We start from the raw sequence: 72,089 nt of genomic DNA, 5'->3' as shown, positions 1-72,089 counted from the left end.
ATAACCACAAGCTACTAAGTGCATCCCTTGATCTAATCGAAGAAAAACGAGAGGCATCATAATTACAGCTTGCCCATTATCAACAGAATATCACTCGTTATTTCAATTCAAAGGTGAAAGGACGCAGACTCGAATTAGGTGACCTAGTTCTCCGGAGGGTCTTTTTAGCAAGTAAAGATCCTGACAACTCTAGGAATTAGAGTTATTTTTATGCTTTTAAACTTATAATTTTATCAAGAAAGAGTGGTTTAGGGTGTTTTATAGTGTCTTTATTTTAGTTTTGTCAAATATTAAATATAATAAGATAATGTTAAATATTAGTATAATGCTGGAAAATATACCCTAAATTGTGAAATTTTGCCTTGGAAGGTGGTTGGTAGAATTTTGGACATTAGGAAAGAAATTGAAGTTTTAAATGGTCTCAGCAGGAGGGAATGTTGCAGCATTGCAGCAGCATCGCATTTTGCCAGCTAATCTATTTGGATGACCCACGTTGGAAGGTACTAGTTATTTCTCCGGCTCACTTTTGGAATTATTTTAATTGGGTTAAATGATAAATAAATAATAGATGATTTGGGCTTTAATTGTACCTTGGTCCATTTGTGGTAAAGAAGACAGAAGCAATTAAAAGATAAGAAAAGGAAATAGAGGCCCACGTGACAAGAGGGAGATGCCCTAAGTTTTATATACATCATCATCTTTCCCCTTTAGGAGGGACAAAAAACCAGACATGAAAAGGGGGCAGCAGCTGAGGAAATTATTCAGACCCAATTTTGGAGAGCCATTAATGTAAAGGGGAAGGAGAGGAAGGAGAAAAAGAAGGAAGAAATCAAGAAGACAAAGTCACTTGAGACATCAATTTGGCTTGAACTTCTCATCCTTATTTCTATTTTCTTTTATTTTATTCTCTAAGATTGAAATTATGGATTCTTATTATTTGGGTATTTTTGAGATTATGATTATGAGCTAAACTCTAATTAGCTAGGATAATTGGAACCCTAATATGTGATTGTCTTGACACTTTTATATTAATGCTAATGCAATATGAGGTTTATTCATTCAAATATTTATCTTGTTTAATATTTTCTATTGATTGATCACATTTAGTAAATAATTGAGTTAATTTTCAATTCTGAAAAGGTTGGAATTAATTGACACACAATTTGAATGGTGCATTGCTTGAATTCTTCTACTTCAATATTGTAGTGATATAGACATATATTATTACCATGCATAGTCTTAGAGAATTGATGCGTTAATTGTATTCTTGAAATTAAATTAGCATAGACATATGTAATTTAATTAAAGGATTGAAACCATAGTGACTTTGATGGAAGCGTGTGAAATTAATTGGAATTCTTGACTAATAAACGCTCTGTTGCTGCAGCATTGATCCAGCATTACTGTCAGTATTTTGCATATTAGGGGGAAAATTGTTCTAGCCTAACATCTCATATTTGGAACTTCGTGTTATTATTCTTCTAGTTGTTGTTGTTGTTTTTTTTTTTTTATTCTTATGCATTTAATTAGTTCTCTTTTCCTAGTTTAGTTACCACCAATTTTATTTTTGTACTTTTGAATCATTTTGCTAGTGTTCATTTTCACATTTAAAAGCATAAAAATAGTCCTTGTGGAGACGATATCTGGTACTTGCTTCTATATTACTTGTTGTTGACAGTGTACACTTGCACTTAGCTTTATTTTACGTGACAAGGACAGTGTGCTACGGTCGAACTGGGAAGGACCATACTAGATCCTGGAGATCCTACATGAAGGGACTTTCAAGCTAGCCAACTAAGTGGAGAAATAGTTCCACGGGCCTGGAATGCCCTACACCTCAAAAAGTATTATCAATAATTTTGTTTTTTTTACTATTTTCAAAATTACTGTTTATGTAAGGCTTATTTATGAAAGCCATTTAATTTTAATAACAATTGGATTATTACATAATCAATTTTATCATTTTATTATTGCGGGCTCACTTTGTAAAAACAACCAAGAACATTTATAAGTTTTGGTTGCTTGGGGGGCACATAACTAAAGAGACCTTTTAAAAGAGTTCAGCCTATTCGGATGAAATCTGAAACTTAGAGTTTGGAAAAATTGATTATTCAACAAATTCTTAAAGCTCAGATTTTTAAAATTCTGAACATGAACTAAGTCTGAGAAATTTCTAAAAATAAAAAATCCCTGGATATAACCAGGTCCGAGGCCTGATTCCTAATAGGTACAAAGGCATTAAGCCTATTAAAACCCCTTGATATAACCAGGTCCGAGGCATGATTCCTAATAGTTACAAAGCTATAAGGCCTATTAAAACACCTCGATATGAACAGGTTCGAGGCCTGATTCCTAACAGGTATGGCGCAATTAGGCGGGCAAAATCTTGGAAGCAACTAAGATGTCGACTAAAATTAGTTAGTCTAGCCATCAAAAATCTATCTTGATCTAAAGACAACCCCTAAGATTTCGAATGTACAAAAATCTAAGGATTTACAAACATGAGAAAATAATAGACTAATGGGAACACAAATAGATCATAAGTTAAATATGTATTAAAAAATATATAGTCACACGAGGAGAAAAAACCTTGACCTGAGACTCAAGGCGATTGTTTTGGTCCCTAGGGACTTAGTTACAAAGTGGTAAGTAAAAAAAAATATCATTGAGTTCCATCGAATTGCTCAGTGGAGGTCACCTCCTCGCCGTCCCCTTCAGCTCCGTCAAAAGCATCGGCAGTCTTTGAGGGTTCTTGTGAGAACGTAATCTTGAACTTGGCAAGATAAGGTTCCCAGAACCCTCGTTGCATGAAGGCGAAGTTCCCATCTTGGTTGAAATCCTAGCAACAGTAAAGCATCTCCTCCATCTAGTTCGATGACTCCGCGATCTCTAACCTCACCCTCTTAGCCTCCTCCTTGGCCCTAGCTTCGACCTCATCAATCTTCTATTTGAGCTATTCATTCTCAGCATGTAGTTGATCCAGCCGACGGCTCACCTCCATGACCTGATTCCTAGCCATCCACCCACCTTCCTTTGAAGCTCACTTGCTCTCCTGGGAAGAAACCAGGGCAGCTTTTGCAGACTACTTGCTCTCTTGGGCAGTTCTCAGGGCAGCTCGGAGCTCCTCATCTCTAGCTTTAACCAGATCAATTCCGCGGAGTTGAGCCAAGACAAACTGCAAAAGGATAAGGTAGGTCAAGGTTAGTTTAATAAAAAGTAAGCAGAAAAGAAAAAGAAAAGTTAGAAGAATGAAAAGGACCCACAGTGAGGTTCATCGCCATAGCAGAATCGAGGACGTCCTCAGGGGTACGTTCCTCCATAGCTCTCAGGTCCTTGGCATTGGCTCTATAGGAGTGGCCCACCATATGGCTCGCCATCTCTTATACAGTTCCCCGAAATGCTTCGGGGATCCTTGCCAGGATGAGTGGCTTAACTTGGATCTGAACAATGGGAGCCTTTCCTTAGATCACTTAAGGAACCAAGGGAAGTACATGCCGAGGAAGAGGAGGCAGAGCTTGGACAACTATAATTGTTGTCACCAAAGCTTGGGGTTGAGTCTTTTGTGGCTGCTCCCTAGTGGAGCTGGCACCTTTGTCTTTGGTTGGAGACTCGGTGGAAGTCCCAGCCTTGAGAGCATGTTTCTTTTTCAGTCTGGGCCTCTTCACCACAAGACCAGCTCCGGCCCCGCCAACCTTAAAGGCACCCATTAAGCTTGAGGCATCTGGAAGCTCCATCTCTTCTCCTGAAAAAGAACGAGCAAAAGATTCAAATACAAGAGATAATTAATCAAAGTAATGCAAAGACAAGAACAAGAATAAGAACCCTACCCTCAGATCTAGATAAGGAATCTACTACGATCAGCTCGGGGATATGAACTGGGCTAGGCATCACTTCTAACTCCTAGATTACTAGAGGTGGGGAAAAGTCTAGAATTATTACTTCCTGGGTACTAAGGGGTTCAAGTTCTTCCTCTAGGCTGGACTTATCTACATACTACTTAAAACCAGGGGCGTATACACCCTGACGCAAGGAAGGTCAGGTTCTATAGTTTTTCCCACACTCATAAAAAATGGAGGACCTAAAATGGAGAGTGTTGTCAACCACAATGGTACCTCTAGGGTAGATATGGTCATAGGGTACCATCAAATGATCCAAAAACTGAAGGAGTCTTGTGTTTAGGTCTGGGTCAGTAGGATGGCGACTAACGAGCTAGTGGGGGTTGAAGCGAACTAGCCTAAAACTGGTAGCAGCCCGATCTAATTCTCTACATGGGTTACCTTTGCTGAAGGGGCCGGCTGCTGCCATGGACGCAGCTCACTCTGGACTAGGACCCTGACCATCTTCAAGAGCTCGCCTTTTTCGTACAAGAGGTGCCACGTATTCTTCTTCCTTGGTGTCTTCAACGCGGGCAAGACTCCTTCAGGAGGAGGGAGCTCGGGAATGATGGGAAGTGGACCTTGGGTCCTGACAGCCAACATCTGGCCCTTGCTGATCAGGTGGTAGACCACCATGGTGGCGTTGTTCACAACCTGATGAAAGTCTTTCTCCTTCGGAGGAAGACGAGATAGTGTCTTGTACTGACCCCCAAAGGTCTCAGACCACTCTGTCCCTTTGAATATAGCTGCACAAGGAATGAACTCAGTTAGAATACTTAAACAAAAAAAAAAGAGTGAAAGTGATAAGAGAATTCATAAAGCTAGAGGACTTACGAGGGCGGTTGAAGTATCGATGCTCGCAGTTCTTGAACCCATTTGACATAAAGAATAGGTCTTTATAGTCATTTTGGTGGCCAGGGAGGTCGATGACGAATGCTGAGTTAGGAAAGCGAGTGAGGTAGTAAAAGCCATCACCTCGCCCCTTTTGATCAAGACTTTCCTTGAGGCAGAAGAAAGACATAATATCTACCGGATTGGGGACTTCCCACTCATGCCTCAAAAAACAGATATTTTAACCTCATCAAAAGTCTATACGAATTTGGGGGAAGCTGGAATGGAGCCAACGTAGTTTAGGAAATCTACGAAGTACTAGTCCAATGCGAGGAATGCACCTGCTTTTAGGTGCTCATCACTCCAAGCCCCATAGTCATCTTGGAAAGGGGCACAACTCCACTCTCCTTCCAAAAGAGGTCGGGCAAGGAGGCCATCAACTCCCTTCTCAATCTCGTGGTTTAGCAATATTTTGTTAACTTTCCCCTATGTCATTATCTGGGACACTATGTGCTCACCCTTGATGAAAGCGTTGGGGTCAACGACAAGATCCCTTTCCACCATAGGGCCAAAATAAGGAATTGGAGAGTCTAACGCGACCTGCTTACCCTTATTCTTGCTCTGAGTAGAGGAGCTTGCAATGTTTTTCTTTTGGGGGGGCATGATCTAGCTTGCCTAATGACAAAGCGACCTATTAGTGCAACCTAAGACAATTACTAGCTACGACGATAAAGGTATGGAGATATGAGGGTTTAAGTTGTTTACTTTTGAGATTTAAAATTTACACGAGCTAAAGATGTGTCCTAGCATCAACACGTGGCTCCACATGTGGTCCTAGGCCACACGCTTTGAATTCATGAAATTCCCTGATACTTCGGAATTCATGTGTCAGACTCGTCAGACCCACTACTTTTCTTTTGAAAGTGGTTTAATGTAAAACTACTTAAGGAATCGTGACCCTTAAGTTACCCAGAACCAAACCTAAAACCCTCTCGGCTTCTACATCCAAACAAGTATTCTAACCAATTTACCAGTGACATTTTCTTTGTAAAACCCATAAAATTTTCCTAGTTTTATGAATACCTTATTTCTAAACAAGCCTAGTCTCGTTAATTTAGCCTAAACCAAACCCTATTTAAACTTGGACATGACCAGAACGTGAAATGATATTAAACAAAGAATGTTTTTCGATGTAAAAAGCTCATTGGAAAATAAAGAAATGAAAGATTCAAACCAGATGAGGAAATACTTACAATTTATACGTTCGTTCAAAGAGAATGTCGATACGTCCACGGGAAGCTCCTTGAAAGCTTCTGAAAGTTTGAAGGGCAATGAAGGGTTTTGGGAAAATTTTGAGAGAAAAAGGGAAATTTTGTTTCTGAAAGGAAAGTTTTTGAATGCAAAGGTAGCAAGTTTCAGGTCTGATCTCCCTATTTATACGTAAACTTTTAGAATAATTCAGGCCATCCGATTGGGACAACTCAAGATCTAAAGGCCAAGATTAAATGAGCAATATGGCTGCAAAAATTTGACAGGACAGTCGTCACAGTTCTCAAAACCCGAACGGATGCCAATTACAGACGACTACGTGTCCAAAACTCGAGTAGTAGGCAGGCACGATTTTACATGGCAGAAACCTAAAAGCCCGTACTGTGCATGTCAAAAAGTGATGACATCAAGCACGAGCAGGGGCTTGGGGGGAAAATGTTGTACCCTAAAAATTAGCACGAGTCTAGTCACCCAGCTAGGGGTACAGTTGGCAGAAGAATATATGAAAAAGAAGCCAAGTGGAACCTCTAGTTAATGATGACATGAGCAGCTTGAGCTGGGACTTGGTACTACGACATTTAGGTTATTATCAAGCTGCCTCATAGAATAACGGTCCAATTCGGCACATATAGTGGCCTGATCCCCCTTTGGGCGCTCTGAAGTTAATACGAACTAAGCTTCGGATAATCTTTGGTCACCAGCTCGATGAAGATAGTCAACTCGTGGAAACCTAGTCAGAACGCATACTGAAGGATCCTGAAAAACTTGGAGGCTCTTTATGCGCTTATTAATGGCCAGGATGTAGTGCATATTTATCATTTATTATCTGAGATAGCAGGAGTATATTGTATTCTGTTATGCAATCGTATCCCAATATAAATGGGAATAATCTGTATTGAATGTATATCATATTTATTCACACAGCTACCCAAACTTGTCCAGGAAATTCCACTATAAATATTAGGGATAATGGACAGGGAAGGGGACGACCTATTTTATTACAGAAACTCTGTAGAAATTGTGAGAGAAAAGCAAGAATATTGTCCCGTGGACTAGGTGGATTTTAACCACTGAACCACGTAATATTGTGTGTGTACGAAAGGGTTCTTACAAGTTCATTACGGTTTACAAATAAGCACTAATATCCCTAGTAGATTTCTAAATATACTATTGGCGAAAAACCGTATCAATATATATGTAAGTCTAAGCTTTGAAGAGATGATGTTGTTAGAGCTCTTTTATATTTTTATTTGAATTATTGGTGAATATTAGCTTTTTTATGTATTTATTTGTATATGTTAAGTAATTGTTTTTTGTTAAAATCTCACATGGTTTACAAAATATTGTGGGCATTATACTTGTAGTTTATAAATAATGTATTATTTCATTAACTTTTGAATTGTATAAAAATTAATATTTTTTTCTCATATAAGTGATTGATTAATTCAATATTGCCTAATTAGTTATAATTTTTTAGTTCATCAAATTTTTATCAATATTTAATATATTATATATATTTTATAATATTTTTCGTAATATATAGTTTTAAAGTATTTAAATTTGTAAATTCTATATTATATATTAAAAAAATATATAATATATATAGTAACAAAAATGTAAATTATCACCTATTTTTAAAAAAATATTGTCACAGTCTTTAAAAAGGCATATAAAAGATTAAATAGATAGATGCTCTATCATATTAATAAATTTAAGAAAATCAAGAAAATTAAGACCCTATAATATAAGATAAAAGAGAAAAAAAAAATTGTGAGACTATATATAGTACCTCATTTTTTTATATATAAGAATTAGACAAATTATTAACAAATTGAAAAAAAATATTAGATTTTTGAGATGGTTTTAAGTTATGAGTTAATATATGTGTATGTATATATATAATTCTAGGAGAATTACACAGACATAGCATTAAAATTTTTAAAAATTATGAATTGTATACGAAAATTATAACTTTCTATTATTATAAAAAAAATATAATTTCTTTAATCAAATTATTCTTTTTCTAAAAAAATTATAATTAACCAGATAAATATAAAAAATTCTTTAAATCTATATGTAGTTTTTTGTTAATACAAAACCGCGCGAAGCGCGGCTATATTTCCTAGTTTATATAAAGGAGAGCACCAAGGAGATGATAAGGCACCTTGAAATTGCTCTAAATCACTCTATCTATTTTCTTATTTTTGCCTCATTTTATTATTCAAAAATTCTAAAAATATATATATATATTTTTATTATACTTTTCTGTTTTATTTTATTTCAGTTTCTCAATATCTATCTATATTTAATACTAAACACATACAAATAAATATTAAATTACTTAAAAATAAAAGTATAACACAATTATATAAAGGAATATATATTATGATCCACTCTATTTTAGTCATATATTGTTTCCAAAAATTCAATACTAACACTTTATTCGACAAAATTTTAATAATTTATTTTACCATTTTAAAAATTAAGGATCCAAATAAATAATCTATCTGTTGACTGCCTTTTTCTCTATCAACTTATTCTGAAAAGATTAAAGGAAAAATAAGGAAATAAAAGAAGATTTTACGTGGTTCAGGCTTTAAAATAACCCTAGTCCACGAGTCTCTGTTACCTGGAGAGATCCCTGCCTTGAGGGCAGACCTCGGAGTGTGACCTCACTCGGAGACACGCACGACTTATCTGCTGGCCTAGGAGGTGGCATCACCTGGAGGTACCCTCGCCTCGAGGATAGACCTTAGGGCAAGGCCTTTCCCGGAGACGTCCATGACTCGTCCGAACTAGGTTTCCTGGAGAGGTTGCACTCCGAGCACCTCATGATTTACCTCCTCACTACTCATTCTTAATTGCCACGTGTCAGGAGGTATAAATACGGACAACATTTTCCCCCCAAGTCTTCACTCGCCCTCAGGTAGTGGAGACATATATTAGGAGGAGTGATTTGGAAAGAGTGGGGGGAGACGTTTGGAATTCCCCTTGACGTCACTCTGAAAATTAACACCATGTGTTGACGCCCTATGGGTAGGCTCATCAATCCATGCAATTAATGAGGGGTCAACTCCACGATCCCAAATGTCCACTCCGTACATGAGGTTTCTTTTCATCCTATGACCGTGGCGTCTCTTCCTAAGACCAATGATCACGATCCGTGCCATTTGGACCCTGATCGTTGGATCGCCTACTAGTACAAATGTGGTAAGTAATCTGACGGTCGTGGAGGGGTTGCTTCCCCTCTAAGTTCTACTGGGTATAAAAACCAGAGAACTGACCTTCAGCCTCCCACTCTAACCATTTAAAAATTCAAAATCTTTACGCCAGAACCCTCTCTTCTCTCTTGTTCTTCCCATATCTCCCACCATTTCTGAGTTTTCAGCAATTCTGGACGATTGGCGTGAATCATCTTACTTCTGGGCAAATGGCAGGCGATATTTCAGAGTTAGGACTCACCTCAGCTCTTATTTGCGCTTTATCTCAAGTAAGTGCTTGCGTATCTATATTTAGTTTTGCATTTGCATCGGGCTTTATTTGTGGGTTCAGGCATATGCTTAGTAAACATCATTTATGTGGCATTTGAGAAACTGTTTTTGGTTTTCACAATTCTTTTTAAGCACATTTTGACATTAGAAACTGTCAAAATAGCCCTCTATACATCTTACGCCACTTTTGTATTTCTGGGCCTGCGACCAGAATTTGCATAATTCCCAAATTTTGGTAGGTTCATCACCTCTAGTGGTGTTCTCCAGCCCAATCCTAGGCTCTGAGTACACCCCATATTCTTTGGAAAAACTCTCCTCTTCTTCCCGAGCAGTAGTCTTAGAGTCTTCCGTGTTTTGGTCATCTATCCTTCGGTCAGCATATTAACTGCTTGGTTTTTCTCTCAGATGTCCGAGGAACTTTGAAAGTTGCACGAGAATTTCTCTTCCACCAATAAATCTCCAACATGGCCCGTGAACAAGGCCGCATCCGAGGATGGCGCAAGGGTGGAAGTCCGAGAACCAGTAAAGGAGCTGGTTGTTCGTGCTGATGGCCCAGTAGCGGAGAGGTCAGGGTTGTCGGATCACAAGGGGTTGACTGTGGAAGAATTCAACCTAGCCCCGGTTCCACGCCCAACTCAGACATACGAGGCTAACAGGTTCGAAGCGGAGGATTATCACACCCTGCTCTGACACCCTGAGGCCCTGGAGGCAATTATGAGGCACTATGCGATTGGGGATAGGTGTCTCATGTGTCTTTCTCGCGAATTCGAGAGGGTACACCGTAGTGTCAATGGCCTTGGTGCTTGGAGCCAAGCCTACCTGATGGTCGGGGCCACCTTGCCCTTACACCAATACTTCATGGACTTTCTAAAGTACGTTGGGATGGATCCCTTCCAACTCCTCCCCAATCTTACAGGGTGCTCGCGGGGATGTATGTCTTGTACTGGAAGTGGAAATGGCCCGCACCTTCACCGACGAAAATCCTATACTTCTACAACTTCCACACCACCCCGAGGAAGAAGTCCAATAATGATGGGTACTATGCTTTGATAAAGTACGCCACCTCATCCCTCGAATACAAGGCTCCTCATCACAACGAGAACCATTCTCAGGATTACAAGGACACCTTTTTCTTCATGAACGGGTTTCCAATCCGTAACAACTTCACCTTGATCCTTTATTTCTCCAGGGTTGGTGAGTTCCTTACCGATCATTTTCTTTTACCTTTGTTTTCTAGATTATTTTGTGCTCTATACTTAGTCATTTCTCTTAATAGGCCCTTTCCACTAGACTCCTTATGTCCAACTTTTCGAGGACCATCTCAAGGAGATGAAATCCCTCCCCCGAGGAAGATTTGGATCTCAGCTTCCTAGTGACAGAGGAAAATATCAATAGGTTGGGGCTTCTCATTACGGGACAAAAGATCAGCAACCTCGAGTTGACTATGTACCGCCAGTCCAATAAGTCTCGGGAGTTGGTGTCCCGGCGCATCAATTAAATTGATGGGCTTGCCCGAAAGATTTTGCAGCTTACGGAGGAGTGGCTTGAGACTATCCGGGCCGCAGTGGTAGCCCGAGAAGCCCAAGAAGATCGGGAGCTTGAGGAAGAGCTTCAGGCGGGGATGGAGGTTTTTTATCTTTCCCCAAATTAATCACCCCTTACTCTAAACCATAATTTCCATGTAGGGGATAGGATAAGTCTCGAGCACGTCTGGGCCTCTCCCACCCTTCTTCACCGTGGCCAGATCACACATCGGTGCTGGACTAGGGAAGAGCTTCAAGACTACTTAGACCTGATAGATGTTTACTTTCACTGCCAAGGAGACAACTACCTCATCAGAGCTTTGTACCCTTAGACCGAGTGACCTCTCTCAACTTTAACTGGTTCTGCCAATATGGCATTAACTTGAGTTGTGAGATGGGAGATAGGATAAGACACCCTCAATGTGTGCACAAAGACATAACTCATGGTAGGCTTCTGTGGAGCCTATAGTTTTGTTTTACTTTATTTTGGAATCTATACTAATCATCAATTTGTTCTTGCAGATCAGATGGGGCAAGCTGACATGGCCCAGTCTTCCTTCAGACTAGGAGCGCCCCCAAGCTCTTCGACTGTTGGGGAGTCATTGTGCCCTTAGGAGGATTCGAACCCTCTCCACCAGCCAAGAGACAAAGGGTTCCTACTCCCCCCACGAAAGATCCTGCGGCAGATCCGCCCTCAGTCTTGGAGATTTCTTCCTCCCCCAGGGCAGGCCAAGTGGTCCAAGGCTCGAGCCAATCAGTACCGGAACCCTGAGCCTGGCTCCTGGTATACCCTAAGAGGTATGAGGGGGCCTTGCTGCAGCAATATCACAGGGTGCTCCAACATTTCAAGGCAATAATGTCCTCCACGAAACCACGGAGGCCCTTCGCCAAATGAAGTCGCCTAGAGAAAGACTCACCGTACCTCTGATATGTCAGGCTGAGATGGAGACTCTATTCCCTGCCAAGTTAGGGGAAGTTGTTGCCCCTCCCGCTATTGAGCTCCTCAAGGGGGTTAGCTCCACTATGTGCGAGCTGATTGCCTGTAGCTTCGACCAACTGGGCGACAGCAATGAGGCCTCCCACATGGCCTCCTGCTGGTATGCCACTATATGGGTAAGTCATCAATTCTCTATGTTTTATTTCATTCCCACAATACTTGAGGTAATTTTCTCCTTTTCTGCAGTCTACCTTGGCTTGTCAACACTTAGGTGATATCATTATGGAGAAGTCTTACCAACTTTAGCAGTCCCAAGAAAAGGTATTTTCCCTTAAGGAGAAGCAGTGAGGCCCTTAGGAAGAGCTTGCTTGGGTTCATGCTACCCTGGAACGCGAACAAAATCATTCTCAGGAGTTTGAAGAGACTGCCTAAAAGGCCGCCAAGGACCTACGACGGGCCCAAAAGGAGGCAAAGAAAGTAATGGCCAAGGTCGCCTGAGGGGTCGTTTAAAACTCCCAGCTTCAAGAGCAGCTCTTGGAGGTCACCGACTGGGTCGAGCTTGGCGAGAGGAAATACATCAAAGCATGGAGATGAATAGGTCTTCTCAACGTTAGGTGGACAAACTCAAGAAGGAGATCCAAACCATCGCCAAGGACGCATTTTACGTGGCCTAGTTCCACAAACAAGAGATGAGTTTGGACTTCACTGGAGAGCCTGAGAAGTACAAACTCCTCTTCAAAGAACACCTACATACGACTCAGGCTACAAAAGGGACCCAAGCTGCCAAGGTGGTCCAAGCTGCTGAGGAAGCACAAGTAGCCGAGGGGACTCAAACTGTTGAGGCGACTCAAGCTGCCGAGGCGGCCTAAGTAACTGAGGCGAATCAAGCTGTGGAGGCGACTCAGGTTGCGACCTATTAGGCAGGGAATGCCTCGAGGACAGACCCAATTATTGACCTGATGGAGGAGGTGCCAGAGGGCAGTTAAAACTTTGGGCCCCCGAACATTTGACACAATTTATTTAGGCCTACGTGCCATAAACAAATAATTTGTCTTTTTATTTTGTATAAACGATACAATTCATTTTCTTTATAAATGTGTTTATATCGCCTTAATGCAATCCTAAATCACGAGGTCCTCAAACGTCGAGCTAGGTCTCGCGCTTGAGTCTTGACAACTCAAGTCTTTATCAATTTTTCTTAGTACTTAGGCAATTTTTATGCGTCTAGTGTCACTCTATAGGTTCGCAGTCCTCGAGAGTAACTTTAACGCTAGGTCAAGCGATTACTCGATGCGACCCTACATCCCTGAGTTCCAATGACTCAGAATGGAGCCTGCCTGTGGTACTTAGAGCTTGAGGACCTTCCTACCAGTGTTTAGACAGTTGTGCATCTAGTGTTTCATCTTAGGCTCGAGGTCATAAGAGTAACTTTGAAGTAGTGTCAAGTGAGGGCACTCGACTATCCTACACCTTCGAGTTCTAACGACTCAGGCTTTAGGAGGTCTTATACTATAGGGCTCTACCTTAGTGCTTGACACTTAAGACATTTAGTGTTGCCTTCTATCCTCAATGTCCTTGAAATTAACTTTAATGTTATCCTGTATCCCCGAGTCGTGATGACTCGAGGTTTCAGGGGGTCATCCATACTAAGTTATCTGCCCCTGGGAACGTGGGCACCGCTGGGCCAGCTTGGGATTCTTGATTCGCCCCGCGAGTACGTAGGACGAGACCTAAAAGTGTGGAAGTCATGAACTCATTATCCTCAGCCTAGGAGGTTGAGTTCCCCGCCCTTTGACTAGGTATATCATGCCACTCGAGTTTAAGAGCTCGAGGTCTAGCCTTGAGTTTCAATGATTTGGGACTCTGTTCGCATCTCAAGATCAATGGACAGAGTCACTACTCCTCGGGCGCAGTGCCCTCGGGAGGTAACATCAGTCCATACTGGCGCTACTTAGGCTTTATTTACTCCTAGGGTCAATATCATGCAGAGTACTCTGCTTAATTCTAAGGCGGCTTATGCTCGTACCCAAGTGTCGATGACTTGGGCTTTTGTTCACATCTCGAGGATTGGATTTTGTTCATTACCCCTCGGGCGTGCACCATCCTCGGGAGAATGCATCAAATCCACTCTCTTGTTACTTGGTCTTTTTCGCCCCATCTTCTACCAAGCCATTTAACTATGGGATCCCATGACACTAGAGGTACTTCATTCGCCGACTAGCCAAGCTCCCCATGTCACGGACTTCCAACCGCTATATGCTCGAGGCATAGGGAGGACTTGGGCAGAACTCCTCGGGCGTAATATCCACGGGAGGCATCCCAAGTATGACTCGGGACCAAGTACAGAGTACTCGGTCTTCGGTTCGCATCTCTAGATTAAGGGACTTGATTAGAGCTCCTCAGGTGCAATGTCCACGAGGGGGTGACGCAGGTTCGTTCTCGCACTACTAATATTCTATGTCTAGTCTCTGGATGCTAAGCCCTATTTCTCCTGGAACAAGTTAGTCTCTTAGACTAGACTCAACTAATTTCCAAGGTTTTTCTATTCTCGGGGTAGTTACATTAGGCTTACTCCACTTTTGACAAGCTTAGTTTCCTAGGTTGTTCCCCGCGAGGTGTAATGCTGCCCTAAATCCATGCACCCAAAGTGATCGAAGACTAGTCTTCATTCACTTGTCCAAGCCAACGAGCGGGTTCTTTATACATAACATTAATAGAATAAAGGATACCAAAAAATATAAGGAGACAAACAAATTTTTTCTTTACCGTGTTTTATATACACGGTTTCCATTAAATGTGCCCGTAGGATACAAGGGATATTACAAAAATTAACAAAGTTCACTACTCATATTATTGGTAATATCAGCAATGATGCTCAACATTCCAAGCAAGGGGTATTAATTCCCCACTCAGTCGAGCCAATTTGTATGTCCCTGGACATATAATTCTCTTGACTTGGTATGGGCCCTCCCAGTTAGGTCTCAGTACTTTTGTACCGGAGTCTTGGGTGGCTAAGAAGACTCTTCACAGCACCAGATCTCTGACCCCAAACTTTCTATCCTTCACTTTAGAGTTGAAATACCTGGCCACCTTTTGCTGGTAGAACTCTACTCGAAGCTGAGAAGCTTCATGGAACTTCTCCACTCAGTCCAGGGATTCTCAGAGTAAAGTGTGGTTTATGCTCGGGTCTTATGTGCCTCGTCAGTGCATGGAGATTTCTGCCTTAACTTGGATCATGGCCTCATACCCATAGGCCATTGAGAATGGCAAGTGGCCGGTGGAGGGCCTGGTAGTGGTACGGTAACTCCACAATGCCCTAGGCAGCTCCTCAGGCCATGCACCTTTCGCCTGCTCAAGTCTTTTCTTTAAGGTGGCTTTGAGCGTCTTGTTGACTACTTCCACCTGCCCGTTTGCCTATGAGTGGGGGATGGAAGAAAAGCTTTTCATGACTCCGTGTCACTTGCAGAAATCTGTGAACACCCGCTATCAAACTGACAACCGTTGTCGAAGACTGTCTTCCAAGGAAGCCCATAATGGAAAACGATATTCTTGATGACAAAATCCAACGCCTTCTTGGACGTGATAGTAGCAAGTGGTTCAGCCTTGACCCACTTCATGAACTAGTCGACTGCCACTATCACATACTTTACACCACCTTTTCCTATGGGCAGGGGCTCGATAATATCGATGCCTCAGATCGCAAAGGGCCAAGGACTTGTCATCGAAGGAGCTCGATTTGTTGGAAAAGCACTGACACTTGTCACATTTCTTAACATATCCATTTACATCTCCATTCATGGTGGGCCAGAAGTATCCTTGTCTCAAGATCTTATTGGCGAGGCTCTGCCCCCTGCATGGTCCTCGCAAAAACCTCCATGCACCTCTCGAAGTATCCTATTGGCTTCCTTCCTAGACATGCACCATAGCAGGGGCAATGAATATCCTTGCCTTTACAACTTGTTGTCCACGATAATGTACCGAGGCGCCTAATAGAGTAGCTTCCAAGCTACTTTCTTGTCCTCCGGAAACTCCCCTGAGATGAGATATTTAATAATGGGTTCAATCCACCCATCCTGGGGCTGGATCACCTCCACTTCCTCGGGCACTGAGATGCTCAGAGAAGAAAAGTAGTCGATGGAGACTACATTGATCAGTTCAGCATCCTTGGTGGTTGCAAGCTTGGCCAGGCCATCAGCGTTCGAGTTCTGTTCCCATGGCACTTGTCGAATTGTAAATTTTTTGAAGCCATGTAGAATCTCTTGGGTCTTTACTAGGTAAGCGGCCATATTCGTTCCTCGGGCCTGGTATTCCCCGAGTACCTGATTAATTACTAAATGTGAGTCACTGAAAATCTCGAGGCCCTAAGCTTTAAGCTCAAGCGTAACTCGAAGCCCAACAATCAACGCCTCATTCTCCGCTTCATTGTAGGAGGCATTGAACCCAAATCTTAGGGCATTGTGGACCATGTGCCCTTTGGGGGATACTAAAATGAGACCTGCCCAAGCCCTATTTTCATTTGACGACCCATCCACATATAGCTTCCACGTACGCCCATCTATCAGGGCGCCCGTATGTCCCTCGTAATTTCCCGTGCACTCAGCGATGAAGTCTGCTAGTGCCTGCCCCTTTATCGCCGTCCTTTGGAGATAAGTGATGTCAAACTGAATAAGTTCAGCAACCCACTTCAGGAGTCTCCCAGATGACTCTGGATTTTGGAGGACTTGCCGCAAGGGGTGGTTCGTGAGGAATTTGATGGGATGCACCTAGAAGTAGTTCCTTAGTTTCCAAGAAGCTACCATCAGGAAAAAGGTCAATTTCTCCATGAGCGGGTACTTGGTCTTCGCTCCGAGTAGCCTTTTCCTCACATAGTACACGAGGTGTTGGACACGACCCTCCTCGCAGACTAAGGCAACACTAATGGAATTCTCAGAGACAGCCATGTAGAGCAAGAGGGGTTCCTTGTCCACGGGCTTTGATAGGAATGGAGGGTTTTGCATATGAGACTTCAGTTGCAGGAATGCTTTCTCACATTCCTCCATCCATTCAAACCTCTGTCCTTCTCAGAGGATGTTAAAGAACAGGATGCACTTGTCCGTCGCCTTGGAAACAAAATGACTCAGAGCACCGATCCTCCCAGTGAGGCTCTGGACATCCTTATGCCTTTGGGGAGATGGCATGTCGATCAAGGCTTTAATCTTTATGGGGTTTGCCTCTATTCCCTGAGAATTGACGATGAAGCCCAGGAATTTTCCTGAGGCAACGCCGAAACTGCGCTTTTGGGGATTTAGCTTTGCTCCACACTTGCAAAGCACAGAGAACACCTCCATGAGGTCCCTCATGTGGTCAGGGGCCATTCAAGACTTTACCAGCATGTCGTCCACATACACCTCCATATTTTGTCCTAACTGTTCTTTGAACATTCAGTTCACGAGCGTTTGGTAGGTGGCCCCAACAATCTTTAGTCCGTAGAGCATCACCTTATAGCAGTAAACTCCCTTGTTCATTCGAAAGTTGGTGTGCTCTTGGTCTGCGACATGCATGGAAATTTGGTTATCGCTCGAGTACGCATGCATGAAGGAGAAAAGCTCGTACCTAGAGGAAGCATCAACTATCTGATCAAACTTCGACAGTGGGAACCAGTCCTTAGGGCATGCCTTATTTAGGTCGGAGAAGTCTATGCAGGTCCTCCAGGTATCGTTTGGCTTAGGCACAAGGACCGGATTGGATACCCACTTGGGATATTGTGCGCTTTGAATGTAACCATTCATAAGCAGTTTTTCTACCTCGGCCTTTAGGACATTCAAGGGATGGCATATGATATTTGGGTCAATGCATGTCATGTCGAAGTGAGACTAGTCGAAGTGAGACTAGTCGAAGCATCCTGGTTTTCCCGGAGGAAGGCTAGAAGCAAGTTTTAGACATTCTCCTCCTGATTTTTTCCAATCTTGGTTCTCCTATCAGGAGTGGCCACGTCGAGAGACATCTCCTTGACTTCCTCCATCTTCTCGACTGCCCTCTCTTCTTGGGTTCAACTCATCTGCCTCTTCAGCCAGCACCACGTGCACTTTTGCATCTTGGGAAGAGACTATTCAAGGTCCCTTGTCTTGACTACCACTACTGGTTGCCGGAGGGAGACGTTATAGCATTGCCTTGCCTCCTTCTAGTCTCCTCGGACTGTACCAATTCTTAACTCCGTGGGAAATTTCATGCACATATGTCGAATTGAGGTGACAACATCAAACTCCACAAAGGTCGAATGCCCTAAAATGGCGTTATACACAGAGAGACAATCAACCATCACGAAAATGCAATATTTGAAGGCATAGTGAGGCTCTTCCCCCCAGTATCACGGGTAATCTAATTTAGCCCATTGGTATGAGACCCTCTCCCGAGAATTCGTAAAGAGTTGAGGTGCATCGGGACAAGTCGCTTGTGGTTAGCTTGATCTTCTCGAAAGTGAACTTAAACAGGAGGTTCACTGAACTCCCATTGTCCACCAGGACCCTAGCCACCTTCTTGTTGGATACCTGGCTCTCAATCACTAAAGGATTATGGTGCGGAAATTGAACTCTCCGGGCATTGTCCTCGAAAAATGTAATGACTTGGTCAGTCATCCATGGCATACGGGCTGGCAACTGATCTAAGGCCAAAATCTCATCATCGTGGTTTAAGGCCCGTGCGTACCTATTCAGTGATCCCTTAGAAGTGCCTCCCAAGTGGGGTCCTCTAGAGATGTACCTACTCTTCCGTTCACCGAAGGGGCCCTATTTTCTATCGGTTGTGGCGGAGCGATGGGCATCGTGTTTGGGGATAGGGGAGTAGCGGGTTGTGCAGGTACTCCCGCTACCAGGGTCGGAGATTGGCGAGGCCCGCTCCAAGCACATTGGTGGAGCTTCCCAAACTAGATGAGGTTCTCAATCGCATCTTTGAGCTGGTGGCACTCATTTGTGTGGTGCCATATATCATTGTGAAAATGACAAAACTTGTCAGGATCTGACCTTTCCCTATCCCTCCAGATGGGTTGTGGCTTTCGTTTATGAACATGATGTTTCATAGCCACAAAGATATTATCACGGGAGTCCACCAAGTCAGTGTACTCAGAGTACTGCTATAACGTCCCAAATTACCAAATAAGGCTTAGGACCTTGATTAGGGGGGATGGAAAATTATGGAAATTATGTGATATATATGTATGTATCATTATATGATTATGTGAGTTTATTTATAATATGAATTGATATGCATATTTTGGTGTATTAAATATGAATGTGAGCCCATTTCTTTACAAGGGAAATTTTCATAATTTGGCTCGTTACGGGTATATTTGGCATATATGTGATATATGTGTGGAACCACATCATTATGTGGATAGTTTTGGGTTATTCGGCAGGAGGCGATCCTAGCAAGCAAAGTAGCGGTTTAGTCACAACAGGGTCATATAACGGGCTCGGGTTAAGCCTTGGGGTAATTTGGTAATTTAGTACATTCCCAAGATCGAGTAATGAGGAAATAATTTGGTAATTAATTAAGGATATTAGAAAGAACGAGAATTGTGAGACGTTAATTATGATTAACGGGATAAGTGGCAAATGACAATTTTACCCTTGAGGGCTTAGGAGGGCAAGGCTTAGGATAAGAGGAAATATGGTCATTTTGGTGTAAATTAGTGACTTGATCACTCTTCCCTTCAGCAAGAGGAAACCTAAAAAACAGAACAAACTCTTCCTCAACTTTCTCTCTCTCTCTCTCTCTCTCTCTCTCTCTCTCTCTCTCTCTCGTTAGTCTCTCTTTCTCTTTATTCTTGGTTTGATTTTTGAGGAAATTAATGGAAAACTTAAGCTTGGATTCAAGGCTTGACTTTGGGGCATGATTAGTTGCAGATAGGAGGACATAATCATAGCTGAGGTGAGCTTCAATTCCTGTTTTAAGTGAATTCTATTTTTGTTTTGAGTGTTCTTGAGCTTTGAAGCTCAAGGTCTTGAATTTGAGTATTTGGTTGAGGTTTTGAGTGTGATAAGCTTGGGTTTTGTTGAGGTAGTGTATTGATAAGGTTTTGAGATTAAATTGTGAGTTTGGATGGTGTTTAGATGAGGTTTTGGTGATTTGAACTCAGAGGAAAACGTAGGGGAAAACTAGAGAATTATGGGCTGTAGGGATGGTAACTCAGCACTGTCCTTGGCGCCCCAGCGCTGTCCTTGGCGCGCTAGCGCTAGTCCAGTTTCAATAAAGCCCATTTTTAGGGATTGAGAAGACTTTGGGGGCTCGAGGGATGGTTCCACCACCCCATTGGGTGGATTGGAAGTCCCAAGAGCACGGGAGTGGTCCCAGAGTTTGTTTTTAAGGATTGAATCTTATGATATTTTTATTTATGGTTATGACTAGGTTATTGCTAGGGCTCGGGCAATGATCGTGCTCGAGGGTCATTCATATTTAATTGGTGCTTAGACCAAAGGCAAGAAAACTACCCAGTAAGTGATACATGTAATTATGGCTTGGCCAAAATTATTTAATATGAATATGAATAAAGCATGAACGCCTGAGAATGTGCACGATTATGATTATGCTTGTGATTATTTATTAAGCATGTTGAATGCTTTGTATTTAGATATTTAGTATACAATATATGCTTGTCTGCATTATCTTATTGAGAAAGGCTTGACTTATGAGTCAAGGATGACAATAGCGCACTGAGCGTTGGTTGAAAAGGATTGATTTATAATTAAAGGGAAGAAATACCGCGTTGAGCGCTAGTCGTTTTTGTTAATCAAACCAGGAACGCATCATATGCTTGTCCGATCTAATGGTCGTGGAAAACTCAGCGCCAGATACACTGGGCCAGCTCCAAGGCTCGCTATATAGAGGATAGGGCAAAGGGCCCGAGGGTGACTTATTAGTCCCATATCCTAGGGTTGGGTGTCCGACTTGACTTATGAGTCAAGAACGACATTAGCACGCTGAGTGTTGGTCGAAAGCATTGACTTATGAGTCAAGGGCGGCAAAAGTGCCCTGGGCGCTGGTCAATATGGTTATACCTAATCAGGAGCGTGATATACGCTTGATTGACCTATTGGTCATGGAAAATTATAGCGCTACGTATGCTAGGCCTGCTCGAAGGCTAGTTATACAGATGATAGGGCAAAGAGCCTCGATGTGACTCATTATTCCCATATCTTAGGGCACTGAGCCCCAGTGTGATTTATTAATCAAGTATTAGGGCGCTGAGCCCCAAATATGATTCAATAATCATGTATTTTGGGCATCAAGACCCAGTATGATTCATTGATCATTTATCTTGGGCTATTTGCCCTTATGACGATGTAGTCATTAATTTGATTGGTATGCATGCAAGAGTAGGGTTTTTACTACTAGGCATGCTTATTATGATTTGGTAATATGTTATTAACTACTTACGAGCATGTTTAAGTTTTCTTGTTGAGTCTTGGGTCACGGGTGCTATATGATGCAGGTAAAGGGAAAAGAAAGCTTGACCATCCTTGAGTTGGAGAGCTTAGGTGACGATGTGTACATATCCGGCTGCTTGACCACTTCGGTCGAGGTTTTAAAGAGGAACTAGGGAAAACCCTATTTTGTCGCTTATGTCAGCTGGTTGTAACTTTTCCATTGTAATTATCCTTTTTAAATGTATTTTGAGATCCCATGTATGGATTAAACGTTTTAGTGAAACGGTTGTGCCTTTGACAAAAAAATTTAACCCTAAAATGTTAATCACGTTTAGTTATACGATTATGGAAAAATGACTCATTTAGCGAGTTCATCATTATTTAAAATACAAAGTGTAATGGTCCCTGAGTAGTAGGGCATTATAAGTTGTTATCAGAGCGTGCCAAGGTTAAGGGTTCCTGAAGACAAGTTGGGCATGTACACTCGTCACTAAAGACAAGCTCCATTGAGGGTATAGTAAGTATTTATGTGGTTATGTGTTTAATTGCTTAAATAGGTACAAATGTCTTACCTGCATGCCTTATTAGGAAGCATGAGATATTCTGATAGGGCCTGGCCCTTGATTGTTGATATTATTATGTGCTTGCCTACTCAGTTGATATATGAATGTGTTATCTGCATGCTAGGGTTGAGAGCATGATATTTATGTTGGTAGGAGCAGGCTTTATTGATTTATGCATGAATGTTATTAGCATGTATTTTAGTACCACAGTGTTATGTGAATGTGGTGCAGTTTGGTTTTTCAGTGGGAAGGTTTTTGAATGTGCTCATCATGCTTAATGGGTCAAGCTATTGACTGCAAACAAACTTAGAGGTTATGTACCCAAGGCAATTGATGGGACCCAGTGGTGGTTATATTGAGGCTGGAAACTACAGCCAGGGCTAGAGCCCTCCGCTTGCCCCTCAGAATTGGCAACGAGTGTTTACAGATATGCAAGTAAGATTGCAAAAACAAGAGGAAGAGATCAGGTGTTTAAAATAGCAGGTTCTGTCAGGGAACACCTCTTCCTTTGTTATGCAAGGAATGGCACCAGTTTTGGCTCAGCCTAGGGTTGAGAACAGGTGAGAATTTCTATATGAGAGATTTCAGGAATGTTACCCTCCTGTTTTTGAGGGAGGCGTAGATCCATTCAGAGCTGAACAATGGATGGGCATGATCAATTACATCCTCGATTTTATGGGGTGGTAGGTCACGATAGGGTGATCTGTGCAACATATGTATTACGGGAGGATGCCCAGACTTGGTGGGAAGTAGTATCCCAAACATGAAATACAGCTGTGATGAATTGGGAAGAATTTAGGCAGTTATTTAATGAGAGATATTATTGTGATGTAGTTAAGACTGCAAAGACAAATGAGTTTCTGAACCTGGTTCAGGGAAATACAACAGTAATCAAAATATGTTAACAAATTCGATGGGTTGGCCAAGTTTTCTTTTGATATGGTACCCACGGATGTGGCTTGGAAGGAGTGATTTATCCAGGGATTGAATTCTGGAATAGCTCAGGGCATTTGAATCGCCTAATACATGAGATCTCTACCTATGCTCATGTGGTAGAGGGCTCTTGTTGTTGAGAGCACAAGAAATGAGATAGGGAGGGAGAGTGCCAGAGAGCGCGGAGCTCAAGCAGTGATACCTCCGTTTATTGGATCAGGCAGGGGCAGAGGTTGCAGTTATCAGAAAAGGAAAGTTAGCAATGTATTTAGTACCCTGGACTAGAAAAGGGGTTCCAAGATGTTCAAATAGGCCATCAGGGCAAGGATGAGTACTGGAAATTCTACCCAGAATGTGCTCGGTGTAAGAGATGTCATCTGGGAGGATGCCGAGGAAAGGCAAGTTTCTTATGTGGGATGGTTGGGCACCTCAGGAGGGATTGTCAAGGACTGAGGAAGGATGAACCAAAGGGGGCAGATAACTCAACTCCAGCTCGAGTGTTCGCTCTGACGCAGTCAGAGTCAGAGGCTAAGGCTAGTCCCTCAATAATGGCAAGTCAACTTTTTAGTTTTGATTCTTACATTGTGCTGATTGGTTCTGCTGCCATGTTTTATTTGTTTTGTTGTATCTAGTAGAAGCATTGAATTAGTATGTGGATTATATGGTTGTGTTGTGATGAGAATTTGGAACCCTACTGGTAACTCCTAAGAGATGGGTTAGGTTATGGTGGGAAAAGATTCATTAGTTGACTTGATAGAGTTGGTTATGACCGACTTTGATATGATCTTGGATATAGATTGGTTAGCCAAGCATGGGGCAATGATAGATTGCAAGAAAAAGATGGTAACCCTTGGGCTTGAGGGTGAGAAACCCTTTGTATTTGTTGGCGCTTTGCATGGACCATGTATACTTATGATATCTGTACTTAGATCTAGAGATCTATTGCAAGGTGGTTGCATAGGATTCTTAGCTAGTGTGGTGGATACCACTCAGGTCGTGCTATTGGGACTAGGACATAATAGATTAGTCTAAGAGATTCTGGATGTGTTTCCAGAGGATTCCCCAAGGTTACCTCTACACAAGGAGATAGAGTTTGTTATTGAATTGGTGTCAAGGACAAAACCAGTGTCTAGGGCACCGTATTGACTGCTCTAGCAAAGTTGAAGGGACTAAAGGTTCAGTTATAGGGTAAGACAGTATTCTCCAAGATGGATCTTCGATCTGGTTATCACCAGTTGGGGATCAAGGATAAGGATATACAGAAGGATGCTTTTGTACCAGATATGGGTATTATGAGTTCTTAATTATGTCATTTGGATTGACTAATGCTCTGGCAGCACTTGTGGATTTGATGAATAGGGTGTTCAAAGAGTATCTAAACTGGTTTGTGGTCATCTTTATCGATGATATTTTGGTATATTCTCAATCAGAGATTGGCCAGGGCCAATGAACGCCTTAGAGATAAGGAGTTTCCTGGGATTGGCAGGGTATTACATGTGTTTTGTGGGAGAATTCTCAAGGATTGTTATCTCATTGACAGAGTTGACATGCAAAATCAAAAGTTTGCATGGTAGGATAAGTGTGAGAACAGCTTCCAAGAACAGAAGTAGTAATTGAGTACATCTCCAGTTCTAAGTCTTTCTAAAGATCGGAACAAGTTTATGGTTTATTGTGACGCCTCGAGACAGGAATTTGGGTTGTATTCTTATGCAGACAAAAAAGGTGATTGCCTATGCATCATGTCAGTTGAAGGATATGACCAGAGCTAGAGTATAGTTACTGGTTAGCCAGTTGGCCAACATTACACTTCAGTTTACTCTTTTAGAGAGGATCAAAGGAAAACAGTTGAGTGACCCACAGTTGGGAAAGGGTAGAGGGTATGTCTTAGCTAGAATAGCTAAGGACTATATAGTGTCAGGCTTTGATTTATTGAAGTATAAGGATCGAAATTGTGTTCCGATGGGAACTGGGATTAGACAGGAGATTCTGGATGAATCTTATACTACCCTTATTCTCTACATCCAGGCACCATGAAGATGTACCAGGATCTGAAAGCTTTATATTGGTGGTCTGGGATGAAGAGGGACATAATTGAGTACGTGGCAAAGTGCCTGACCTGTTAGCAGGTCAATGCATAGTATCAAAAACCACTTAGGCTATTACAGCCTTCAGCATCCAGAGTGGAAGTAGGAGGACATCACGATTGATTTCGTGGTGGGGTTTCCCAGGATTGTGGGCCAGTATGATTCAGTCTAGGTCATTATGGACCGGTATACGAAGTTAGCTCACTTTGTATCAATGAGGATGAACAATACTGTTGACCAGTATGCAGACATCTATGAGATAGAAGTAGTACGCCTGCATGGGACTACGAGGTCTATCCTGTTGGATAGAGACCCTATCTTTACTTCCAAGTTTTGCGAGAAAATTTATAGAATGTAATGAGTACACAGTTGAAGTTTAATACAAATTATCATCCTCAGACTAATGGTAAGTCAGAGAGGATTATCCAGATATTGGAGGACATCTTGAGAGCATGTATATTGGACTTTGAAGGGTCTTGGAATGAATATTTCCCTCTAATAAATTCTTTCCAATGATGATAGCTACCATTTGACTATTGAAGTGGCACCATATGAGATGTTGTATGGTCGGAAGTGTAGATCGCCCATTCACTGGAATGAGATGGATGAGATAAAATATAGGAGTCCTGAGGTAGTTCAGAGGACCACTGAGGCTATGGAAAAGATTAGAGCTTGGATGCTCGCTTCTCAAAGTAGACAGAAAAGTTATGTTGATCTGAAACGCATGAACGTGGAGTTCCAAGTGGGAGACTATGTCTTCCTTAGAATTTTCACCATGGAAATGAGTGAAGAAATTTGGGAAAAAGGGCAAGTTGAGCCCTAGATTTGTAGGACCGTTTGAAATCCTAGAGAGGATCGGCCAGGTGGCCTATAGATTGGTGTAACACCCTACTACCTTAGAGTCATTACCATGTGATCTATAAATTTGCATTTGACAACATTAGTTATAAAAGATTTCGACATTCATTAAAATCATAAAAGCTGTACAAGTGGGATCCCAAAATACTGTTTCAAAAATGTACTACAACTCAAAAATGTAGATACAGTCGACCTAAGCGACTCGCAAAAAAACCCCGGCCGTGACAGCCAGGTAGGTCGAACATGTACAAGCTGCTCCACTCTATCCAACTCATGTGGTTGGTTGACCTTTCCCTTGCCCTTACTTGCACCATAGAGCACCCGTGAGCCGAGGCCCAGCAAGAAAGCTCAACGCATAACATAATATAATTCAATCCGATAATACACAATTTAAACAAACAACATATTAAACATATACCAGCCTGTGCCGACCTAGGTGCTTTACAAGGCACTGGGTTCACGCTCATCACAGAGCGGGTGAATACTGAACCCTTAGAGGGTCTTGCCCTAGCGGTCTGCATTCAACATGCCTTCACCATTCCCGGCCTTTGCCGTTCTCAGTCTTCGCCGTTCCTGGCCCTTGCCGTTCATTCATACTCATGCACCACATAACATAGCATTTACAGGTATTCACACATATATTAAACATAAATAATAGGACCATGCCCAAAAACACAAATAATGAGGCCATGCCCTGCTCTACATGGAAAAAAAGTTTTCTTACCTGTGTCTCGTGCTGATAGATTAACGTGCTGATAGCCTTCGCCATTTCTTACAACTATCCCTTCCTTACAGAAATTTCGTCCTCGAAATTTACCTGAATAACTTAGGATGTCGATCCCGCATCTTAGCCTTAAGCTCCAAAGTTGCCTCTTCAAATTTGTTGTTCCTCCACAAGACAAATCTCATCCATAAGACTTTATCTTAGCCTTACTAAGGCAATGGTCTTGTTCTGCAAGACTTTATCTTTTCAGTCTAAAATCTAAATCGGCTTCTCTCCATAAGACAAATCTTGACCTAGCTCCAAGTTCTCATAACTCAGTAAATGGATAGAATCTGATACATACTTCTAGAGCATGGACACATGAAATACGTTGTGTACCCCTGATAAGGCTGAAGGCATTGCCAATCTATAAGCTACCTTCGCAACCCATTTCAGAATCTCGAAGGGGCCAAAAAACCTCGGGCTTAACTTGCCTCTCACTCCAAATCATTTCACCCCTCTCAAGGGAGACTCTGAGAAATATGTGATCCCCGACTTGAAACTCTACATTCCTGCGTCTCAATCGACTCATTAGTCCTCTGTACAACCTCAGGAACTAAATAGTTCCTCTCACCCATCTCATCCCAATGGATGGGTGATATGCACTTCCTCCCATATAGCATTTCATACAGAGCCACTCCGATAGTTGCCTGGTAGCTGTTATTGTATGAAAACTCAATCAAACGAAGATACTACTACAAGATCACCCCAAATCCAGCACACAGGCTCGTAGCATGTCCTCTAGTATCTGAATTTTCCTCTCAGACTGTCTATTCGTGTGAGGATGATAAGCGGTACTAAACCATAACTGTGTACCCATAGCCTTCTGTAGGCTCTCCCAAAACTTAGAGGTGAAGGTGGGGTCCCTGTCGGATACTATCGACCTCGGAGCCCAATGAAGTTGCACAATTTCCTTCACATATAACTCAGCATACTTCTCCACTGTATGAGTTGTCTTAACCAGCCAAAATTCAGTTGATTTGGTGTACCTATCCACAATCACCCACACAGATTCATACTGTCCCACTGTCTTCGGCAATCCAACCATGAAGTCCATGGTGATATCCTCCCATTTCCACTCCGAAATCCCTAAAGGATTTAGCAACTATGCTAGCCTTTGATGTTCAGCTTTCACCTGCTTACACATTAAACACTTGGCCACATAATCCACTATGTCCCTCTTCATCCCCACCCACCAACACAAAGTTCTCAAGTCTTTGTACATCTTCGTTGTACCCGGATGTAAGGAGTAGGGAGCAATATGAGACTCATCTAAAATCTCTCGCTGGAATCTATCGAAACATAAATCTGACCCTTATACCTCAATAGACCCATCTCTAAAATAGAATAGTCCTTAGCCATTCCATCCAAGACATCCTCCTTGTGTTTCCTCATCTGGGGATCCTTCTCCAGCACTTCCTTGATCATCTCAAGGAGCGTGGGCTGAAGAGTGATGCCTCGCACTGAATAACTGCCTTGGGCCCTTCCTAGTCAATGTGTCGGCCACCACATTGGCCTTCCCTGGATAGTATAAAATGTCGTAGTCATAGTCCTTTACCAATTCTAGCCAACGCCTTTGACGTATATTCAGATCCTTCTAAGTAAAGAAATACCTTAGACTTTTATGGTCGACGTATATTTCACACTTCTCTCCATACAGATAATATCTACATTCATTTAGTGAAAATACCACTGCTGCCAATTCAAGATTGTGGGTGGGATACCTCTGCTCATAGTCCTTCAGCTGTCTCGATGCGTAGGCTATTACCTTTCTAGCTTGCATCAATACACACCCCAAACCCTGCCTAGAAGCATCATAGTAGACTACGAACTTCTCATTGTCTGATGGAAGGCTCAATACCGGCGCGATGATCAGTCGCCGCTTCAAATCCTTGACACTATTCTCACATCTATCTCTCTAGACATACTTGGTCGTCTTACGCGTTAGCTCAGTCAACGGTGTGGCTATTCTAGAGAATCCCTCAACGAACCGCCAATAGTACCCTGCTAATCCAAAAAAGCTTCTAACCTTTGGTATATTGCTTGACCTAGGCCAATCTCTCACTTCCTCAAACTTGCTTGGGTTCACCGGAATCCCTTACTTACTCACAATGTAGCCCAGAAATGTTACTTGGGGCAATAAAAACTCACATTTACTGAACTTAGCATATAACATATGCTCTCTCAACCGATGTATTACTAAATGAAGATGTTGCTCGTGCTCTATCTCTGACTGGAAGTACACCAGTATATCGTGGATGAATACGATCATGAACTTATCCAAATAATCCCTGAAGACCCTATCCATCAAGTCTATAAAAGTTGCTACGACATTGGTTAATCCAAAGTACATGACCGGTAACTCATAATGTCTATACCTCGTACGGAATGCGGTCTTTGTTATGTCCTCCTCTTTAATCCTTAATTGATGGTAGCTAGACCGAAGGTCGATCTTAGAGAATATCGTCTTCCCTTGTAGTTGGCCAAACAAGTCATCGATCTTGGGCAGTGGATACTTATTCTTAATGGTTAACTTATTGAGCTCTCTGTAGTCAATGCACATCCGTAGGGTCCCGTCCTTCTTCTTAACGAACAACACTGGGGCACCCCATGGCGAAAAACTGGTTCTAATGAATCCTAGATCTAGTAACTCCTGCAATCGAATTTTTAGTTCCTTCAGCTCTGCTGGAGCCATTCTATAAGGTGTCCTGGATACTGGCTCCACCCTTGGTGCCAACTCTATGACAAACTCGATCTCTCGGTGTGGTGGCAACCCTGGCAGGTCTGCTAGAAATACATCAAGAAACTCACACACTAGTCTGGTCTTATCCGGTCCCACTGGAACTATCCTTGAGGTGTCCACTATGTTTGCTAGGAATCCTATGCAACCTTCTTGCATTAGGCCTCTAGCCTTTAGTGCAGAAATCATAGGTACTCATGGCCCATTCACTGTCCCCACGAATACAAAAGGTACCTCCCCTTCTGATTCAAAGGTCACCATTCTTCGCTTGTAGTCTATCATTGCCTCGTACTTTGATAACAGTCCATCCCCAAGATCATATCAAGGTCATCCATCGCTATCTCAATTAGATCCACATACAACTCCCTATTGTCTATCTCTATTGGAATTCCCTAACCCATCTCCTAGAGACTACTAGTTCCCCCATTGGCAACAAAGTCCTGAATCCCCTAACATACATATCACAAGATCTACACCAATTATCTATCACTCTAGTGGAGACAAACAAATGAGTAGCTCGTGAATCGATCGATGCAGTAAATGAAGAACCGACACAAGAAATCTGACCTGTCACGACCAAGGGACTAGCCTTAGCCTCAGTCTGGGTCAAGGTAAATACTCTGGCTGGAGTAAGGTTGTCGCTCTTCTTCAATTCTTCTTTCCTGGATTGTGGGCAGTCCTTCCTCAAATTACTAACATTCCCACAAGTGAAGCACGCTCTAGCTAGGCACCCCCCCCTGATGTCGTCACCTGCACCAAGGACACTCCAAGAAGCATCTCCAGTTATCTCCCCCACCCTGACAGCCACAGAAAGCACCCCGTGCTCTCCTATCTGAACCAGGAGGAACAACAGAATCTGGGGCCTTTCTCTTTTGCTCACTGGGACCAGTACCTCAACTAGAACCAGTGAAATGAGGCACCGTCATCCGAGCATCGCGCCTAGCGGTGCCTTCTCGCCATATCTGATCCTCGGCCCCCTTAGCTATAAGGGCCCTTCTCCACTACCTGAGCATAGTTGGTAGTCCTCAGATCCAATGTTATCCTGAGGTCACGAGCTATCATGGCATTCAATCCCCGCACAAACCAATCATTCCATACCATATCAGTAGGCACCAAGTCCAGTGCGAACTTCGCCAACCGGTCAAACTTTAGTGGAAATTCTGAAACCATCATTTGGTTCTAAGTCAGACTAACAAACTCATCCAATTTCTTATGCTTCTCGACAACTAAAAAATTACGAGAAGAACTATCCAACTCATGACTTAGAGCTGGCAGCGGTGGTTTTCGCACTAAAAATTTTGAGGCACTACCTGTACGGGATACACTGCGACATCAACACTAATCCCAAAGGCCTGAAGATTTTCTTCACTTAGAAGGAATTGAATATGAGACAACGTCGATGGTTGGAGATGTTCAACAACTACGACTGCGACATTCTATACTACCCAGGAAAAGCAAACAAGGTGGCAGATGCATTGAGTCGACATCTAAGTGCTTACATGATGACAATGAAAGAGATTTCATCGTAGTTACATGCCGACCTTGCTACCTTGGATTTAGAGTTAGTATTCGATCAATTGGCTAACCTCTCTATCAAGCCTACCATTATGGACGTTATAAAAGGGGGGCAGTTAGTCAATCCACTGGTACAAAGACTAATGTACAAAGTGAGGGATGAGGGGCGACCATAATTTCATATCTCTAAAGATGGAGTATTGGGGTTCAAGGGCAGAGTATGTGTTCCGGACGATGACGAGATCAAGAAGCAGACAACAGAATGTACCAAATGCTCATTATGCCATGCATTTGGGTACCACGAAAATGTACCAAGACTTGAAGAAGTACTTTTGGTGGCCTATGATGAAAAATGAGATGGTAGAAGATGTGGCACACTGCTTGACTTGTCAACAAACAAAGGCCGAGCATCAACGGCCTGCTGGATTGTTGCAGCCCTTAGAATTTCCAGAATGGAAGTGGCAGATGGTCACTATGGGCTTTGTTACGGGTTTACCAACCACTCCCAAGGGGCACAATGCCATTTACGTTATCATAGATAGGCTGACTAAGTCTGCTCATTTCTTGCTGATCTGGGTAACTTATGGGGCACATAAGTTAGCAGATATTTACATTGTAGAAATAGCAAGACTGCATAGTGTACCCAACTCCATTGTATCAAATCATGACGGATGTTTCACCTCGGCATTATGGGATAGAATCCAAACGAGGTTGGGTACTAAACAAAAGTTCAGCACTTCTTTCCACCCGTAAACAGACGATCAAAGCAAACAAACAATTGAGACCCTGGAAGATATGCTAAGAGCCTGTGTGCTCGACTTTCAAGTGTCATGTAATAAGAAGCTTCCACTGATAGAGTTCGCTTACAACAACAGCTATCATGATTCCATCAAGATGGCTCTATATGAGGCTTTGTATGGAAGGAAATGTCGATCACCGATTCATTGGCACGAGGTCGGTGAAAGAAATTTTCTCAGATCAGATGATACCGAGGACATCCAGAAGATAAAGAAACACTTGCAAACTTCCGTAGATCGACAACGCAAATATGCCGACCGACGTAGGAGACCCCTGGTGTTTGAGTATGGTGATAATGTGCTACTAAAGGTAGCTCCGCTACGAGGGGCGATGCGGTTCGGAAAGAAAGGAAAGCTTAGCCGAAGGTTTGTTGGACCTTTCGAAATCATAGAGAGGATCGAGGAAGTAGCTTATCGTTTAGCTCTTCCGCCTGCCCTGTCTAAGGTGCATGACGTGTTTCATGTATCCTTGTTGAGAAAAGACATGCATGATCCCTCGCATGTACTCACCTATGAGCAACTAAGCATTGATCCTCAACTCGTCTATGAGGAGAAGCCAGTGATGATTCTAGACCAAAAGGAAAATGTGTTGAGGAACAAGATTGTTTTGTTGGTAAAGGTGCAGTGGTCTAACCATGGCATGGAAGAGGCAACCTGGGAAACATAAGACAAGAAAAGGTAGATGTATCCTCATTTGTTTTAAGTTTCGAGGACGAAACCTCTATAAATTGTAGGTATTGTAACGCCCTGCGTTTCGGGTACCTTTAAACGACTCGGGTCGAGATTTTTTTCCCCGAGTTCAGAATATTATTTTAAATAATATTATATTTGTTTGGAATTTATGTCCATGAGTTATTGCTAGCCAAATTATGAATTTTGTGATTTAAAAGTCAAGATAAGACTTTCGGTCTTGGGCCGACACAAAAACCCTAATCGGGTTAAAATCTCAGAAAATAAAATGCAAAGCCTATGGAAAATATATTTTGGGCATAAAATACATTCATAAAAATTAAAGTTTAGTCAAAAATAATAAACCTAAGAGAAAATGGAAATTTTAGGGTATTTTGTGTTAAATGCTTAATTTTACCGATTTTGGGAATTTTGTTCCATGAATGGACCTTAAGTTAAATTTTATTGTGTGATTAATTAAATTAAATGTGAGAGACATTTAATTTAAATATTATCTATTAAGTTTTTTTTTTTTTTTTTAAATATAATAACTTTATTATGAGTGAAAAAGGTTATAGAAAGTCAATTTGGATTTTTCTTCTTAGGAAATATTTATTAACCATTATAAATATATATATATATATCAGAAATAAAATAAAGGGTTGCCGGCCATGTGAGGGAAAATATTAGGTAAACCAAATTATTTTAGTTTTAATCCCCAATTTAAATTTAGTGTTAATAGGCATCAAGTGGATAGTAAAAAAAAACACTCAAGTGTTTTAAGATATTTAAGAGTTGTCTAAACTCTTCTAACCCTCCCCAAAACCGACCCCCTCTCTCTCACAATCACTCTCATCTTGTTTGAAAATTCTCTCTCGAGTTTTCTCTCCATTTTCAAACTCAAGAACACTAAGAAGGCTTAGAAGCACTACAAGAAAAAGCTTCATTAATAGCATTGCATTTGGACATTATTAAAAAAATGCTATTAAAAAGTTACATAATCTATACAGCACACTGTTCATTTAATTGGCGGGAGTATTATTTCATTATTGGCGCTTATTGTTGTTCTTTTTTTTTTGTCAAAACAGCTTAATTGAAAAAGGAAAAGACAAAGAAAAATCCATTTCCCCTCCCTCATTCCCTTCTGTCTCTCTCTTCCCACGTTACCCGTCTCTCCCATTTTCTCCATTTTCACTCAATAGCATAATCCATCTCTCTCTCAAAGGAACCCAGACGAACTCGCCTCTCCCACCCACTCACTGTGAATCCCTCTCTCAGAGGAACCCAGACGAACCCAGTGCCTCTCCCACCCGCTCACTGTAAATCACTCTCAGACGAACCCAGCGCCGACGAACCCAGTGCCTCTCCCACCCGCTCACTGTGAATCTCTCTCAGAGGAACCCAGCCGAACCCAGCGCCTCTCCTACCCGCATCTCGGTTCTCTCAGTTAGCACAGCCAAGGGTCTCTCTCGGTTCTCTCAGTCGGTTCCTCTCCCGTCCGATCACTCTCTCTCAGTTAATCAAGCAGCTCCGAAGTACACCTCTACCCAGCAAGTAAGTGCATGCATTTTTGTTTCTTCTAATTGTATACATTAAACTCATTTTTAAAAACAATTCTCTGTCTTTCCTCTAACTCCTTGATGTATAACTTGTTTTCTTCAATAATTTGAGCTTGTTTCTCTGTAAGACTCTGCAATCGGTTTCTGACCTGGGCATAGTGCTGATGTTAAGTAATAGAAAACACCAAAAAGAAACTCCAAGGGGCATAGAACGATGTGAACAGATAGAATTGTTTTTAAAAATGTTGTAGTTTTCTCTTTAGTAATTGAATGGTAAAGGGTATACCTGGATTTTTGGAGTACAGAGTATGATGAGTTAGTGAGATTGATTCATACTGAATCATAGCTAAGGAGATTAAAGTCTGAACAAGAATCACTTTTCTTGTTCTCAAGTGTTTTGAGAGGCAAAATTTTTCCCGAGAGTATTTTTTTGTATTTGTTCATGATCATGGTGTTTTGATCATTGAGAGATTGAGCTGCTGTAATCAAGAGTTGTATACACATTGTATCAAGATCAATAAAGGGGAGAAACTGGAAGTAGGAACTACCATTTGGCCGAACCAGTATAAAACTGTTTGTGTTTCTTGCTTTATTTTCTTTTCTGTTTTGCTGAGATAATTGCTGTAGCAATACTTTAGCATTCCACTGTTTGATTGGTATTTCTGTGTTCTTGTGCATCAGTTTTAATTATTGCTAACATTTAGCATTAGTTTGTAGTTGTGCTTGCTGTTTAGTTGTGTTAGCAGGAATTACCACATTCTTCATTATCCTCTCCACAGTTGATGCCTAATAAGAAAATTTCAAAATGACAGTAATTAGATAGTTTTAAGATTTGTCCGATTTTCAAAGGTCAATCATCTAGTTCCAGTTTCAGGCTAATAATGAAATTGGTGTTGGCCATTCTTAATCAACTAAAGGTAGGTAATCTTAGTACAGACATACCAGGCTTTTATTCGTGGAGAGGATAGAAAATTTACAACCTTATATCACTAACAAGCTCAACTAGGCACCACAACGCATAGGTCAAGTAATTTCTATAAAATTTGAAATGAACCCACAGCTAAAATTCCCAATTACTAGAAGAGCCACACCCTTATACCTCATCAAAATCCTAGAAACTTCTATATATTTTCAACAACCCCACTATCTTAATTACATATATGTCTAGATCTCCAATCCACCTAAAATTTAAAAAGTAAAAATTCACCTATTTTCTACGTCAGAGTATGAGTTTACATACAAATAAGTAAATCATCCTGTCAGAATTTCGAAATCAAGTCCAGATTTTAGACCCAATAAAATAAATTCTGAACCAAAATTCTCTCTGGTATGATTTGGTGAGACAGACTATGGGGAATGGGGAGCCAGATCTATATAAATTTTATTAACTACCCAATTAAGTCAATTGTAGAATACAAACCAAAAATCAGCAAAATCTAATAGATACGAATAAAAACAGTTACGAAATATTGCATCCTCTTCACACTCACTGCTATCTGACTTGGTTCCTGAAAAACTCTCTAGTGATTGCTCAGTGTTCCCACTTCCCATCATAAACCCAAATACAGTGCTTGCTCTTCATACTCTTTTTTTTTTCCCCTGAATTCTCAGGAAAAAAGGAAAGGAAAAACGGAAAGGAAAGAAAGAAAGAAAACTTCACCCCCTAAATTCTCTTCGTTGGTTCTCCACATTTCATCTCTATCAGGTATCTAATGTTACTCTTTAATTTCCATATCTATGTTTTGATTAATCTAATTTATGTATATCAGCATTTGGGTTTTCAAGAAATTTTAATAATGTACTGAGCTGAGATTCTCGTAGGTGAAAAGAAATTAAGTCAATTTTTGGTGGAGTTGGTTTCTTAGAGGTTTCTCTCGTGATGAAATGATGGGATTATTTATTTGTTCTCAATTATTTTTTATCAAATAGACAATTTCTGGGCTGTTGAAAAATATTTTACTTGTTTTTTGTTCTTTTGATTTTGATTTATACATTTATAAGCCAATACTTTGTATGTAAACTAACTAAAACAATATTGGCATATTATCTACTTTCTTATATGAGTTTGCTCTATTTTTGTCATATACTCTATGATGAGTTCTATTTAATATCCAAATATAAAGGTAAAGTGAGCTATTTCATTCTACTTGGAGTGAATTATATGGTACTAATTAAAGAAAACAAATCAAAACTATGATTGGATTCAGAAAACTTAAAGTTGTACTTCCATCTTAAAGTTATCTACCAACTTTGATACAAGAACACTTGATGGGCACTAAATTGTTTCTCTCTCTCTTTACTGTTTTCTGGCTGGAATTGAATTCTGGGTTGATTGGTCTGGATTTTATTGCTGTTTTTTTCTCTGAATTACTGGGTTAGCAATTGTTTGAAGCAGGAAGATTTTATCAGTTTTGCCTAATGATAAAAGCAATTTATATGAGTTCTGTTTCAATCATTTCAGGACTACAAGAGTACAATAAAAGCAATTTACACGGGTTCTGAATTTCTGGAGAGTGTTTTTGCTGGTGTTGAAGTTGGTATAGTGTTTCTGTACTTGTCGTTTTTTGTTCATACTAGTTCGTAACTGTCCTTTATGCCTTAACAAGCTTAAATGATCATTTATTCTGCTGGACTAATCCTGAATATTGATGCACAGGCTCGATGCTTATTTGTTTCGTCGATTTCAGTTATTCAGGATTCACTCCACGAACATAAACAACGGGTGGACTTGCCAAAAAGTAAGTGTTATGTTTATGGATAGTTTCCCTTGATATCAATGTACAAAATGTGTCTGTGCATGCATGTTTTCATGTCACTCAAACTACATCAACATCAAGAACAAGAATATTCACAAGCTCATTCCCTCCCTCCCAATACTATTACAATTTTTTTTGGTCACTGTTGTATATGCAAAAACAATCAATAGAATATTCTTTAGATATTTTAATTAATTTCTTCTTTTTGTAGAGAAAGAAAGAAAGATAAAACTTGTTCTAATTGTAGCTTAAATGTTAAGATATTAATGTTTATGCATTTTTGTTGAGTGTTCTACAATTCTAACATCTACTAGTCTTCCTAAAAAAAATAGTTGTTGGGTTTATTATATCTGTGTATTTATATGTACTGAAAGAATGTTAGCTACTTGTTGTCTTTGGTTGATTTGTGTTGAATTTCATTTTCTTATCTATAGTATTTACAAGTTATATTAAATATAAGAAAGTGAAACTAATTTTCATTTCCATTAAAGATATTTGGTTTCGTTTGTCTATTAATTGTTTTAATGTTTGCACAATAACTCTCTCCTTTGCTCATTATTGTATTCTCTCAAACTTGTTCCTCATATTTTTTTTAATCCTATTGAAACATATTGTGCATTGTTGCAGGTACTTTTCCTTCGGATAAAGAGAGAAGACATTTCTACCTTAGGTTAAAGAGAGAGAGAGAAGAAATTTCTGTAGAGCATCAGGTTTAATCCTTAATGGGCTTATATGCTTATAGAGATTGAATGATCTTATTTGTTTGTTATTCTATTTAAATCAAACTTGAACTAAATTTATTGTTTGTATTGGTATTATCTCTTGTTCTAAATGTTATACTCATGATCAAATAACAAAGTCAGTAGTTAAAAGGAAACTCTTTCTCAAAACTAGAACAACATATTCAATGGCACATTTAAATAAATGTGTAGAGTGTAGAATGTAATGTTAGTAAAAACAGAAGTGAACCAAAATGAATATAGCTCAGAAAACTAAATAGAGAAGAAGAAAAGAAATAATGAAACCAACACAAGAATTATATTGGTTGAAGAACAAAGATCACTGTGATCTTTGTCTCTACTCCAGTTTCGAACTTGATCTCATATTCTTTATTGAACAATTGATAAAGTATGAATCCTATAAGGCAAAGTATCTTTGCCTATATATGTCACACTCCTCACATATAAATAAATTTATAAACAACTAGATATCTTTGTCCTTTTTTCTCTTGATCTGATTTTTTTTTTTTTTTTTTGATTATGAAGAAGACTAGGACTTATATAGCTAGCTTAGATAGCAGCTAAGTGAAGAAAATGTTGAACAAAAATTGGGTGAAACTAAACAGGTATTATTTCAAAAATAACTTTAAATTTCAAGTAATATTGAAGGCCTAAGAAAATATATTAAGGTTAATCTCTTTTTTTTTTTAAATATGTAGAGCTACAAAAGAGTACACGGATGCGGCATGGGACTTTGTGAAAATGGTAGAAAGAAATTATGGTTTTCCAAATAAAATTATCTGTCCTTGTAAGAAGTGTCGAAACTTAAATCATCATTGTGTTGATGATGTTTTTGAGCACTTAGTTATAACCGGAATGGATCCAACTTATCGTATTTGGGTTCACCATGGAGAGCAACCCATTGATACTCAAGTTGGCGAAGTTTCGAATGATATGGATGCATTTGATTTATACACGACTGCTGCCATGGATGATGTGGACAATAATATAGGTTGTGGAGGTGGTGAAGATGATGAATTTGTTAACGAAGATCTTCAAAAGAAGTTGGAGGATGCGGAAACTCCTTTATATGAAGGGTGTGAGAAATACACAAAACTTTCATCAATTGTAGGTTTATATAGGTTGAAGAATCTGAATGGTTGGACAGACAAAAGTTTTACTAGACTATTAGAACTCCTTTGTGATATGTTTCCCAAAAACAATGTACTTCCTGATTCCATGTACTCAGTTAGGAAATTTTTGAGAAATTTTGATTTGAAATATGAAAAGATTGATGCTTGTATTAATGATTGTTGCTTATTTAGAAAGGAGAAGGCTAAAATGGATGTTTGTCCAAAGTGTAGTGTTTCTAGATGGAAAGTTGATAAACACACAAAGAATGTTAAAGTTGGTGAGGCTGCCAAAGTTTTGAGGTATTTTCCGATAATACCCCGAGTGAAAAGATTGTTTAGATCAAAAGAAATGGCTGAAAACTTAAGGTGGCATTTCACTCATAAAAGTATTGATGGGAAGATACGACATCCAGTGGATACACCTGCTTGGGATTCCATTAATGAAAGATGGCCAGAGTTTAATCTTGAACCACGCAACCTTAGGCTCGGACTAGCTGCTGATGGAATTAACCCCTATAAAAGTCTAAGCTCCACTTATAGTTGTTGGCCAGTGATGCTTGTTATCTATAATTTACCACCTTGGTTGTGCATGAGGGACGAAAATACATTTTTGTCATTATTGATTCCAGGTCGTAAACAACCTGGAAACAATATTGATATTTATTTGGAGCCTCTTATTGAAGACTTAAACAAATTGTGGAATAATGGAGTGCATACTTATGATGCATTCGACAAAAGCTTCTTCAATTTGAAGGCAATGTTGTTGTGGACAATAAACGATTTTCCTGCATATGGAAATCTTGCTGGGTGTACAACCAAAGGCAAGACAGCTTGCCCGATTTGTGGTAATGATACATGTGCAACTAGGCTGAAACATAGTAAAAAATTTTCATACCAAAATACTAGGAGATTTCTCCCGTTTGATCATCCATATCGGTCTAAGAAAGCATGGTTCAATGGAGCTACAGAAGAAAGAGGCCCCCCTAAAGTTTTGAGTGGTAGTGAAATTGTTGAAGAACTAAATCAAATTACCAACGATTTTGGAAAAAATATGAATCCCAAAAAAAGGAGTCGGGATAATAAGGTGGAAGGAATGTGGAAGAAGAAATCTATATTTTTCAATCTACCATATTGGGAGGTTAGTTTAAAAAACGCTATTGTATACCTTTCAACATCATTTCTGCATAACGTTTGAAAAATGCTATTAAAGTAAGTATTTTCAATTTAACATAATCAATGACTACATACATAAAACGCTATGACTGACATCTAATTATATTTTTAAAACGCTATTATATATCTTTCAACAGCATTTTTACATCACAATTTAAAAATGCTATGAAAAGGTCCAGACTTTTAATAACATGGGATAATATAGCGTTTGTAATAACGCTATCGTTTGTTAAAGACAGCGTTTTAAAAACGCTATGGAATGCAGTTTTTCTTGTAGTGCTACCTCAACTAGAACCAGTGAAATGAGGCATCGTCATCCGAGCATCGCGCCTAGCGGTGCCTTCTTGCCATATCTGATCCTCGGCCCCCTTAGCTATAAGGGCCCTTCTCCACTACCTGAGCATAGTTGGTAGTCCTCAGATCCAATGTTATCCTGACGTCACGAGCTATCATGGCATTCAATCCCCGCACAAACCAATCATTCCATACCATATCAGTAGGCACCAAGTCTAGTGCGAACTTCGCCAACCGGTCAAACTTTAGTGGAAATTCTGAAACCATCATTTGGTTCTAAGTCAGACTAACAAACTCATCCACTTTCGTAGCTCAGATTGCAACACTATAGTATTTCTCATTGAAGACATCTCTCAATTCTTTCCAGGTCATAGCTGTCACATCCTTCCTCTGGGACACAACTTCCCACCAGATGCGGGCATCTTCTCTTAGCATGTAACTGGCACAGGCCACCCTCTCGTTCCCTTCTACCCTCATGAAATCTAGGATAGAAGAAGTCATATTCATCCACTACTCTGCCTGCAGTGGATCTGGACCGCCAAGGTGGGAGGGTTTTGCTACCTGAACCTCTCGTATAAAGGCTCCCACCTATTCCCCATCACAGGCTGGGCTGGCACTAGTGCCACAACCTATGGAATTTGTAACCCAATACCCTGAGGAGGGGCTTGCTGCCTTAGTTCTCGGTGCTCATCTTCTATTTGTTGAAGTCTTGCTTCCATTTCGACAAACAATTGTTGCCAGTTCTGTGGGGCAAGGAGGGTCCTAACCTTGGTTATCATCTTTGGCCCTATTGCCACTAAGTCTGATTAATCGCCAAGGTATAACTTCAATATGCCTGCAATCGATGATGCCACACATCAGGAATGATAACAACATCCAAAAACCACCTCCCAGACCCATCAATCAGTCACAAACTATAGGTCAACACATACCATACAACATACGCATATAACAATCAAAGGGTCATGCCCTGGCATCATACATATATAAACACATTCATCGTGCTCTATCTATAACATTCAGGCGAACAGGGCAACTTAAACAAGCAGTTAAACACATAGTTCATTTAATACCGACAAACCCTGAGTCAAGTTTGACACTGGCAGCGAGCGTACATGTTCGGTCGATCTCTAGGAACCACAAAATTTGGCACGCTCTGATACCAAATTGTAACACCCTACTACCTTAGAGTCGTTACAATTTGATTTATAAATGTGCCATTAGCTCGCTAATCGAGGTTTTCAGTTAAAAGTGTGATTGAATTAAAATAAAGACGCATTCGACAACATTAGTTATAAAAGATTTGGACATTCATTAAAATCATAAAAGTTATACAATTAGGATCCCAAAATACTGTTTCGAAAATGTAGATATAATCGACCTAAGTGACAAAATCAATTGTTACAACATATCCTGCAAAACAACCCCGACCGTGGCAGCCAGGTAGGCCGAACATGTACACGCCGCTCCACGCTCTCTAACTCATGGTTGGTCGACCTTACCATTGCCCTTACCTGCACCATAGAGCACCGGTGATCCGAGACCCAGCAAGAAAACTCAATGCATAACTTAATATAATTCAGTCTGATAATACACAGTTTAAAAAAACAACAGATTAAACATATATCGGCCTATGACCCAAGTGCTTTACCAGGTGCTGGGTTCACGGTCATCACTGAGCAGGTGAATACTGCACCCTTAGAGGGTCTCGCCCTAGCAGGCTACATTCAACATACCTTCATCGTTCTTGACCATTGCCGTTATCGGCCTTCGCCGTTCCCGACCCTTGTTGTTTCTGGCCTTAGCCGTTCATTCATAATCATGCACCACATAGCATAGCATTTACAAGTATTCACACATATATTAAACACAAATAATTGGTCCATGCCCTAAAATACAAATAATGGGGCCATGCCCTGCTCTACAGGCACAAACAATTTTCTTACTTGTGTCTCGAGCTTATAGATTGACGCGATCCCGTGAACAATCCCCATAACCCAAGCTTTGACGTAAAAGCTAATCACAACGTATCCATAATAACAATCCACAAGACCTAAAACAAATAAGAACTTTGAAATATTAGTCTAGCCTCCAGGACCTCAAATCATACTAAATCGGGTAGTAGGATCCTTCCCGAGCCCTAAGATTTGGGTTCCCGAGCTTAAAATCCTAGATTGGCCATAATCCTATATTTATGATGCGGTGCCTCCAATTAGATCCGCATCGCACCAACAATTAGGGCCGCGACCCTCTCCATGTTAGAGAGCCTAGCCTAAATTTTCCTAGACATGCGTCATGGTGCGCCCTGCCCAGGGCTGTAGCGCTAAGGAGATTCAACGAATCCCCAAGGCCTCCTGCATTCAAACGAACCGCAGCGCCCAAGAACAGAGCTACGGTGCAACCCCGCTAACCCAGAATTTCTAGCATTTTCGGATTTCTAAACCCCCTGCAAATCAACCTTAACATATTCTAATGCCAAAATTGAGTCCCAAAATACCTCCACTACATCTAGAGCAGTACACAAACCCTAAAACCTGAACCGAAACCTCATCAAAACTCTACTTAATCTCTTGAGTTCAAAAACTCCCAAAACACTAAAAAGACAGAGAAATTTACAAAAAAGCTTGCTCTAAACCTTACCTCTATGTTGATTTCGAGCTTAAGCTAGATCTCCAACACCTCCATCTGCAAATCCTCAACTTCCAGCTCCAAATTCTGAGCTTTTCCATCAATTCTTCCCAAAATTCTCTAAGTCACCAAGAAAGGGATAGAAAGCCGAGAGAGAGAAAAAGAGATGGGCTGAGAGGGGTTTCTACTTTGTTTTTTTTTTTTCGTTAGTTCTAGTATCCTGTTCAGCTTAAGCCTATCCTTAGCTACATAATGTCCAAAATTCCTTTAAGTCTATCCCTAATCCTTTAATGCCACGAAGGGCAATCCTGTCATTTGCCACATCCCGCTAATTCCTCGAATGTTTCTATAAATCCCCATTTAATACTGACATACTTAAATAATCACAAAATAATTACCCGTTACACGGTAACCCCGAACAACTGCTATATTCCCAAAATAACCCTAGGCTCACCCCCGAGTTGGGTATTCGACCCCGTTGTGACTATTTCGCTCCCTAGGACCGTCTCGGATCACACATCACAAATATATCACCACTACCTCGTGGTCTCAAGCACAACATGCAAATAATTCACATTTATGCCCCCAACGGGCTAAAATTACAATTATGCCCCTATTAACCGAAATGGCCCCACATGCATATTTAATTCACCTAAACATGCATTTCTAATCACATAATCATTTAATCCACATATTAACACAATTAAATCAATTATTACCCTCCCAGCACACTAATCAATGCTCTAAGCCTGATTAGCAAATTTGGGACGTTACCATTTGCCTTACCTTCGGCACTGTTGGTCGTATATAATGTATTCCATATGTCTATGTTAAGGAAACATGTATTAGATAAAACTCATGTGTTGAGTTATGAAGATTTGGAAATGGAGGCAGAATTATCCTATGTGGAGCAGCCAGTTCAGAGTTTAAACAAAAGGACAAGGCCCTGAGGAACAAAACCATATCTTTAGTTAAGGTATTATAGAGGAACAACATGGTTGAGGGAGTGACCTGGGAATTGGCATCAGATATGCGGGATTTATATCCCGAGTTGTTCAGATAAAATATCGAGGATGAAATTCCTGTAAGGAGAGGATAGTTGTAACATCCCAAATTACCTTACAAGGCTTAGGGCCTTGATAATGGGGCCAGGATGGAAAATTATGGAAATTATGTGATTATGTGATATATATATATATGTGTATCATTATATTATTGTGTGAATTATATTATAATATGACTTGATATGCATGTTTGGGTGTATTAAATATGCAAGTGGGCCCATTTCTGATTAAAAGGGAAATTTTTGTAATTTGGCATGTTACAGGTATATTTTGCATATATGTGTTGAACCACATCATTATTTGGATAGTTTTGGGTTATTTGACATGAGACGATCCTAGCGAGCAAAGTAGTGATTTAGTCACAACGGGGTCATATACGAGCTTGGGTTGAACCTAGGCGTAATTTGGGTGGATGGTTTCACCACCCTTGGGTGGATTGGAAGTCCCGAGAGCACGGGAGTGGTCTCGGAGTTTGTTTTTAAGGATTGAATATTATAAGATTATTATTTATGGTTGTGACTAGGTTACCGCTAAGGCTTGGGACAGGATCGTGCTCGAGGGTGATTCATATTTAATTGGTGCTTGGACCAAAGGTAAGAAAGTTGCACCCAGTATATGATACATGTGATTATTCCTTGGCCCGAATTATTGAACAAGAATATGAATAGGACATGAATGCGTAAGAATGTGCATGATTATGATTATGCTTATGATTCCTGAATTACTGAATAGTAATATGAATAGGGTATGAACGCCTGAGAATGTGCATGATTATGATTATAGATTAAGCATGTTGAATGCTTTGTATTTGGATAAATGGTATATGATATATGCTTGTCTATATTATCCGATTAAGAAAGGCTTGACTTATGAGTCAAAGACGACAATAGCGTGCTAAGCACTGGTTGGAAAGCATTGACTTATGAGTTAAGGGAGATAATAGCACGTTGAGCGCTGGTCGTTTTGGTTAAGCTAACCAGGAGCGCATCATATGCTTGTCCGATCTAATGGTCGTGGAAAACGCAGTGCCCGGTTGGCTGGGCCGGCTCCAAGTCTGGTTATATAAAGGATAGGGCAAAGGTCCCCGGGGTGACTTATTAGTCCCATATCCTAGGGCCGAGCCCCAGACTTGACTTATGAGTCAAGAACGACATTAGCACGCTGAGTGTCTGTCAAAAGCATTGACTTATAAGTCAAGGGCGGCAATAGCATTCAGCGTTGTTCGAAAAGCATTGACTTATGAGTCAAGGGTGGCAAGAGCGCGTTGGGCACTAGTTAATATGGTTATGCCTAATCAGGAGCGTGATATACGCTTGACCGACCTATTGGTCGTGGAAAATCATAGCACTAGGTACGCTAGTCCAACTCTAAGGTTGGTTATACAGAGGATAGGGCAAAGGGCCCCGGGGTGACTCATTAGTCCCATATCCTATGGCGCTGAGCCCCAGTGTGATTTATTAATCATGTATTAGGGCGTTGAGCCCTATTATGATTCAGTAATCATGTATTTTGGGCATCAGGCCCCGGTATGATTCATTATCATTTATCTTGGGCTATTGGCCCTTATGATGCTATAGTCATTAATATGAATGGTATGCATGCATGAGTAGGGTTATTACTGCTAGGCATGCTTATTATGATTTGGCAATATGTTATTAATTTCTTATGGGCATGCTTAAGTTTTCTTGCTAAGCCTTAGCTCACAGGTGCTACATGGTGCAGGTAAAGGGAAAAGAAAGTTGGACCATCCTTGAGTTTAAGAGCTTAGGTGACGATGTGTACATATGTGGCTGCTCGACCACCACACGGTCGAGGTTTTAAATAGGAACTAGGGCCAAACCCTATTTTGCTACTTAGGTCGACTGGTTGTAACTTTTCCATTGTAATTAACCTTTTTTAAATGTATTTTGGGATCCCATGTATGGAGTAAATGTTTTAGTGAAACAGTTGTACCTTTGACCAAAAATTTTTAGCCCTAAACCGTTAATCACGTTTAGTTACACGATTATGGAAAATGATTTGTTTAGCGAGTTCAATACTATTTAAAATACACAGTGTAACAGTTCCTGAGTAGTAGGGCGTTATAACTACGAGACATACTTATCTCCAGAGGTAGTTCCCTGTTCAGCTGGCTGCTAGGAGTATGTCCTAAAAGCATGTAAAAGACATTTATTATTTCGATGAATAAATAAATACAATGGTTTATTATTGTTATATTTAGATTATTAAATTATTTTTTGAATAATTTTGTAAACATAAGAAAAATTCCATATTCATTATTGAGGATGTGATCTTGTATTAGTACGAAAGAATTAAGATCACATGAATGAATAAAAATAGTCAACAACAACAAATTGAAGTTATGGAATTCTTTAATTGGGGTTGTAAGTACGGTTTGCTGAGTATCATATTGATACAAATAATCTAGATTCAGATTATTGATGTGGTAAGACATCTCGGTAAAGGTGATTTATATAATATGATTATATATGACATGGACCGATATGAATAAAAGTCTTTATCCAAAACCATTTAATAATAAAGACTTGTAATTCATATTATAACTGATGATCATTAATAGATCAACCTTAATCATGAGTGTTCATGAACTCCTGTTCATGTTTATTAAGTTTTTTGATTCATTCGTTAAGGTCTCTTCATAGAATGAGGCTAATGACTTTTGTTTTCGAGATTTAATATCATGGATGGCTGGGAACATGTATCAACAATACGAAATCTAATATTTCCTAATGGATTGTATATTAGTTCTCTTAAGGGTTAATTTTGGAACTGAATGATTTTGAGCTCAAATCTATAATTAGATTATAGATTAATTATTCACTAGTGAATTAATGGTATTTAAGGAATAAGAAGTAAATTAGAAAGGTAAAATGGTAATTATTTCATTCTAATTTATGAACTAATTAATTATAGGGTTAACCTATTGTAAGATTGTTATATCAATGGACAGCTTAGAATAAGATTTCTGTAAAAGTATATTTATAACATAAAGAGTTCAATTCTGAATTTATAGTGGAGAAATATCAAAATTAATAAATTAACTATTATAATTATAGAGTTTAATTATTTAGTTTCAATTTATTGGAGCTTAATGTTATAGGTCCATGGTCCCCAAAATGGCTCAAACAAACACTGACAAAGATAAATACAAAAATTGGCAAAATGACTTATTTTATAAGTAAAATATTTTTCTATGCACCAAACATAATTATTGTATAATTTTGTGTAATTAATTAATTATTTGATTTAACAAAAATATAATTAATTTTGAATTAATTTATTTTTGGGATTTTGGTATTTAAATAATAATAAAAATTGAGAAAAATCACATGCCTTCATTGGCATGTGGTACACGCGTAGCACAGTGCACAGTCACTGTGCTGCACACACAAGAAGCTTCTAGAAGTTTCTTTGTTCCACAATTTTAGTTATTTAAATATTAAATAAATAATGAGATATTGTAATATGATTAAAATATTATTATTTAAACAAATCTGATAATTGATTAGTTATTTTTAAATTGTTTTAAATAGCTAATATTTTATTTTAATATATTGGATATATTAAATATAGCGAAATTTTTTTTTAGTGATAGAAAACAGATTGTGAAATCTCCCTGAGAGAAATAGAACAGTGGTACAAGCATAGATCACTGTTCTTCACAAACTTAGGTCCAAACTTTATCAGATCTCATGTGTTGAGAACATCTGATAAATAGATTTTTCCTATTGTTTTGTATCGCGAGCCCACACTCGTTCTTTGTGTGCTGAGAACATTTTGGAAGATCTTGGTATGAGATCTCAAGGATTTTTTCCATACAAAAAGATAGCAGCAAGGAAGGACTTGAGATAATTTTCTATTTGTATATTTGATTCAATATATATATGTATGTGAAGAAGTAGGTCTAGAAATCTTGTGGGGTTAAATTAACAATTTTAATTGTTGTTCCGTTGCGTATAATCTCTGATTTGATCTATTAAATCCAACACTGGCGTGGTCCCGTTTCCCTTGGGATTTCTGCCCTTACCTTTGCCCCCGCGTCTACTGCTGCTGAGGGTCCGACTGGGTGTGACAGACTGAGATGGATTGGAAACTCCAGCATGAAATGTAGGCTGAAAAGAACTATACCCAGTGGGTACCACTCCGTATCCCGTCGGAGCCGCACTGAAACTAGCGGATGGCATGGTACTAAAGCCAACTGGCGGGATGCTCGGACTAGACTAGACTCCCCCCCACATTCAGTTGGACAGCAGCGTAAGGGTCCCCGAAATGACAGGGCCAGGTGCTGTCGAAGCAGGAAAGGTGACAAGCCCCCCAAACGCTCCAATCTGGGCAATCTCCCAACTGATAAATTATTGTGCACGGCGAATGAAGTCATTGAGCTGTTGGCACCCTCTCCGCTGGAGGTCATCCCACAACGGGGACCCAGCATGGATGTCAGCCTACAAAGCCATCACTTGTTGGCCATCGTCAATCCTCTTGGTCCTCGCAGCTTCCTCCTTGAAGCATTTGATATACGCCTTGAGGGTCTCGAAGGGTCCTTGCTTTATATTGGCCAAAGTATTGACCTTGAAGCTCACCTTCCGAGCTGCAATAAACTGTCTCTAGAAGGAAGACAACGGTTGGTGCCACGATTGAATGGATCCTGGCTTGTGTTTTTTGAACCATTCATCTGCTGGTCTTGTTAAAGTTATCAGGAACACATGACACATGGTGTCCTTGGAGATGCGATGTACCAACATTAGCCTATTGAACTTTGAGAGGTGGTCAGTGAGATTCGTGATGCCATCATAAGACGTGATGGCAGTCATCTTGAAGCCCTGCGGCAAAGGGGCTTCCACTATGCGAGTAGTGCATGTCTCCCCATCCTTGTCATCTGAGTTGGAGTCGTGGCCATGTCGTTGGGACATTCTGAGCATGATCCTCTTCAGGCTCTCCAACTCCGCATGGAGAGGGTCGCTGTCTTGGTTGGTACTTTGTGCTGGGTTGTCTCTCCTTCGGGCGTTGAGATTGTCCCTGAGGTCCAATGGACCTTTCTTCGCGGGTTCATGCTGGTGGGTCTTATTGCACCAACGAGCATTAAGGTCATCCCACAGGTCAGCCTGACCTCGAAACGCACCATTGTCCTTGGGATGAGCAACCTCTGTTTTCCTGTCAGACTGAAAATTCTCATTTTTAACCGAGATGCTAATGTCGCGTTCTCTGCCAACAGGGAAATTTTGCATGCTGGCCATTGTTCTTGTGGTGATGAAGAGGTGGTTGGGGGACACCACCTCCAGGCCTCACACGATCTGTATTGGCACGCCTGGACGGAACAACTCGAGCTCCACGGGCGCTAGCGATATCCTTAGGCTCCTGGGCGTTCACCTACGCTAGCTAGCCTCGGGACCTAGTTGTCTTTAGGAATCCGATGAGCCTTCTTTGATTTGGGAGTAGGGTTATCGTCAACCTTACCTTTGCCACGGTCCTATGGAATAGGCCGGGTTCCATCTCCAGCTAGGTGCACGGGAGGTACACCAGCTGGCGGATCTCGCGCCATCTAAGTTGAGTGCCCAAGAGGCACATCGGCCTGTACGACAGGTGGCATTCCAGCTGGGGGCAAAGGGGGAACACCAGCTGGCAGCCCTGATGGTACTTCACCAAGGGGGTCCACTCGCAGACCCTTGGCTGCCAGAGAAGCCCTCACGGCATTAACAATCTCCTGTAGGGTGGCGATGTTACCCACTTTGGTGTCGACCTTCTACTGTTGAGTGGCCACCTAGTCACGGAGTGCCAAAACTTCTAGTGTCTCCTCCACATCCACGGGAGGAGGATATTTGTAACGCCCTGGATAGCCAAGACCGTTACACTGTGAGTTTATAAAGTGCCAGACTTACTAATCAAGTCATTTAATTAAAATCGTGTTATTGAAACTCTAAAGGAACTAGGGTTAAAAATGTTTCGGTCTCAAAAGCCATATTTTCATTATGAAGCATTATCCGTTTACACGGGATCCCAAAAAGATACAAGTTTAAAGATCGTTTACAAAAGTTATAAGGTTCAGATACAATAACCAGCCATACGAAGGCAAAACAAACAGTTAGGTTATCCCTGTCCTGACCCACTCCTCGACCATGGTGATCGAACAGCTGGCTATGTACATTCAACCCCGCAGCTCTCCACCTCAGGATTGGTCCAGCTTGCCCTTGCCTTTACCTGCACCACGTAGCACCCGTGAGCCAAGGCCCAGCAAGAAAACACAACAATAGAGCATAAGCAATCAGCAGACAAATCAATATCTCATATTGCATCACATAATCTCAACCACATAACCATTCAATATAATCAGGTATTCCACATACTAAACATGTCAACTCACATCATTTACAGTTCACAAATGATAACTAGGGATAGGGCCCTCAGGATGCTCCCTCCGTTATCCCACTGACTCCAGTCCGCTCAAACCGAGCTCAGTGAATATTAAGTTGTCCTCGGCTACCAGTGGCCAAGCCGCGCCTTGTGCGCAAATATAGTGTACGGTGCCCTTAGGCCGCTTTTACATGTCCCATGGCATAATACCAACATTGACACGATACAAATATCGAGAGCACTTAGTCCCATCACAAACATACAACCGGGTGCAGTTTTCTTACCTTTCAATTCACTAGCTTTGATCCCTCGACTCCTTGAGCACGATCCCCCTCGAGCCCTAGCGCTCACCTAAACACAATCATTGGCCAAAGTCATCATCAATCCTCAAGTCTAAAACCTAGCCTCGAGGCTAATCCCGAGCCCCCAGGAAGTCCTAGTTCCACCAAACAAGGTGGTGGAATCAAACCCCAAACCCTTTGTCAAAAACCCTTGCAAGTAACCCTAAAATCTCCTTCAGAAGGTAGGGTAGCGCTACAGCGCTCATGGGAGGGCACTACAGCGCTACAAACAGAAGCAAAAAACCCCTCAGCACTCATGGCCTAGCGCTACAGCGCCCAAAGGCTAGCGGTGTAGCGCTAGTCAAAGACAGACACCACCCCAGTTCTCCTTCCTGTGATTTCCTCGAACCAACCTCAACCAAAACTCTTCCAAATCTTACCAAAACTCAAAAACAACCTTATGACAATACTCCACTCATCCCAAGCACCCCAAATACCTAGAACTCGAGCACATGCATCCCCAAACTCAAAATTCACCATAGCCACTTCTAGACAATGAAACTCAGCAGAAACCAGCTGAACAGCAAAGTTAGAGTTTAGAATTTATACCTTTGATGGGAATTCGACCTCAAGGTGCCTCTAGACTTCCTTGGCTTGCTTCTCCTCAACCCTTGGCTCCAAATTCCCTAGAATTCCCATCAACACAGCTTAGACAACTTAGCTAAAAACCAAAACCAGGACTGAAGAGACTTACAGAATTTTACCTCAAGTGTTGATGAACTCTTGCTAAACCTGTGCCAATTTCTCAATCCTAGATTAGGATCCTTGATGCTCAGCGTATCCCAGCTCTCCTCTGAGCTTTGCTCCAAAAATCCTTAGAAACTGATGAAAGAAGTATAAACCGACTTTAGAAAACTCTCTCTGTTTTCTCCCTTTCTTTTTCTTCCTTTTTCCTTCTTTCAGACTTCTACACCTCTCTACAATCTCCACTAACATAAAGCCTTGGTAATACTTAACTCCTGTAAGCCAAATGACTATTATGCCCTCCCTATTAAGTCTAAACCCTTTAATCCACTTAAGGGCATTCTAGTCATTTTACCCCAATTCCCGCTAACTCCTCGAGTGTCTCTAATATTTCCCGCTTAACTCCCGATACCTAATTAATCACTAATAACATTCCTCAATTTCAAGATAAACTCCAGTATATTCGCTAAATTCCCATTTATACCCCTAAGCTCACCCCGAGCCGGGTATAAATCCTCGCCATGACTTTTTCGCTATTTTGCTCACCAGGATCGTCTCGAGTCACAGATCACAGATATATCCACATAATAATGTGGTCTCGACAATTATCACATATATCAAAGCAGTTATGCCCATAATGGCCAAAATTACGATTATGCCCTTCTAACCTAATCAGGGCCTATATGCACACTAATACACACAGTCATGCATCTCAAATATTCAAATAGTCATATAACATGCTTTAAATCATAATCATGCATCTTAATCATTAAAGTCACACATAATTCCCATTATGCCCTCCAGGCACACTAATCAAGGCCCTTAAGCCTTACTAGTGAATTTGGGTCGTTACAACTATCCCCTCCTAATGAGAATTTCGTCCTCAAAATTTACCTGAACAATTCGGGATACTGATCCCGCATCACTGTCTCAAGCTCCCAGGTCGCCTCCTCGACCTTACTATTCCTCCACAACACTTTAACTAGAGGAATTGTCTTATTTCGCAATACTTTATCTTTCCGATCCAGGATCTGAACTAGTTGCTCCTCATAAGCCAAATCTGCCTGTAACTCCAAATCTTCATACCTTAACAGATGAGTCACATCTGAGACATACTTCCCAAGCATAGAGACATGGAACACGTCATGAACTCCAGACAACGATGGTGGCAAGGGTAATCTGTAAGCCACCTGACCAACCCTTTCCAAAATCTCGAATGGTCCAATGAATCTAGGGCTTAGCTTGCCCTTATTTCCAAACCGCCTCACCCCTCGCAATGGTGAAACTCAGAGAAAGACATGATCCCCAACTTGAAACTCCACATCCCTACGCTTAGGATCAGCGTAGCTTTTCTATCTACTCTAAGATGCGAGCATCCTAGCTCGGATCTTCTCTATGGCTTCACTTGTCTTTTGAACCATATCCGGCCCCAAATATCTCCTCTCACCCATCTCGTCCCAATGAATGGGTGATCTACACTTCCTCCCATATAACTTTTCATAGGGAGCTACTCCAATCGTTGATTGATAACTATTGTTATTCGAAAATTCAATCAACGGAAGATGCTTACTCCATGAACCCTCAAAATCAATTACACATGCTCTGAGCATATCCTCCAACACCTGGATCGTCCTCTCAGACTGTCCATCACTCTGAAGATGAAAGGATGTACTGAAATTTAACTGAGTCCCCAAAGCTTTCTGCAAACCACCCCAAAACTTGGAAGTGAAAATAGGATCCCGGTCTGACACTATAGACTTAGGAACCCCACGGAGACGTACGATCTCCCTCACATACAACTCCGCATACTGATCCACGGTATATGTCGACCTCACTGGAAGGAAATGTGCTGACTTGGTGTATCTATCCACTATCACCCACACTAAATCATGAAGCCCCACTGTCCTGGGTAAACCTCCCACAAAGTCCATGGTAATGTCCTCCCATTTCCATTCAGGAATACCCAAAGGCTGAAGCAACCCTGCTGGTCGCTGATGCTCAGCTTTCACTTGCTGACAGGTTAAGCATCTGGCAACGTACTCTACCACATCCTTCTTCATCCCGGGCCACCAATACAAAGTTCGCAGATCCTGATACATCTTCGTGGTACCCGGATGAAGTGAGTACGGCGTCGTATGAGACTCATCAAGTATCTCTCGTCTGATCCCCTCATCACCTGGAACACAAATCCACCCCTGATACCGAAGTAAACCAGCCTCAGAAACAGAATAGTCCTTAACTACTCCCGTTAAGACATCCTCTCTAACCCTCTGCAACTAAGCATTTGCCAACTGCCCTTCTCTAATCCGTTCTAGCAGGGTCGACTGCAGAGTAATATTAGCCAACCGGCCTACCACCAACTCTATCCCTGCCCTAACCATCTCATCAGCTAACTTCCTTGAGATCCGAACAGAGCTATACAACTGACCTGGACCTCTACGGCTCAATGCATCTGCCACCACATTGGATTTCCCCGGATGGTAGAGAATATCACAATCATAATCCTTTACTAACTCTAGCCAATGCCTCTGTCTCATGTTTAGGTCCTTCTGTGTAAAGAAATACTTCAGGCTCTTATGGTCAGTATATACCTCGCACTTCTCCCCATACAAATAATGCCGCCAAATCTTCAGTGCAAAAACTACTGCTGCCAGCTCCAAATCATGGGTGGGATACCGCTGCTCATACTCCTTCAGCTATCGTGATGCATAAGCTATAACCTTCTCATTCTGCATCAACACACAGCCTAAACCCAACCTCGATGCATCACAGTAGACAACAGACTTCCCTTCCCCCGAAGGAAGACTCAACACTGGCGCTGTAATAAGTCGTCGCTTCAACTCCTGGAAACTGTCTTCACACTTGTCTGACCAGATAAACTTCAGATTCTTCCTTGTCAATTCTGTCATTGGTGCTACTATCTTCGAAAACCCCTCTACAAACCGTCTGTAGTAACCTACCAGACCAAGAAAACTCCGCACCTCCGAGGCATTCCTTGGCCTCGGCCAATCTCTAACCGCCTCTATCTTAGATGGATCCACCTTAATTCCATCTGCACCCATGATATGCCCAAGGAATGTCACTTCAGGTAACCAGAACTCACACTTCTTAAACTTAGCGTACAACTGATGTTCCCTCAACCTCTGAAGAACCTGCCGAAGATGAAACTCGTGCTCTGCCTCTGAACTACAATACACCAAGATGTCGTCGATGAAGACAATAACGAACTGATCCAGAAAATCCTTGAACACCCTATTCATTAGGTCCATAAAGGCTGCTGGGGCATTGGTCAAACCAAAAGACATGACCAAGAACTCATAGTGCCCATACCGTGTTCGAAAGGCCGTCTTAGGTATGTCCTCATCCTTGATCCTCAGCTGGTGATAACCAGATCGAAGATCAATCTTTGAGAACACTGTCTTACCCTGCAACTGATCGAACAAGTCATCAATCCTTGGTAGGGGATGCTTATTCTTGATAGTTAACTTGTTCAATTCTCGATAGTAAATACACATCCTCAGAGTCCCGTCCTTCTTTTTAACAAACAAAACTGGAGCACCCCATGGCGAGTAACTAGGCCTGATGAACCCCAAATCCAGAAGCTCCTGCAGCTCTATCTTTAATTCTTTCAGTTATGCGGGTGCCATTCTATATGGTGCCCTTGACACTGGCACTGTCCCTGGCGCCAACTCAATAACAAACTGAATCTCTCTACGTGGCGGCAACCCAGGCAAATACTCAGAAAACACATCCAAGAACTCGCAAACTAATCTGGTCTCCTTCGGTCCTACTGGTGAAACTCTGGTGGTATCCACCACACTAGCCAGAAAACCTATACAACCACCCTGTAACAAGTCTCTGGCTCTCAATGCAGATATTCTGGGTACGCGGGGTCCATGCACCGCTCCCACAAAAACAAAGGGATCCTCGCCCTCTAGCTCAAAGGTTACCATCTTCTTCCTACAATCAATGGTAGCTCCATATCTAACCAGCCAATCCATACCTAAAATCATATCAAAGTCCTCCATACTCAGCTCAATCAAGTCTATTGATAACTCCCTACCATCAACTATCACTGGCAGTGCTCTAATCCACCTCCTAGATACTACCAGTTCCCCTGTAGGCAAAATAGTCCCAAACCCTGAAGCACTATACTCACTAGGTCTACACATTTTATCAGTCACCTTATCAGATACAAACAAATGCGTAGCACCAGAATCAATTAACACAGTAAAAGGAATGCCAACACTAGAAAGCTGACCTGTCACTACCGAGGGACTAGCCTCGGCCTCCGCCTGCGTCATGGTGAACACTCGAGCTGGAGTCAAGCTGTCCACCTTTCCTGTCTCTCCATTCTTCACTGTTGGGCAATCCTTCCTGAGGTGTCCCACCACCCCGCACACATAGCAGGCCTTAGCCCGACACTCGCCCGGATGGCGTCTCTTGCACCTCGTGCACTCTGGATAAGTTCTCCATGAATCACCGCCTCCCTGACGGCCACCCTAAGTATCCCGTCCTCTCCTATCAGGACCAGGAGCGATCGGAGCATCAGGAGTCTTTCTTTTCAAGTCACTGGGGCCTCCGCCCCTACCAGAACCAGAATATGAAGGCACCGCCCTACGGCCCTCCCTTCTCACAGCACTCTCCCTCCATATCTCATTCTCCGCTTCCTCAGCAGTAAGAGCCTTCTCCACAGCCTGGGCATAAGTAGTCCCTCCAAGAACTGTGGTAATTCTTACATCTCGGGCTATCATAGCATTCAGCCCTCTAGTAATTTTGTCCTGCCTAGCTACATTAGTAGGCACAAGAACTGGTGCGAACTTCGTGAGTCTGTCGAATTTCAAGGCATATTCTGTAACTGTCATATTGCCCTGAACCAGCCCTACGAACTCATTCACTTTCGCTGCCCTGATGGCAACATTATAATACTTCTGATTAAACAGGTCCTTAAACCCTTCTCAAGTCAATGCAGCAACGTCTCTAGTCTGTGATGCCACCTCCCACCAGATTCGAGCATCCTCCCTCAGCATATAAGTGGCACAGGCCACTCTGTCATGTCCTTCTACTCTCATAAAATCGAGTACGGTAGTGATCATAGTCATCCGCTGCTCAGCCTTCAGCGGATCTGGTCCGCCCTCAAAGATCGGGGGCTATTGTTTCCTGAACCACTCATACAACGGTTCCCACTTGTTCCCAACATCAGCTGGCTGTACCACAGATACCATTGCTGATGGCACAACAGGGGCAACACTCCCAGATGGAGCCTGCTGCAGAATTTGAATCTGTTCATATTGGCTCTGAAGCCGAGCTTGCATGTCTGCCATTAACTGCTGCCAGTTCTCAGGGACTGGCGGAGGGGTCGGGCCCCGATCATCATCTCTAGCCCCAGACCTGCCGGCTAGTCGTGTGGATTTTCCTGAACACATAACTATTCAAGTCAATCTGCAATCAACGACTCGGCAATTAGGCTATGATGCAGGGTAATAATCCTTTCATGATCCATCACTAAAACTCCAATCAATCACAAGCAATCAAATTATAACAGTTTTATCCAGATATTCATTCACATGCACAGCAGTGCAAATAAGCACGCCTCAATAGCATCATGCAATAGTCAAGGGCCAGGCCCTATCAGTATCTCATGCTCCCTACTCATCAAACAAATATCAACAATCATATCTCACTCAAATTATTTAAACACATAATCATTTATACACAATTACCAAATCCTGAGTTGAGCTTGTCTCTCGCGGCGAATGTACATATCCAACTAGTCTTCAAGACCCATAAACCTAGGATGCTCTGATACCAAGTTGTAACGCCCTAGATAGCCAAGAACGTTACAATGTGTGTTTATAAAGTGTCAGACTTGCTAATCAAGTCATTTAATTAAAATCGTGTTACTGAAACTCTAAAGGAACTATGGTTAAAAATGTTTCGGTCTCAAAAGCCATATTTTCATTATGAAGCATTATCCGTTTACACGGGATCCCAAAAAGATACAAGTTTAAAGATCGTTTACAAAAGTTATAAGGTTCAGATACAATAACCAGCCATAATAAGGCAAAACAAACAGTTAGGTTATCCCTGTCCTGACCCACTCCTCGACCATGGTGATCGAACAGCTGGCTATGTACATTCAACCCCGCAGCTCTCCACCTCAGGATTGGTCCAGCTTGCCCTTGCCTTTACCTGCACCACGTAGCACCCGTGAGCCAAGGCCCAGCAAGAAAACACAACAATAGAGCATAAGCAATCAGCAGACAAATCAATATCTCATATTGCATCACATAATCTCAACCACATAACCATTCAATATAATCAGGTATTCCACATACTAAACATGTCAACTCACATCATTTACAGTTCACAAATGATAACTAGGGATAGGGCCCTCAGGATGCTCCCTCCGTTATCCCACTGACTCTGACCCGCTTAAACCGAGCTCAGTGAATATTAAGCTGTCCTCGGCTACCAGTGGCCAAGCCGCGCCCTGTGCGCAAATATAGTGTACGACCCCCTTAGGCAGCTTTTACATGTCCCATGGCATAATACCAACATTGACATGATACAAATATCAGGAGCACTTAGTCCCATCACAAACATACAACCGGGTGCAGTTTTCTTACCTTTCAATTCACTAGCTTTGATCCCTCGACTCCTTGAGCATGATCCCCCTCAAGCCCTAGCGCTCACCTAAACACAATCATATGCCAAAGTCATCATCAATCCTCAAGTCTAAAACCTAGCCTCGGGGCTAATCCTGAGCCCCCGGGAAGTCCTAGTTCCACCAAACAAGGTGGTGGAATCAAACCCCAAACCCTTTGTCAAAAACCCTTGCAAGTAACCCTAAAATCCCCTTCAGAAGGTAGGGTAGCGCTACAACGCTCATGGGAGGGCGCTACAGCGCTACAAACAGAAGCAAAAACCCCTCAGCACTCATGGCCTAGCGCTACAGCGCCTAAAGGCTAGCGCTGTAGCGCTACTCACAGATAGACACCACCCCAGTTCTCCTTCCTGCGATTTCCTCGAACCAACCTCAACCAAAACTCTTCCAAATCTGAGGAGGTTTGGAAAGAAGGGCATGCTAATCCCTAGATTCATTGGACCATTCGAGATTTTGGAAAGGGTTGGTCAGGTGGCTTACAGATTAGCCTTGCCACCATCGTTGTCTGGAGTTCATGACGTGTTCCATGTCTGTATGCTTCGAAAGTATGTCTCAGATGTGACTCATGTGTTGAGGTATGAAGATTTGGAGTTACAGAAAAATTTGGCTTATGAGGAGCAACCAGTTCAGATCCTGGATCGGAAAGATAAAGTATTGCGAAATAAGACAATTCCTCTAGTTAAAGTGTTGTGGAGGAATAGTAAGGTCGAGGAGGGGACCTGGGAGCTTAAGACGGTGATGCGGGATCAGTATCCCGAGTTGTTCAGGTAAATTTCGAGGACGAAATTCTCATTAGGAAGGGATAGTTGTAACACCCTGGATAGCGAAGACCGTTACACTGTGTGTTTATAAAGTGTCAGACTTGCTAATCAAGTCATTTAATTAAAATCGTGTTACTGAAACTCTAAAGGAACTAGGGTTAAAAATGTTTCGGTCTCAAAAGCCATATTTTCATTATAAAGCATTATCCGTTTACACGGGATCCCAAAAAGATACAAGTTTAAAGATCGTTTACAAAAGTTATAAGGTTCAGATACAATAACCAGCCATACTAAGGCAAAACAAACAGTTAGGTTATCCCTGTCCTAACCCACTCCTCGACCATGGTGATCGAACTGATGGCTATGTACATTCAACCCCGCAGCTCTCCACCTCAGGATTGGTCCAGCTTGCCCTTGCCTTTACCTGCACCACGTAGCACCCGTGAGCCAAGGCCCAGCAAGAAAACACAACAACAGAGCATAAGCAATCAGCAGACAAATCAATATCTCATATTGCATCACATAATCTCAACCACATAACCATTCAGTATAATCAGGTATTCCACATACTAAACATGTCAACTCATATCATTTACATTTCACAAACGATAACTAGTGCTAGTGCCCTCAGGCTACTCCCTCCGTTATCTTACTGACTCTGGCCCGCTTAAACCGAGCTTAGTGAATATTAAGCTGTCCTCGGCTACCAGTGGCCAAGCCGCGCCCTATGCGCAAATATAGTGTACGACCCCCTTAGGCAGCTTTTACATGTCCCATGGCATAATACCAACATTGACACGATACAAATATCGAGAGCACTTAGTCCCATCACAAACATACAACCGGGTGCAGTTTTCTTACCTTTCAATTCACTAGCTTTGATCCCTCGACTCCTTGAGCACGATCCCCCTCGAGCCCTAGCGCTCACCTAAACACAATCATAGGCCAAAGTCATCATCAATCCTCAAGTCTAAAACCTAGCCTTGGGCCTAATCCCGAGACCCCGAGAAGTCCTAGTTCCACCAAATAAGGTGGTGGAATCAAACCCCAAACCCTTGGTCAAAAACCCTTGCAAGTAACCCTAAAATCCCCTTCAGAAAGCAGGGTAGCGCTCATGGGAGGGCGCTACAGCGCTACAAACAGAAGAAAAAAATCCCTCAGCACTCATGGCCTAGCGCTACAGCGCCCAAAGGCTAGCGGTGTAGCGCTAGTCAAAGACAGACACCACCCCAGTTCTCCTTCCTGTGATTTCCTCTAACCAACCTCAACCAAAACTCTTCCAAATCTTACCAAAACTCAAATACAACCTTATGACAATACTCCACTCATCCCAAGCACCCCAAATACCTAGAACTCGAGCACATGCATCCCCAAACTCAAAATTCACCATAGCCACTTCTAGACAATGAAACTCAGCAGAAACCAGCTGAACAGCAAAGTTAGAGTTTAGAATTTATACCTTTGATGGGAATTCAACCTCAAGGTGCCTCTAGACTTCCTTGGCTTGCTTCTCCTCAACCCTTGGCTCCAAATTCCCTAGAATTCCCATCAACACAGCTTAGACTACTTAGCTAAAAACCAAAACCAGAGCTAAAGAGACTTACAGAATTTTACCTCAAGTGTTGATGAACTCTTGCTAAACCTGTGCCAATTTCTCAATCCTAGATTAGGATCCTTGATGCTCAGCCTATCCCAGCTCTCCTCTGAGCTTTGCTCCAAAAATCCTCAGAAACTGATGAAAGAAGTATAAACCGACTTTAGAAAACTCTCTCTGTTTTCTCCCTTTCTTTTTCTTCCTTTTTCCTTCTTTCAGACTTCTACACCTCTCTACAATCTCCACTAACATAAAGCCTTGGTAATACTTAACTCTTGTAAGCCAAATGACTATTATGCCCTCCCTATTAAGTCTAAACCCTTTAATCCACTTAAGGGCATTCTAGTCATTTTACCCCAATTCCCGCTAACTCCTCGAGTGTCTCTAATATTTCCCGCTTAACTCCCGATACCTAATTAATCACTAATAACATTCCTCAATGTCAAGATAAACTCCAGTATATTCGCTAAATTCCCATTTATACCCCTAAGCTCACCCCGAGCCGGGTATAAATCCCCGCCATGACTTTTTCGCTATTTTGCTCACCAGGATCGTCTCAAGTCACAGATCACAGATATATCAACATAATAATGTGGTCTCGACAATTATCACATATATCAAAGCAGTTATGCCCATAATGGCCAAAATTACGATTATGCCCTTCTAACCTAATCAGGGCCTATATGCACACTAATACACACAGTCATGCATCTCAAATATTCAAATAGTCATATAACATGCTTTAAATCATAATCATGCATCTTAATCGTTAAAGTCACACATAATTCCCATTATGCCCTCCAGGCACACTAATCAAGGCCCTTAAGCCTTACTTGTGAATTTGGGTCGTTACAATATTCATCCTCATAGTATTCATCATCGCCCCCGTCATCCATGTTGTCGTACTCGGAATTTTAGTCATAGTATTCCACCGCGTCAGGGTGGTCTTGTGGCGGCATGTGACTGGTTTCTCCTCTCTCAGCTGAGACGTGATGGGAGGTAATGTATGGTGCATTCCTTCGAGTGGTCCCCATGACTGTTTTCCAAGCTTCCTTCAAGCTATCAATGAAAGCACCAAAATGTTGACTGCTTTTTTCGCTGTCTACTTAATCTGAAAGATTAAAGGAAAAACAAGGAAAGAAAAGAAGAATTTACGTGGTTTAGGCTGTACAATAACCCTAGTCCACGAGTCTCTGTTATTTAATGAGGTTGAAGCTTGTGGTAACAAGCTTCAATGGTAGTTCTGAGGCAGTGTATATATTGCACTGAGTTACAGAGTTTCTCCTCTAAAACACCGAACCCTTTATAAGGAGATAGTCCATCCCTGTTTATAGAGGTTGTGATCATTAATATTAATCATATCTCATTAATCTTATATTCTCCTTTCTTGGGGTGTTACTGTTAAGATAAACAAAAAGGGTTGTGCTAAAATAAAGACTATGGCCCATGAGGAGTCTACGGGGCCCGTTGCAGAAAGTCACGCACCAACTTTATGGGGAACATATTTGTGACTGTCATGGTGCGGCACAAATTTTCCCATGTCAGGCAGTGTTGTGAGTAATGTCGATTGTCGAGTGTACGAACTCGACAACACTAATTGAGGTTCACCAAAAGTTTTAAGACGATCGCCTGGTGGCCCACAATTACAGTGACTGACATCTGGTGGCTATCCCAACTCCGTGGACTGGAATCATAGACCTGGGGGACGAGTGAGTGAAGAGAGCTCCTCCAGACGTGGCCTCACCTGGAGAGATCCCTGCCCTGACAATGGACCTCGGAGCGTGATCTCACTCGAAGACACCCACAACTTATCTACTGGCCAAGGAGGTGGCATCACGTAGAGGTACCCTCGCCTCGAGGACAAACGTCGGGGCATGGCCTACCGCAGAGACGTCCACGACTTGTCCGAACTAGGTTTCCTGGAGAGGTTGCACTCCGAGCACCTCATGACTTACCTCATCACTAATCACTCTTAATTGCCATGTGTCAGGAGATGAAAATATGGACAACACTATCTATCTATCTATATATATATATATAAAGGAGAGCATCAATGAGATAATTTGGTACTCTAAAATTACTCTAAATCACTCTATCTATTTTCTTATTTTTTTTATTCAACATTTCTAAAAAATATATTTGTATTCTACTTTTCTATTAATTTTATTTTAGTTTCTAAATATCTATTTATATATAATAATGGACACATATAAATATAAAATTCTCTAAATCACTTTATCTAATTTCTTATATTTCCTCATATTTTTATTCAATATTTCTAAAAAAATAAATATTTTTATTCTACTTTTCTATTATATTTTATTTTAGTTTCTAAATATCTTTCTATGTATAATAATAGGCATATATATATATGATGTGACACTCTAAAATTGCTCTAAATCACTCAATATATTTTTCTTATTTTTTTCTCATTTTTTAATTCAATATTTCTAAAAAAAATATATAGATTTTTCTTCTACTTTTCTATTTTATTTTATTTTAGTTTCTAGATATCTGTCTGCATATAATAATAGACACATATAAATATATATGATGTGACATTCTAAAATTGCTCTAAATCACTCTATCTATTTTCTTATTTTTTTCTCATTTTTTATTCAACATTTCTAAATATATATATATATATATTTATTCTACTATTCTATTTTTTTTATTTTAGTTTAATAATAGGCATATATAAATATATATATATATTTACTTTAAAATTAAAGTACAACACAATTATGTAAAAAAAAAAATTATTCTAATCCACTCTATTTTAATCAAATATTATTACCGAAAATTCAATACTAACTCTGTTTGACAAATTTTTTATATTTGTTTTACCATATTAAAATTAAAGGGTCCAAATAAGTAATCGACCAAAATATATGTGGTTCAAATAATTTATCTATATATACATATCTATATCTATATCTATATATTTATATAAATGAGAGCAATTAGGAGATGATGTGACACTCTAAAATCGCTCTATCTATTTTCTTTTTTTTTTCCTCATTTTTTTTATTCAACATTTATAAAAGAAATATTTTTTCTACATTTCTATTTTATTTTATTTTAGTTTCTAAATATCTATATGTACATAATAATAGTCATGTATAAATGTATATAAGATGTGGCACTCTAAAATTGCTCTGAATCACTCTATTTATTTTCTTAGTTTTTCTCATTTCTTTTTTCAACATTTCTAAAAAAAGAATATATTTTTATTCTATTTTTCTATTTTATTTTGGTTTCTAAATATCTATATATATATAATAATAGGAATATATAAATATATATATGTGAAGGGACACTCTAAAATTACTCTAAATAACTCTATCTATTTTCTTTATTCAACATTTCTAAAAATAATATATTTTTATTCTAATTTTCTATTTTTTTCTTTTAGTGTCTAAATATCTATCTATATAGAATCATAGGCATATATAAATTTATATTTAAATTACTTAAAAAAAATAAAATTACAACACAATTATATAAAGGAAAATATATTCAAATCCACTCCATTTTAGTCAACTATTATTTCCAAAAATTCAATAATAACTCTTGGTTCGACAAATTTTTAATAATTTATTTTACCAATTCAAAAGTAAATGGTCCAAATAAAAAATCGACCAAAATCTATGTGATTCAAATAATATATCTATATATATTTATATAAAGAAGAACATCAAGAAGATGATGTGATACTCTAAAATTGCTCTAAATCACTCTATTTTTTTTCATTTTTTTATTCAACATTTCTAAAATATTATATTTTTATTCTACTTTTTTAATTTATTTTATTTTAGTTTCTAAATATTTATCTATATATAATAGTAGGCATATATATATATATTTAAATTTACTTAAAAATAAAAGTACAACACAATTATGTAAAAGAAAATATATTCTAATCCACTCTTTTTAGTCAAAAATTATTTCCGAAAATTCAATACTAATTCTTTGTTTGACAAATTTTTGATAATTTATATAACCATTTTAAAAATAAAGGGTTCAAATAAATAATCAACCTGAATATATGTGGTTCAAATAATTTGTCTATATATACAAATCTACATATTTATATAAAGGAGAGTAACAAAGAGATGATGTGATACTCTAAAATTACTCTAAATTACTCTATCTATTTTCTTATTTTTTTATCATTTTTTATTCAAAATTTATAAAAAATATATTGTTATTCTACATTTCTATTTTATTTTAGTTTCTAAATATCTATCTGTTATACCCAAAAATTGGAGATCAATGACGTGGCAATAGAGGTGACAAATGGCAGTACATGGTCAGTAAAAGACACATTAATAGTCAATAAATACATTGACTCCTCAGAGTTGTGATAGAGTGACCCGGTAGACTGACAAAGAATTTGGACTGCTTGAAAGATGTCATAACCAAGCCAAGTGCACCTTGGTCCGAGGAGAGCTAAGGAGAATGCATCCTAGGAGGCTAAGGAGAATGCATCCTAGGAGGGCTAAGGAGAGTGCATCCTAGGAGGCTAAGGAGAATGCATCCTAGGAGGCTAAGGAGAATGCATCCTAGGAGAGCTAAGGAGAGTGCATCCTAGGAGACCCCAAGGAGAGTGCATCCTAGGAGACCCCAAGGAGAGTGCATCCGAGGAGAACTCAAGAGAGTGGTCCTAGGAGACCCCAAGAGGGTGGTCCTAGGAGACCCCAAGGATTTGGTCCGAGGAGAAACATGGCATGCTAGAGGAGAGTGCCATGTTAGAGGAGAGAAGTGCATGTCCTACCACCATGCATGTCCTACCACCATGCACGTCCGACCAACAAATGTTTGTCCTACCACCATGCACATGTTCGACCAGCACTTGCACGGGTGGTCAGTAGGAGGTGGATCAACTAGCTAGAGGAGACTAAGTCAAGATTCCCAGAAACAACTTCAACAAGATATGCGGGAATCTCTCATTCTTCCCACAAATGGGGGGTTTGTTACATTTTGAATTTTGAATGTTTCTTTGTAATTTAAATGTAATAAATATAATAAAATATCCCGGTTCTAAGGGATACCGTATGTATGACCCTAAGCCTATAAATAGAGGGCTTATGGGATGAGAGAGGGGCTTCTTCTGCTTCTTCATTCTAGAGAGAGAAATTTGGGTCTGAGTATTCTAGAGAGAGAAAGTGCTGGCATTTGAGAGAATTCTTGTATTTTTGCAATCGATACTGAAGAAACTCAGTTGGCTCAGTCCATCTGATCTTGAGTACGGATTTATAAATCGCAACTCTAAGTGGATTAGGCTATTACCGACAATCGGGGCAGAACCACTATAAAATCTCGTGTTATTTACTTTTCTTGTTTGAACTGTCTGTTGTCGTTTACATTCTCTTGAAGGCTTGTCGTTATTGACGTTCTCACGTCGTTGGCTAAAAACGCAGTCAACACTATCTATACATAATGATAGGCATGTATAAATATATATATCATGTGCCACTCTAAAATTGCTCTAAATCATTATATCTATTTTCTTTTATATAAAGGAGAGCAACAAGGAGATGATGTGACACTCTAAAATTACTCTAAATCACTCAAACTATTTTCTTATTTTTTCTCATTTTTTATTCAATATTTATAAAAAAAAAATATTCTACATTTCTTTTTTATTTTATTTTAGTTTCTAAAAATCTATCTATACAAAAAGATATGCATGTATAAATATATATATGATGTGTTGAAATTCCATATTTTATGATTACCAACTTTATATTTAATTAATTAAATGCGAAATAAAAAGTTGCTACTGGAACATATATTTTGTATCTATAGACAAAGATTCTGTAACTACAGAAATTCACTACAGAAGGATAGACAAACCTTGGAAGGGTTACAATAGAATGATGAACAATCACTATAGCTCTTTCTCTCTCAATATCAAGCCAAAAAGCTAATAATCAAAAAGCCCCTTCCTTGAGCTATTTCATGCATATTTATAGGCTCAAGGAGGGTTACACATGCTAACGTGTCCTATGTTTCCTTAATAATCGCGTATCAAGGATAATTATGAAGAAATATTCAAATGCAGTTAATATTAGATTACAACTTAAGAAGGAAATAAATCGGGCTTCACAATCAGCCTGGTCGTATCAAAAAATTAATGCTAGCAATGAGGTGTGCTCCTGGTCGATGGCCGAACAACACCTTTGTCCTTCAATTCTGCCACGTGTCAATCCACATGTAAGAATTCTTTGCCACGTCATCAAAAACCATTTTTGGGTAAACATTTGCCCCCCAAGTTTACTTATTGCGACCAGCAATAAGTAAACTTAGGAAACCGACTCTTCGAATACCCCACGAAATCTATCAGAACCGCCCATGCTTTCTCGAAAAAGGTGACCAATCATGTCTAATCAGGTCCTTTCAATTTCCCAAGAGTGTGTCCGATGGCCATTCCACTTCCCCATACTTAGAAAAAAGTAACTCATGATTGCCTCTTTTAACGTGCCTTGGTCTTCATAAATAACCCTCAAGTTACCATTTTTACCTTTTACTTGCCTTTGCCTTCTTGAAGAACGCTGAAGAAATCGCGCCCCAGAGCCCAGAAATTTTCAAATATCTATACTCGGACGTTCGACAGCTCTCACCTTTGGACTTCAATCTTTATCTGAGTAAGTTTCACAAATTTTCTTGTCCTTTGAGTTGCTATTCGAAACTGCCTTATGTGTGTTTTTATCTCTGAACCCCTTCGTGTTCTTGGCTGAAAATGTATGGGGATTTATTGCATGTTGATAGATGATTGATAGGGTAGTGAAATATTGTTCTATAGGAGTTAGGAGCCAGTTTGGTAGTCGAGATTGTAGATTTAGGGCGTAAAATTGAAGTAAAAATTCAATTTTTAAGCTAGGTGAAAATCTGGGTTTTTCCCACCCCTTCGGAGTCGAAAAAGCTTTTTCCCAAAAAACTTTTTACTTCCGCTTTTCAATCTGTTTTTCAAACTGCTCGTATAGAACTTAGTGTTTTTGTCAGAATGATACTGGTCGTATACGCGAGCAACGTTATTCCAACTTTCAACACAAGCTTTTAAGCTTTACGTCTTATCTCCCCCTTTCTCTGTTTGCAGCTTTCATGCAAGATCCGTGGGGAGGAGAAAGACCCATCGACGACGACTTATTGGCTCAGCTGTTTGAGGACGAGGAGCAACCGTCATCGCTAATACCTGACATTCCCTTTTCTCGTGCCACTTCAAACACTCCATCCATCCTTATCCAAAATATGGCTCGAGCAAAAACTACAGCCCAGAAAAAGAAAACTCCCAATCCTTCAAATCAGCCTGCTCCTCGGGCTGAAATTCCCTCGACCAGTGGTCAAGCAGAAAATATCCCTGACCCCAATATCCAAACTCATGCTCAGCCCCGAAATGCAATTCAACCAGATGTTGAATGGTACGTTGTCTCTGAAAGTCGGTTGATGATCAGGATGATCGCCAACTACATTAAGAAATATGGACTCATGGGGGTGACATTAGTTCGACCCAACCAAGACCAACGGGCGAACTTGCCCGGAGGCACCTTCAGCACCTGGTCGAGATACCATATTGAGGCAGGGGCTACCTTGCCTCTTCATCCATTCTTCCAAGGGGTGGCCAACTACTTTGGGGTCGCCCCTTTCCAAATAACCCCCAATGGGTATAGAATGCTTGCAGCACTCTATATCCTTTACAGTCACAAAAAAATGGCCTGTGCCAACTCCTCATGAGGTTAATTATTTGTTCGACCTCAAATCCAACCCCAACCAAGAAGGTACGGGGTTCTTTCACTTTTGTCACCAGGAAACTGGGCGCACCTTCCTGACCGACACCACTCACATATCGAACGTGGGGAGGTACTACCAGGAGTATTTCCTTATGACCGACATGATCGCGAACAATCTAGCCTTTACTCAAGGAGGTAAATCTTTGTACCACTGGTCATTAATCTTTATGTAGTGTTTGCTCTACACTTTCTTAGACTTTTAATGTCTTTTAGGCCCATGGCTGCGACCAGACCCCACTCCAGACATGGAGTTGAGATCAGCCCTCTTGGGAAGTATGACTGGCATGGAGGAAAGCATCAAACATCTGGTCACAGAGGCTAACCTTAGGCTGGTCGGCCTTTTGGCCCCTCATCAGGACATGAGGGAGTCAACAGCGGGGAGTGCTACTGGCGGAGAAGTTCCCGAGCAGCACCCGGACGTGGAACAAACTCCTTCGAGGAGGGCCACCGGAGTAACAATCAGGGAACCTTCCAGCACCCCGCGGGCTGCTGCTCCCCTTGCCCCAAAGGGAAAAGGGAAAGAGAAAGCCACCGAACCTCTTGAGCCCCTCAACGAATCTTTGGACGAGAATGGTAGTGATCTCTCGCTCTTAGATAGCTTGCCAATTCCCTGTCACTTATTTGACGGGGACGACAATTTTAAGTACGTTCCAAATTTAGATTCATCCTTCTTCATGCCAGAGAGTGAGTGTATGACTAGTAGAGTATATAATATAGCGAACAGTAATAGCTCGGGTATTTCACTTACAATTTTCTTTGTTTCTTTTCCTGACATAACATACTTAATTGTTTATACTATTTCACTGTTCGAATATTTGCTTCTTTTCCAGATATGGACTCTGAGTATGTGTTCGACTTATACAACGCCCCTGAGGCTCCCAAAGCTCCCTCGAGCAAAAAGAAAGCGAGCAAGAGGCATCTTGGGGAAAGTAGTAAGATGCCTCAGGCTAAGAAATCTCGCACTGCAGGCCTCTAGAAGTACGAACCCTCAGCCAATGCAACTCCACCACCTTCTCCCCATGAGCAGCAAACTCCCCTTGCTCTTGCCGAGTCGACACCATCTTCAGCGGCCCCATCTGACTAGACTCAGCAGGCTGGTCCTGCTTCCACAGGGGGCGACATAACAAGTCATGCCTTCAGATCGATCAAGGACAAGGTCACAAAAATTGTGAAGCATGACCGCTGCCGAGAGGCGATGTCTGCGACTGAGACAATGGATGTTGACCAAATCCTAACTCACGTCTTGAATGAATTTTCCAGTGTAAGTTATCTTTTTCTTGTTGAGACAGCTTCCTTTATACTCTACAATCAACCTAATTTTGGCTCTGATCGCAGCCATTTCTAACCCTTACTACCGGTCGGCTACGCTTGGGCGCCGTCATCGAACAGTCCAAATCTTTGGAGCAACGACACGCTGACGAACTTAAAGCTGCCGAAGCAAAATACACTAAACAGCTTGAGGCGGTGCTCGGGGAGAAGAACAAACTGGTTGAGGAGTTGAAGGAGAAGCAAAGTGCTCTGGATAAGGCTATCGAGCAAAGAGCCAACTTCAAGGAGTCTAACCGCGTCAATTATCGCGCGGCTAAAAAGCTCGAGGAGGACTTGACTACGAGTAGACAAGAGACTACAACCTTGGAGGGCCGGATCGAGGAGCTTGAGAAAGCCACTGACAACAAATTGGAAAGGTACAAGAACGCCACGAGCAAGTGTTTTTATGACTTCTGGAAACACAACCAGGGGTCAGACTTCAGCTACCTTCCCAAATGCGCGAGGCAAGCCGAGATAGCTCGCTGCGTAGCTCGACTGGCAAAAGAGGAGAGGGCAAGGGTACCTGCCTCGCCCGAAATCTCCTTGGCGACTGGCATGGACGGGGCGGACAATGATGCTACAGATGTGGTCGACCAAGACACCCCTCAAGATCCTCTAACTTCTTAGTCTTTTCCCTTTTTTATCCTGGAATCTTTTAATTACACGACTTACTGGTCGTGATGTAAAGACTAGTTTTTTATTGCTGCATGGGCAGCTATTTTCCTTTTAATCAGACAATTACATTCAAGCAGTACTGCTCGCGGTGTAAAGTAATTTTTTTTTATATTATCACATTTTTATTTTATTATAATATCTGTTCGCATGACCGAAGTTAGCATAACAATTTGGATTGATTTAACAAAATACAAAATTTTGAAAAATACTCTAAGTACCCTAGCATGCTTTCACTTATTTTGCTCATGTGTTTACATACCTTTTAATGATATGGTTTGTGTTATCCCAAAATTTGAAAATGATGATGTGGCAATAGAATTGACAAGTGGCATGGAATAGTTGGGTGATCTGGCTTAGCAGTAGCCCAATACATCAGTGAAGAGTTTAGACTGCTTCAGAGATGTCATGACCAAGCCAAGTGCACCCGAGGAGAGTACTTGGGCTAGGGTGTGCCTGGTCGGACTTTGGTCCGAGGAGCACTCCGAAGAGATGTGGTCGGACCTTGGTCTGAGGAGTAGCCCCAAGAGGTCCGGTCGGACCTTGATCCGAGGAGAGCCAAGGAGGGTGTGGTCGGACTTTGGTCCGAGGAGCCCCAAGAAGTGTGATCGGACCTTGGTCCAAGGAGAGCCCAAGGATGTGGTCCGAGGAGCCCCAAGTTGTGTGATCGGACCATGGTCCGAGGAGAGCCCCAAGTGGTGTGATCGGACCTTATTCCGAGGAGAGCCAAGAGGTGTGTTCGGACCTTGGTCCGAGGAGACTCTAAGGGGTATGGTCCGTATGCATGTGTCCAGCATGCAGCATGCATGTGTTTGACCAGAAGACGATATTCATCAATCAAATGGACCAGACTACGTCAAATTCCCAGAAACGGCTTCAACGAGAATCGGTCTGGGCACGCACGGGAATCTCTCATTCTTCGCTCAAATTGAGGATTCTTCGCTCAAATTGAGGATTCTGTTGTATTTTGAATATTTTGTGTAATTTAAATATAATATGAGTAATAAAATATCACGATCCTAGTGGGATATCAGTTTCCGATCCCAAGCCTATAAATAGAGGGTTAGTGGGATCAGAAAAAGGACATTTGGGCAATTTTGAATTTTGGGTCTGAGTTTTCTAGAGAGAGAAGGTGCGTTTTCTTGAGAGAGAACTCTTTTGTATTCTGAGAATTTACACTGAAGAAACTCAGTTGACACTGGTTCATCTGATCTTGAGTGTAGATAAAGTAATCAAATCTCTAGGTGGATTAGGCTATTACTGACTGATCGGGGCTGAACCACTATAAAAATCTTGTGTGTTATTTACTTTTCTTGATTAAACTGTCTGTGTCGTTTGAATTCTCTTGAAGGTTTGTCATTTTTGACGTTCTCACATTGTTGGCTAAAAACACAGTCAACAGTTTGCTTACTTGTACCTTATATGCCCCCGAAGTGATCGAGGAGCTTTAGGTCCTTGGTCACTTGCCTTGACCAAAACCTGTCTGAACAGTGCTGCTCGGAGCAAAATAATTGAAATTTTAGTACAGCAAAACAACACACATAATGAGCAAATACTTGTAATAAACACAATAATTGGCAAGAAATGACTGGCTGCGCATAGTCTCTTATATTTCTCGTAATAAATGGATGAAACATGTCTGTACGAGTGATCAATAAGATCTTCCACTTATAAGCGATCGGTCACATAAAATGATCAACCCTTTTTCAAAGCTTGTAAAAAGTAAAATTAATACAAGCCAATTCTTTAAGAAGAATTGTTTATTGGTAATACCTGCACAGGTGTTCTCCATTCCAATAGCGAGGAACGCGATCTCTGTTTAAGCGAGCAAGTTTATAGGTGCCTGGGTGAAGGACTTCTTCAATCTGGTATGGCCCTTCCAAATTAGGTCCGAGTACTCCAGCAGCTTGGTTGCGAGTGTTTAGAAAAACTCTTTGGAGTACAAGATCTCCAATGCTGAACTTTATCTCTCGCACTTTAGAGTTGAAATACCGGGCGACTTTTTGCTAGTACACAGCTACTCGGAGTTGGGCTTGTTCACGTTTCTCATCGATTGAGTCCAGGGATTCCATCAATAGCTGTCTTTTTGAATCTTGATCGTATGTTATTCTGCGATGTGAAGGCGGATCTAACTCAATAGGCAAGATAGCTTAATATCCATAAGCCAAAGAGAATGGAGTATGACTCGTTGCTGTTCGGTGGGAAGTTCTGTACGACCAAAGTACTTCAGGAAATTGTTCTGGCCACGCCCCCTTAGCTTCTTCTAGTCTTTTCTTCAGTGTATCCTTCAACATTTTGTTGACTACTTCAACTTGTCCATTTTAT

General features: G+C 41.0%; 1 protein-coding gene and 1 long non-coding RNA gene across 2 annotated transcripts; both read left to right on the top strand.

The window, feature by feature from the left end:
* The first annotated feature begins 36,315 nt into the window (after positions 1-36,315).
* On the top strand, positions 36,316-36,532 carry LOC133803491 (uncharacterized). The gene is made up of 2 exons (XR_009877983.1): positions 36,316-36,345; positions 36,465-36,532. It is a non-coding gene; the product is annotated as an uncharacterized LOC133803491 (long non-coding RNA).
* Positions 36,533-37,877: 1,345 nt separating this feature from the next.
* Positions 37,878-40,322, top strand: LOC133806334 (uncharacterized). Its single transcript, XM_062244449.1, has 3 exons — positions 37,878-37,909; positions 38,003-39,554; positions 40,251-40,322. Exons 1-3 carry the CDS (start codon positions 37,878-37,880, stop codon positions 40,320-40,322), a joined length of 1,656 nt encoding a protein of 551 aa, XP_062100433.1.
* The last annotated feature ends 31,767 nt before the right edge of the window (positions 40,323-72,089 follow it).

The sequence above is a fragment of the Humulus lupulus genome, chromosome X (genome assembly GCF_963169125.1).
Source record: "Humulus lupulus chromosome X, drHumLupu1.1, whole genome shotgun sequence".
Classification (NCBI taxonomy): domain Eukaryota; kingdom Viridiplantae; phylum Streptophyta; class Magnoliopsida; order Rosales; family Cannabaceae; genus Humulus; species Humulus lupulus.
The sequence above is the reverse complement of the archived record's forward strand: the minus strand, read 5'-3'. Positions and strand labels throughout refer to the sequence as shown.

Bases quoted from the DNA above. Each gene is read 5' to 3' on its own strand.
- LOC133806334 (XM_062244449.1), top strand. From the start codon at position 37,878: ATGTTGAACAAAAATTGGGTGAAACTAAACAG. The intron at 37,910-38,002 runs GTATTATTTCAA...TTAAATATGTAG, and splicing joins AATTGGGTGAAACTAAACAG to AGCTACAAAAGAGTACACGG. The intron at 39,555-40,250 runs GTTAGTTTAAAA...AATTCTTTCCAG, and splicing joins TCAATCTACCATATTGGGAG to GTCATAGCTGTCACATCCTT.